This window comes from Rousettus aegyptiacus, unplaced genomic scaffold (assembly GCF_014176215.1).
Source record: "Rousettus aegyptiacus isolate mRouAeg1 unplaced genomic scaffold, mRouAeg1.p scaffold_m13_p_19, whole genome shotgun sequence".
Taxonomy (NCBI): domain Eukaryota; kingdom Metazoa; phylum Chordata; class Mammalia; order Chiroptera; family Pteropodidae; genus Rousettus; species Rousettus aegyptiacus.
Genome location: NW_023416294.1, coordinates 43,145 through 115,233, shown reverse-complemented (window position 1 = coordinate 115,233; position 72,089 = coordinate 43,145). Strand labels below are relative to the sequence as shown.

The 72,089-nt window shown below is 35.1% G+C and overlaps 1 protein-coding gene across 3 annotated transcripts; it reads left to right on the top strand.

Annotated features, from left to right (window-relative positions):
* The first annotated feature begins 19,475 nt into the window (after nucleotides 1–19,475).
* Nucleotides 19,476–57,020, top strand: LOC107507194 (membrane-bound transcription factor site-2 protease-like). Of its 3 annotated transcripts, none has more exons than XM_016138232.2 (11): nucleotides 19,476–19,625; nucleotides 21,722–21,870; nucleotides 22,852–23,008; nucleotides 26,630–26,733; nucleotides 27,641–27,768; nucleotides 38,687–38,805; nucleotides 39,674–39,872; nucleotides 44,384–44,478; nucleotides 44,815–45,004; nucleotides 46,603–46,678; nucleotides 53,210–57,020. In XM_016138232.2, exons 1-11 carry the CDS (start codon nucleotides 19,551–19,553, stop codon nucleotides 53,430–53,432), a joined length of 1,515 nt encoding a protein of 504 aa, XP_015993718.1. In that variant the 5' UTR covers nucleotides 19,476–19,550; the 3' UTR covers nucleotides 53,433–57,020. The 3 variants fall into 3 exon arrangements, with proteins under 3 accessions (XP_015993718.1, XP_015993719.1, XP_015993720.1); XM_016138233.2 differs by having other exon boundaries at nucleotides 19,477–19,625; nucleotides 39,692–39,872; XM_016138234.2 differs by having other exon boundaries at nucleotides 19,477–19,625; nucleotides 53,205–53,322.
* The last annotated feature ends 15,069 nt before the right edge of the window (nucleotides 57,021–72,089 follow it).

Sequence of the window (72,089 nt, the reverse complement as noted above, 5' to 3'; positions counted from 1 at the left end):
AATCTAAAGACTTCACAACAACACTACTAGAAACAATAAGCAAATATAGTAAAGTATCTAGATACCAAGTCAATGTTCAAAGATCCATAGTGTTTCTATACTTTAATAACAAAGTGTCAGAAAAAGAAGTGGAAAGGATAATTTTATTTAATTGCAACAAAAAGAATAAAATACTTCGGAATAGATCTAAAGAAACATGTGAAGGAACTATGTAATGAAAACTATAAGATCTTATTAAAAGAAATCAAAGAAGATACAAAAAAATGTAAAGACATTTCATGTTCTTGGATTGGAAAAAGCAGCATAGTTAAAATGGACTTATTACCGCAAGCATTATACAGATTTAATGCAATCTCCATCAAAATGCTATCAGCATTTTTTAAAGAAATAGAACAGAAAATCATCAGACATGTATGGAAGCACAAAAGATCCTGAATCACCCAAACCATCCTGAGAAAAAAATAAAGCTGAAGGCATCACTCTGCCCGACTGAAAATCATACTACAAAGTGACAATAATCAAAATGTCATGCTGTTGACAGAAAAAACAGACTCACAGACCAGTGGAACAGAATCAAGAGTCTTAAAGTAAACCCATGTTTATATTGGCAAATAATTTTTAACAAAAAAATCCAAAAATATACAATGGAGAAAGGAAAGCCTCTTCAATAAATGGTGCTGGGAAAACTGGAAAGCCACATGAGAAAGAATGAAATGAGACTATTGTCTATCACCACACACCATAATGAACTCAACATAAATCAAGGACCTGAGTATAAGACCTGAAACCATAAATTGCATAGAAGAAAACATAGGGATTAAACTCATGGACCTTGGACTTAGAGAGGCAAGAGAAGTAGAAGCAAAAATAAATAAATGGGACTGTAGCAAACTAAAAAGCTCCATACAGCAAAATAACCAACCTATTGCTGAACAGAGTAAAAAGACAACCATTCAAAAGGGCAAAGATATTTGCAAGTAACATCTTCAGTAAGGGCTTAATATCTGAAATATACAAAGAACTTATATCACTTAATAACAACAAAAAAATAAACAATCCAATTAAAAAATAGGCAGAGGACGTGAACAGACTCTTCTCGGTATCAGACACACAAATGGCCAGCAGATATTTTATATGCTATTAGTAAAATGTAAATCAAAACCACAGTGAGATACCACCTCACAGCTATTAGAATACCTGTAATCAACAGGACAAGTAATAACAAATGTTGGAGAGGATGCAGAGAAAAAGAACCCTCATACACTGCTGGTGGGACTGCAAATTGGTACAGCCACTATGTAAAACAATATGGAAGTTCCTCAAAAAACTAAAAATTGATCTACCATATGATCCAGCAATTTCTCTATAGGGTATTTACCCCAAAAACTTGAAAACTCGTATCCGAAAGATACTTGCACACTGATGTTCATTGCAGCATTATTCACTGTGGCCAGGACATAGAAGCAATCAAAGTGTCCTACGATAGATGATTGACTAAAGAAGCTGTGGCACATATATACTGCCAGAGCCAGCCAGCTAAAGTCGATCAGTACCTGAAAGAGAGGGGTGAAGCCTAAGGGAAAAAAGAGAAGACAGGAAAGATCTTTCCGGGAGGGCATTAAGTCAGAGCTGCAGCCCCGAGTTTATTTAACATAGCCTTTTTGTCTGAGTTTTGAATACCATAATCAAAGCACACCATACATATCTAAAACAATGCTTGTCAATTACATTAGCTCCTACACAACCTTGTTTATATTGTAACTAACACTGCATTAACTTAAACGGTGACTTTATGAAGCTTACCAAGGTGACCATTGCTTTAAACTCATCAGCCATACCATGGCTTTTAGCTACGTGACTTCTTCAGTGCCTCATAATGGCTTCTCAAAATGGCTCCAGAGATCGCCCCCTTTTTTATTATTTAAAATGCCAAAGCTTTCTCAGCTATGGCGCAGATAGACTGTGCCTGTCTTATGCGACCCTTCACAGGCTTGGGCCTTCCCTGTCATTGGCACATGAAAGTCTTGCAATCATGCTCTGTCTTAGGTTGGTCCCAGCCTTGAAGGATTCTTACCCGTCTTTGACTACCAGCCTCTGCAACTGGGAGATGTATAATTATTTTATAGCTCAAACCTGAGGCTGGAGCCTGAGACCATGTATTTCTGCATGAATCTTCAGCAGAGAATTGAAGAAGTATTTCATCAAAGGTGGGAGCAGACATAGGCCTATAATTTTGCAAAGGCCCAAGGCTAAAGCTGAGATAAGCAATGACCCAAAGGAGACCAGGATGGTAGAAAACTTTTCAGGTGCTGTAAGATTTTTGAAGCCTCCTCGGCAGCATCAAACTGAAGGGGTCCCGCATCCTGCAGCCCCTGAATTCCTCTATGCAGCTGTGTTAAATCTAGGGATGTGTTAGCATCATGCCAGATACCTTGGAGATGAGAGCGCACGCGATCCCATCCATGTTGACTCTCATTATAAATTTTTGAGGTGACACAAATTCACTGATATGCTGCATGGCATTCTAAATGAAATCTCACTTTTAAACCTTGGATTTCATCTCCTAAATGCATAACTAAACTGTATAAAGCATCAAGCTTCTCTTCTAACTTGTTATCAATATTTTCCTGGGGCCCTAAAGCCACTATAACATTTTTAGACAAATTATTAACATAATGAGCAGTCTGAACAGTTTGAGATAAAGCAACAGCAGCAGTAGCAGTGGTAGCTATAAGCGACACGAGAGTGGTAATTCCAGCAACAATCAATCCTATTACTCTTTTCTGTCTACTTAAAGCCTTATTGATTTCTTCTAACACCTGTAAACCTCAATCTGCATACCTGTGTCCCGATGTGTGAACAGGTAACTGGGAGAAGACTGGGGAGAAGGTGGAGGCGGGTTCACTTGTGCCCCCTTTGGGTAATTAAATCCGAAAAGCAGAGGCCTTTTTTCCGTATCATTTCTAATTAACCTGGAACCGTACACTGGCAGGCATCCAGTAGTAGCTGACCAGCTTTTTGAAAAGCAGATAGGCAAACGAATCCCCGATCCTGTGTAGGTGAATCTCCTTTCTTCTCTTTTATCTCCTCGTCCCTTTGCTGGTTGGTCTAGCAATTGTGTGTCATTCACCTTTACCATAATTTCTGGACCTTCCCAGATAGATGGATGTAGAATGGGTGGATCAGGTATGTAGGCCCAATACAATTCTCCTTTAACCAGAGGACTCCACATCATCACCATTATCAGGAGCAATCTCTCTCTGGATGGGGAGAGGTCCCCGCAAACCAGACCAATCTTTCTGGCAACCATCTGACATTTTCAGCATTCTGTGGAAAAACACAAACATGCCCTCATCCCCATATTAATACCAGATCAGAGCCATTCCATGCGCCTATGAGAGGATCCTTCCACCTCACCTGCACATATGTGGTCTGAGTTTTTGGATGCCAGAAACGCTCTGCTGCAGAAAATCCTTGAACATCCAGAGTTAAAAAATTCAAGATAAAAAGAGCATGATTTAAACTGTTTTGTGGAGAGACAGGGTATAGCTCTCCCTTTTTTATTTTATTTAATTGATTTTTGAGAGTACCATGAGCCCGTTCCACTATTCCTTGACCTTGAGGATTATAAGGAATGCCTGTTTTATGCATGATAGAGAGTTATGAGCAAAAACACTGGAATGGCTGACTAGCGTATCCTGAGCCATTATCAGTGTTAATCACAGAGGGTTGGCCTATCATAGCAAAGCATCTGAGGCAGTGAGAAATGACATGTTTAGTAGCCTCTCCAGTTTGAACTGTAGCTACAATAAACCCAGAATACGTGTCAACCGTTACATGTACATACCTTAGCTTTCCAAATTCTGGAATATGTGTAACATCCATTTGCCATAACTGGTTAGGCTTCAAGCCTTGCAGGTTGATGCCATAATGGGGTACGGTGTGATGTTCTGGGCATGTAGAGCACTGCCTAACAATTTGATGAGCTGCCTCCCTGGGAATATTGAACTGCTTTTTCAAACTTTGACTATTTTGATGATGCAATGCATGTAACTGTTGGGCAAGCTCCAACTGAGTGAGACCGATTACCTGAGTGGCTTGATCAGCAAGAGCATTACCCTCTGATAAAGGTCCTGGGAGTTCTGAATGTGCTCGAATGTGACCCACATAACATGGATGGACTCGTGCATGCAAACACATCTTTGCACTTGAGAAAAAAGCTCCTGTACCTGATTATTTGCAGTGTCAATGTAAGCTACTGTTTCTAATACCTGTAAAGCTCTTGCAATGTAATGACTGTCTGTGTACAGGTTAAAAGAACACTGAGCCATAAGTGTAAATATGGCAGCCACTGCTCTCAGCTCTACAATTTGAGCTGAGCCAGGAGGTGTATGCAGTATATGTGGCTGACCTTGAATCACATAAACAGCAGTGCCATTAGAAGACCCATCAGTAAAAATTACCTGAGTATCCTTAATAGGAGTTTGCTTCATAATCCTAGGAAAAACTAAAGCATGGTTATTTACAAATTGCAACAATTGTCTCTTGGAAAATGATTATCAATAACTCCGGGGTAATGGGCAAAGGCAATAGCCCATGCATCATCATTCTGAAATAACCAATCTATTTGTTGTTTAGTAAAAGGAACACCAATTAAAGAAGGCTCTGCTCCAAAATATTTGTGAGATTCTTCTCAAGCCAGTTGTACTAAGCAAGCAACAGATTCAAAATAAGGAGTTAACACCCTAGCTGGTGATACAGGCAAATGCAACCAAACCAGAGGACTGCTCTGCCACAACACCGCAGTGGGGGTGTGTGCGGTAGCTAGGACATAAGCGGCCCATTCCTGGGAGTAGTCTACATAATTCACCTGTTGTTGCTCTATGGCCTGTTCTACCTTCTGTAAAGCGAGCCGACCATTTTCTGCTAATTCTCTTTTAGATGTAGGAGCAGGGTCCCTCTTGGGAATGTTAAACAGAGGTTTTAATTCACCCGTGGAAATTTTTAAATATGGTCTAAGCCAATTAATATCACCCAAGAGTTTCTGAAAATCATTTAAAGTTAATAACTGGTCCTTTCTTAATTGAATTTTCTGAGGCAATATAGTCTTTGGGTATAATCTATGTCCTAAATAAGAATAAGGAGGCTCTGTCTGTACTTTTTCTGGAGCAATAACTAATCCTTGTTTTTTAAGAGCTTTTTGAAGGTGAGCATAAGCTGCTAGAAGTAGTCCTTCCTCTTTTTCTGCCAAAAGAATGTCATCCATATAATGGATGATGTACACCTGTCGATATGCTTGCTTGGTTTTACTCACTGCTTGAGATACAAATTTTTGACACAGAGTAGGCTTTAATTGTTTTTCCCTGCAATGCTGCAGCCATGGCCGGACCCTGCGTATATGCCGGCCCAATATCAGAACACAACCGGATATAGTCTGCCATATCTCCTTTCTTTCTATATGGCCTGAGAGCAGCCTGACATGCTGAATTAGGGTTCTCATAAGCCAGTTGCTTTACTCAAAGCATATCTGCCTCTGCAACCCCTGTCAGTCTTCGAGCTGTTTCCATAAGCCGTGCTACAAATTCCTGAAATGGCTCATCAGGTCCCTGCCTTATCTTGGATAAATCTTCAGTTTGCCTTCCAGTAGCGGGTAATTTATACCAAGCCCTTTTCGCAGCAGCACTTATTTGTGCATATTCTCCTCCCTCATATCTCAATTGCTGATCATTAGCAAAATATTAGCCTTCTCCCACCAACATCTCAAATGTAACCTGTGCTGGGAGATTCTGATTTCTATTTATCTCTGCTGTTTTTTTCACATTGATCATAATACTCTGATTTCCATAATAAAAAATCCCCACGGGTGAGACAAGCTCGAGCTAAATTCTTCCAATAAGTAGGAGTTAGGGCGTCTAAAGATAATGATTCTAGGATAGCCTGAGTGTAAGGGGCAGTAGGACCATACTGAGCACATGCCAATTTCAACTCTTTTATAGATTTAAAAGAGATAGGAATGTGCCCTCTTATGAGAACCTGTTGACCCTGCACATCTTCAGCCTGTTGTTCTGTTACAGGACATGTCACCTCTTTGTATTGCCTGATGTAACATACTTTGTAAAGGCGAAAAAAGTTTAGGCCCCCAAGACTGCTTAACAACAGCAATGACTAGTTGTGACTCCTCAAACGGAGGCGGAAGATCTATGCTATAGGGGTCTCTGCTAGGTATTTTAAGTGTTTTTTCCTGATTTCCCAGTTGCAGAGTTAATTGTTGTACTGCACCTTGCAATCCCTGAACAACTGTTTCTAGATCTTTTGTTTTATTATCAGAGCTAACAGCCGCCACGAGGGGAATACAACCGCCTTCATTATGATATTGCGCAGCTTCTTCCTCTAGTTGTTCTGCATCCCCCAGATCCAATGATTCCTTTCCGTGTCTAGAAAATAAAAACTCAAAGAAAAGCTCAGGGTGTGTCGGCAGCGCGGAAGGCTTAGTTTCATTTTCCTTCCCAGTTGCCTGACTGTCTTCTTTTGCTTTTTCCCTCTCATGCCTAGGATCTAGACTATCTCTACTTAAAGTCCACAAGCTGAAAGTATCTACAGGCACTTTATCAGGTCCGTGGACATCATAATAATCTTGTAGTTTTTCTCCCACCTTTTTCCATGTCTCTAAATTCACTGTTCCCTCCTCAGGGAACCAGGGACAAACTTTTTCTATAAATTCTAAAAAATTACACAATTGTTGATGCCCTACCTTATCTCCTCTAGCCATGAGCATATTCTTAAGCATATGTACAAAAAGCTGCCGGTTATTTCCATTTCCCATTTTTCTTTTATTAAGTTGACTTTCCTCTTATTTTTTTGTATTTACAAACACCGCAACCCTTATTTTTCTAAGCACGCACTTCATGCGGTGTCTTTCTTACTCCCGGACTGTTCCACCGCACTCACCTCTGCCGTTTACTTGGCTTTATACTCGGGGACCCCTTTCTCCTGCGGTGGCGGTCTTCACCTCAACGTTCATCAACTTTCCGTCCCAAGCTTTCAGGTCCCTGTTCGGGTGCCACCTGCCCGAGCCAGCGGGCTAAAGTCGGTCAGTACCTGAAAGAGGGGGATGAAGCCTAAGGGAAAAAAGGGAAGACAGGAAAGATCTTTCCAGGAGGGCACAAAGTCAGAGCTGCAGCCCCGAGTTTATTTAGCATAGCCTTTTTATGTGATTTTTGAATACCATAATCAATCACCACGTTACCATAGCAAAGCATACCATACATATCTAAAACAATGCTCATCAATTACATAAGATCCTACATGTTCTTGTTTCCATGGTAGTATAACATTCCATTACCTTAAAAGGTGACTTTATGAGGCTTACTAAGGTGCCTCATAATGGCTTCTCAAAATGGCTCCAGACAATATACAATGTAATATGACTCAGCCATAAGAAGAGATGAAATACTGTCATTTGTGATAACATGGGAGGTCCTTGAGATAATCATGCTAAGCAGAATAAGCCAGATAGGAAAAGGTGGAAAACACATGATATCACTTATATGTTGGCTAGAAACCTAAAAGCAACAAACAAACAAGACAAACAGAGACTCAGGCATATGGAAAATAGACTAGTGATTACCAGAAGGTAGGGGATGGGGGAGGAAGGAGGAAGTAGATGGGGTAAATGGGGTCAAATATGTGGTAACAGAAAGAAATTTTACTATGGGATATGAACACACAATGTAAATATATATGCCTAATATTAAAGTGTACAGCTGAAATTTACTGGAGTTCATTAACCAATGTCACCACAAAAAATTTTTTTAAAAAATCAGTAATACTGATATAAAATAGTAAATAAATACAAATAAAATTTTAAAATACCCTAACAACTGTGTGGTAACTTTTCCTTGGCCACAGAGGAGACAATCTCCCTGAGCCATAGTTGAATTGGGCAGGTGTGAGGCTTGTGACAAAACAAGTTCTATGCTGTGAATCTGATACTGCTATGTGCTTTGGTGTCTGGATCAAGATTGATGATTAAGACAGTGAGTTTCATAAGATGCAAGCATCCTGGACCCCAGTTAGAGGGGCCATTGTAAAATCACCATGGTTACATGTATAATTCCATGCAGAATTAGCCAGATAGCTTTATGCTCTCGCCTACAAAAGTCATAAACTAGTTATATAATCATGCTGGTTAAATATATAAATGCAGTTCTTCCTATATTCATTAGACAAACTTTAACATGAATTTTATAAATATGTGCCTTCTATTTTCTTTTAAATTCAACTTTGTCAGATAATTGTTCTTTTCAATTAATGTCAAAAATTTATAAAACATAAAAATACCAAAAATAAAAAGTAAAATCTTTTCTAATAAACTTCCAAAAATAAGAAATATTATTTTATTAAAGTGTTTTCTTACTATTCAAAAAGGATTTCCTAAAATAAAAACTTGTTGATATATTAAAACATCATTTTAATACAATCATAACTGTGCATTGCACCTAGAGCAGTTAAACATATATTGTCTTAAAAATCAAGGTGGATGATTTTTTTTAGCCCTATTTACAGGATGGGGTGAAGAATTGAAGACTTCAGTTGTTAAATCAGAAATAAAAGTTTATTTTTTGAAATGTAAGACCATTTGCTAAGACAAGGCCATTTATTTTTAATGTGTACATTCCTTTGTATGCAAAAGTTATTGATCATGATAACTGTTCTACTAAACAACTTATGGCTATTACTCAAAATATCAAGAAGTACTAGAACAGAATATGCATGACTTTGCTCACTAATTAGTTAGAACATAGCAATCACTACACAATACTTGAAAATGTATTTTTAAAAGTTCAAACAACAAATACTTCTTACTTCTTTGCCAAGGGAAAAAACAGAAATGTTAACTTTGTCATCTAAAACTAAAACTTACATTTATTTTAGATGATTTTCAGAGATTAAGCACTTATAAACCTAAACTGTGCAGAAGAAAGCCATCATACTTTTGGAATGATTTTGTAGTATAAAAAAATAACAAAGGTATTCTATAGATTTTTATTATAATATTTTCAACCAAATCATAGAAAGGTGGGTTAAAACTCAACTCCAAATTGGTATAGCCTACTTCCATGTCTCTGCCGACAACTAAATCACTTACCTAGTTTTCTTTTCTTTTGGAAAAAGATTAATGAAGGTCATTAGGCAGCACAAACAGGTGGATCAAATTTACTGTAAGGAAATATCAGACATTCAAAATAAAAAGATCAACATTATTGTCAAAGGTACATCAATGAATTCATGTAATTCAGATGCTAAATTTGACATTTGGTTATCTATCTGTCCATATGTGTGTTGATAATGATAAAGAAGAGAAATTAGGAAAAGATAATGCTTAATCACAAAGCCAGCAACCTTTTACTGTAAAGAGGCAGATAGCAAATATTGTAGATTCTGTATTATAGATAGCAAATGTTGTAGATTCTGTAATATCTATTCTACTTTGCCTTTGTAACACAAAAGCAGCTATGAAAAATACATATATGATTGTGCATGACTATATTACAGTAAAATTTCTGGACACCAAAGTTTGAATTTTCTACCATTCCTATTTTTATTTGTTTTCAATGGATTAAGTATACAAAAACTAAAAAATATAAAAACCAGTCTTAGTTCACGAACCACACAAAATCAAACCAGATATAGCCCTGAAATTGTATTTATAGCCACAGTTCATCAACTCTTGGTTTTACAAATTCATAATTTTTTTCCTTGCCATGCTTAGCTTTCAAAGTTGAGGACCATTTGGCCATAACACTATAAATTTCAATGATAACTTTCAGTACCTTATTTCTAAAAAAACTCAAAGAAACTCTCATTTTTTACTGTTTTTAACAGTATTATATCAGTGGCTTTATACTCATTCCTAAAGATAAATTTTAGCTCACTAATAAGGTTTATTGTCTCACAGCTTAACTTTCATAGTAAATTCATGGTAGAATAATAAATCTTGCAATGTATTATGTATATACACCCATGCATATTTACATGTCAATGCGCAGATGTGTGTGTATGTCTATAAAAAAGAGGGAGTCTGTAGCAGAAAATGTGAATTTCCAAGTCATACATTTAAAGAAAAAATTTGAAATAAAATTGAATTTTATGGCAGCCAACAATCAAATTCTAATATAGAGAATGTGAAATTCACGCCTTTCTTTGAAAACGCCTGATCTCTCCTAAACTTTTCTCCAGAGAGACTGATGGTCAAAGTGGTACAAAGCCTGAACTAGACATTTTCTCCACAAAAATTACAATCAACCAGATTTTCACAGCTGAAACTGGGAAAGAAAAAGTTAAAATTTCATAAAACAAGAGTCTCGTGCTGTTATGAAAGTTTTATTATTTTACCTCTTGACAGACAAAATATCTGCCTTCTAATTACTACCAAAATCATCAGCATTGGGAAAGAAAATAGTGAGTAGGCAGTATTTTTAATAAGATTTAAATAGACAGTCTTTGAGGGTAATGCTTTGTTAGCCTCTTGACTGCACTGTTATCTACAGTATTAATGCAATTAGTAGCACATTGAGAGGGATGAGAAAAATCTAAAATTTTACCTTCTCTCTTTAACTTTTTCTTTTACCCAGAAAATTTTAAATTCTTAATTAAGGTACAGAAAAAATAGAGTTTATAGTTCTACTTAGGTTTCAAATAAAAATCTAAAGATATTATGTTATTCTTCCTTAAATATATGATGTTTTGTAACAAAATTAGCACTCTTTATTATGACATATATTAATCATTATTACATATTATAAATAACTCATGCAAGTACAAGGAAATGTGAAATAAATCATTCAAAAATTCACTCAATTTGAGAAAATGATTTTTATATTGATAATTGGAACTGAATCATTATCACAAAGTGTGCCATTTTCATCAACCAAAAACAATAAAGTCAGGGTATTCAATCAATAAAAAGATTCCTGTTTAAAAACAACCCTATGAGATTTGAGTTATAAATCATTTCCCTAGGGAAAACAAGTGTAATCATATGTTTTTCTACCAAACCACATTCTTCTATAAACACATGATAGGATTATCTGGTTTTCAAATGAAAGAGTTGACACAAAACAGTAACAATAGAAATATATGCCTATTTTTATACTATTATTGGCTTATAAAGAAAATCATCTGTAATGTTCTCATCTACAAAGATGGAAAATGATCTAAACTGTTACCAAGGAAACAATGAATTAACATTGAATGGAAGCTAAGAAGCATTTTACTAACCATAAAATAACAAGAATAACCATAGCATAATAAGAAAAATATCTCCAGATAAAATGAACCATGGTCGCAACTCAAAAAGATAATGAAAAGTGTTGCAACTTGCCAGTTATTCCAATGCTTGGCAGCAATTTTTTAAAAATTTTAAAATTAAATGATGAGAATAAAATGGTACTGAGTTCTTGATGAGCAATTTGAATTTTTATTTTTCACATGATTAAAAAAGATGATTCTGGGAACAAATAATTAAATATTGGTGCTTTGAAAAGTCAAAATATGATTTTTATTAATTTCAATATATATTAATATTCCATTGGGATTCTCTGTAATTACAACAGTCTTTAATCAGAAAGAGCACATTTAGCAAAATATCAACTAAGTTTAAACTTAGGCACTAAAGTTCAACTCACTTAGGAACCAAATACAATGCTAAGACCCTTGGTAACTATATGTGTCATCTCTAAACCAAGATAATTTTAAGTCAAGTCACTATATTAATTAAAGTTAAATGCTTTGGGTAGACTATACATTGTTAAATCAGGAAAATCCTATAATATAAGCAGCTCTATACTTCACGTTTGACAAAAAATTAATTTTTGAAACAGTGATTTAATCACACACTATACTATTCCTTCAAGGGCTCAAACAAGCAGCTCCAAAAATTTGTTTCTGCATGTTAATGACTCTCTAAAGGTATTTCTATTTCAGCATAGAAATCTTTGTTGAGCTCACACGCAGAACAAGAAGAATTCCTATGTATAGAAGATTTTCTAATTAGCACATAAGCTCAGGACACGTGCTGTATCTCTTTCTGGGTCATATTAAAGACAGAGAGTGAAATTCATATTAATTCACTAAATTTTAAATTCTCTTTTAACAAAAGATATTAATCTCTCACATCCTGTCTTAGATTTGGCAAAATCTCAGATTCATGAATATCATGAAGGCATCCAAGAATTCATAAAAATGAGTTTAAAACTAAAATGTGTTTACTGACACATAGCATTTTCCTCCTTCAAATTCCAGAGTTTTAGGACCAAATCTAGGCTCTAGATGTTTCCTTAATCTTACTGTTTTTAACAGTCAAAGCTACCGAAATCTACATTGGTTACTTTCAACGATATTATTGGTTGAACTTCACTTCTTCAAAACTAGCTCTGTCCATCACACAGATGGCACTGGGCAGTCACTAAACTGTTCCTCACAGCCATTTCTCATCTATAGTTCATGATCTGACAGCTGTTTATAAATCAACCATAGCCAGAAGCAAGCTGGAAGTTAACAGAATGGAGGTGTGAAGCCATAGCCCTCAATGACATTGGTGTGAAACGAAACGATACGTCATATTACAATTATCCTCACCTTGACCCATTTGCCTGCTAAGGTGCATGGTGACACCTCATCACTGGCTACTCCAAGAGAGACATATTTACCCACCAACTGTATACCTCACACCTATCCAGACTGAGTCATACTGGGGCCCTTTCCTTAGAAATCTGCTTGTGAGATTAAGAACCACCCAGGAGGGTAGAAAGAAAAGGTGGAGATGGGCTGTTGTAAGAGACACCTGCGGTACAGAATGTTCCTGGCAGGATGTCTGGTGCTTGGAGCAACCGGAACATCAAAAGTAGATGTGGACTTGCACACAAGGACACATTGCAGGGAAGGTGCACATGCCTGAACAATTCCAAGACTTCTTGCTCTAGGGATTAGAAAAGGATACTTAAGAAGATAAGAAAATGATACTTGAAGAGAAATAGCTGAGAATAGGGAGGTGACTTTGAGGCTGAATCTGGGAGTTGGCTGTAGCTTGTATCTACTAACCTGATAGTAACTATTACTAAATTACAAAGCCAGCATTGTAACGAAACTTAACAAAAAGCCATGGAGACAGCGGTGGGGGATGCTAGCATTGCCAATCCTCCTCTCCTTTATCTATGTAAGTTACACTTTTCCAGACTCCAACTCTTCTTCTGAACCGTCTCCACAACAATGGGCGAGAACAGTTAAAGACCTATGGATGTTGGAGAGAGGGGCACAGACGAATAGCAACATCTGAATGGAGTGTTTCTGAAATGGCCCAAGTATAATTTAGCAATGCAAAGTCAACATACATTTGGACTTGGGCTACGTGAGGCTGCTTATTATTGCCTTATCAATCAACATGGCCAACTCTGACACTAAAAAAAATGAAGGAAAACCTAGAATTATTCTGTCTGTACTGCAAGCAACTCCAAACTGTCCTAGAAAACCTTTACTGTCTACCTTCTCAGGCTGTGGTGGTTAAGTACTGTAAAGAGCTTCAGTCTTTTCAGACACTTGGGCAGACAAGGTAGAGTATGGTCTTTTAAGACTTCGTAGAACAGATTCTCACAGTTAATGCCACTTTGCAACAAGCACAGACCTACTTCCTTGGCTCCATAAAGACTCAAGAAGTATAAGAAGGACAGAAGAAGGGTCTAATCATGGAATACCTAGGCAGTCGAAGAGTGAATATGTACCTCTTCTATCAACACTGCATGAGAAACATGCTTTAATCAATGATTTTTCTTTAGTTTTAACAGCATGTCACTTGGAAGCAAATCTCTACACCTTTTCAGGCTTAGAATTACACAGTTATCCAAAGGAAAATGTTTCTCTTCTGTCTCCGTGACTTCAAGATCTAGTTCACTTCTCTGAACACCTGAGTCAACCTATAAGGTGAGTTTTCACAGGTATGACAGTCTAATTTAGGGGTGGTAGGAAGGGAGCTAGTTTTCTTATCCTTGAAGTATACATGTGACACCAAGTACCACTGGGTCTTTTCCTAAGGAAAAACAAAGTGTTGTGGATACTGCTGTGTAATAAGGGCAGATATATTTGTATGTGTGTGATCTACACCAAGGGGCACAAAAGCCCCAGTGGCCAGAGAGGAGTAAGTAAAATGCAGTGTTCCCCAAACTTCAGTTCAGTCCTATCTTAAGCCCTGGTGCTCTGTAGCTTTTGCTTCCTCCCAGCCTCTCTATGGAGTTAACTGAGAACATAGGCCCTGTAAATACTTGGAAGGTAGATGGCCATGAAGACAGCGGCTCTCAGGAAGGCAGTAAACAAAGAAGTCTTTTCATTGCCTGCTTCCAAAGATGTTCTCTACTCTTGTAACCAAGCAGCATATCTTTCTTCTATCATCAGTCTGAGAAGGTGGCTGCTTCCCCAATGAGATTATGATTATTCCTGTCTCTGCTTGTGGGCATAAAACTTTACTTGTCCTTGGCTAGGAGTGTTATTGCATTCCTCACCAGTAGCAATGAGGTGTCCCTGCATACTGAGGAACAGATATGTCCCACTTCTCTGGCCCTCCTGTTGTTTTTTTTCAAAATATCTACCACAGACAGATGGTCCAGCAAAGCTCCTACCTGGAAACCTTTACACCCTTCACAAAGCTGAAGACAGTCATGCAAGCATCTAAGAATATGACCATTTCAGCTCCCCTCACTCCTTCTCAGACCTGCAACAGCAGCCTGACTACACAGGTGTCTCTGAACACATGGCTGTAACCAGTAACAGTGAAGGTGAGTAATGTCAGCAGCCAGTTCCTCCACCTGGAAGCCATGGCTGCTAACCCTCCTTCACAGTGAACTGTGGGTGCATACACAAACTGGAACCAAATCAAGCAAAATTGAAGCTTGCTTGAGCCCGCTCTGGCATCAGTGGGGTAGGTGAAGGTGGGTGAGGGAGATCAGAGTGAGGGACACTGCTCTTGCTCTTTTAATAAGATTTAATGATGTCTCATACATGGTGCCACTGTGTCCACACACTGGGAGATTGAAGGGCTCAACAGAGAAAAATAGGTGCCACCACCACTTCTGTCCTGGAAAGATCCTCAACTCCAGCCCTCAGTCACACAACTGTGTTCCCCTGTAAGTTCCTTGTTCCCCCTACACAGCCAAACCAGCACTGGTGCTGTGAACATGACAGTCCATCAGTGCTAAAGTCTACTCACAGACATGACCACTTTATTAGGCATCCATACTGCTGCAGTCTCTGTCTCACTCAGCCTCTGAAGGTCAGGGAGCCCCATGTCCTCACCCTGTCCTACCTTCTGCCATTGCAGGGCAACCTCTTAGATTTCTCCCTACTTGTATGGCTTGTGCACCTAGATCCCAGGTGATTTTCCTTCCTGTTTACTTCTTGTTTCCATTGCAACTTTGATTTGGTCACCAGAGGAATGATCAGAGCCCCTATCATCTACATCATTTTTTTCTGTACCCATCTCTGCTGAATTCTTAATATTATTAAGTCCTAACCTCAAGTTGCTGTCAGAAATCTACTATTGGTGAGGTGTTCCATATAGGATGACAAATGAAAGTTATTTTGCTTAAAATTACAGTAGAGAGATTCCTGTGCATTTCTCAGTTGGACTATGGCCATCCTATTTGGCTTTCACTAGAGCTCCTCCCAAGAGGCACCAGAATGGACACATTGGTGGCCAGTTGCTGACTACCCCAGAGCACCACTGAACCAGTTCCACTAACAACCCACCCAAAGGGCTGATTTGGAAGACACCAGAACCCTACTAAAGTGACTCTTGCTCTACACAACATCTCTGCTATAATCACAGCTAATCCTAACAGCCAGTCAGCCCGAAGGTCAATCTCATCCCCTGACATGCCAATAGAAATAAAGGCTCCAACCAGAAGACATATATAACTCTCATAAGGAATACTCTTGAAGCATTCATCTCAGGTCACCAAAGAGACTGCGCTACTGGGCCCCCCAAGACACCTACTACATAAGGCCAGTAGGTGTAGCAAGTCTACAAATACAAGGAGGCACCCAAAATGAGGAGATAAAGAAATATTTCAGAAATGAAAAATAAGACAAAACTCTAGAAAAGAACTAACAAAATGAAAACAACAATCTACCAAACGCGTAGTTCAAAGCATTAGCAATAAAAATGCTCAGTTAACTTAAGGGAACCAGGTGTGAGTTCAGTGAAAATATCAACAATGAAATGGCAAATATAAAACAAAGATTAAAAAACATAAAAAAGAATGTCACAAATGAATAATACAATAACTGAAGTGAATAGATTAGAAGAAATCAGAAGTAGATTAGGTAAAGCAGAATCAGTGATCTGGAAACAAGCTTATAAAAAGAAAGTCCTATCAAGAACAGCAAAAAAAAAAAAAAAAATCACCTCTAAATGAAGAGAGTTTAAGCGGACAACATCAAGCATACCAACATTTGCATTATAAAGGTTGCTAGAAGAAAAGACAGAACAAGGAATTGAAAACTTGTTTGTAGAAAAAGTGATGAGAAACTGCCCTAACCTGACCCCCCCAAAATACACACACACACACACACACACACACACACACAGAGAGAGAGAGAGAGAGAGAGAGAGAGAGAGAGACACCACGGAAGGACAGACATTCCCAAATAAGATGAACCCAAAGAGGCCCACACATCATAATTAAAATGCTAAAGATTAAAGTCACATAGAAATCTTAAAAGCAAGAAAAGAAAAGTAGCTGGTTACCTAAAAGGGAGCTTCTATAAGATAATCAGAAATTTTGTGGGCCAAAACGGATTGGCACAAAATAATATTCAAAGTGATTAAAAGCAAGGACCTACAACCAAGATTATTCTACTCAGCGAGGCTATCAATTAAAATTGAAGGACAGATAAAGAGCTCTCTAGACAAGAATAAGCTAAAGGAGGTCATCACTACCAAACAAGAAATGTTAAAAGGATATCTTTAAGAAGAAGAAAGATAAAAAATATGAATAATAAAATGGCAATCACTACATACATATCAACAATTACTTTTAGGTAAATGGATTAAATGCTCCAATCAAAAGACGTGGGATTACTGAATACATAAAAAAAAATGAATCCCTTACATGTGCTGCCTACAAGAGACTCACTTTAAATCAAAAGATATACACAGAGTGAAAGTAAAGGAATGGAAAAAAGATATTTCATGAAAATAGAGAGAAAAAAACACAACAAATAAAATCTGGGATATCAATATTTCTACCAGATGAAATAGACTTTAAAACAAAGATTATATAAAAGGGGACAAAGTAGGACCCAGTAATTCCACTTCTGGGTATTTATCTGAAGTAACCCAAAACACTAATTTGAAAAGATATGTGCACGTCACTGTGGCATTATTTACAATAGCCAATATATGGAAGCAACCTAAGTGTCCATCACTAGATAAATAGAAAAGAAGATGTGGTACATATACACAATAAAATATTACTTTGTTATAAATAAAAGTGAATAAAATCTTGCTATCTACAGTAGCATGGATGAACATAGCAGGTACTGAACTGAGTGAAGTAAATCAAACAAAGGCAAATACTATACAATTTCACTTATATAGGAAATGTAAAAAACAACAGAAACAAAGCAGAAACAGTCTCATAGATACTGAGAACATTTTGAAGCTTGCCACATTGGAGGGAGGATGGCAGTTGGGGGTGAAAAGGCAAAGAGATTGATAAGTACCAATTATTAGTTACAAAATAATCACAGGGATGTAAAATGAAGCATAAAGAATATAATAAATAATACTGTAATAATTATATATAGTGCAAGGTGGGATCACTTCATAAACAGTATGTATGTTTAACCACTATGCTATTCATCTGAAACTAATATAAAGTAATATTGCATACACACTGTAATTGAAAAATAAAATATAGTAAAAATAATGTTATAACCCAAACATCATTTCAAATGGTTCACAGAAAATTATCAAAGGATGGTTGAACACAAACTTTTATAAAATATAATTTATACCTAAATATTTTCAAAACAAATTTGAAGAAATTTATAAAATACTATACACATGTGTACAAAAGAATGTAACTCTGTGTCAGGATTTCTTGAAATTGGAAAAATGGGTTGGTGAATTATTAAAACTTGTAAAACAATGGGAGACAAAGGCAGATTAAGAGCTATATATACATTATAAATATATCACGTTAAGAGTGTTTTAAATTTGGTATGAATTAGGGGGCCATTTTAATTTAGGATACTTGTTTTTAAGATAGCATTATGTTTTCAGTATTTGGCAGTAAATATTAAATGTCAATGTTAAGTATTAACTGTTAGTAAGTTATACAGATTTTCTAGAAATTTTAAAATGAAATAGAGTTTAGAAAATTCAGAAAATACAGAAAAGCTGATTATTATATATTTCCTCTCGCCTAGAGATATCCGATTCTGTGTTTGTCAACCTTATCTGCACAGCTAACTGAATAGTTTAAATTAATAATGATTCGTGGGTCCCAAGCCATAGAAATTTCAAATTGGTATTGAGGGCATCCTGGAGATGTGGACACTTCAAAAGTTGCTCCAGTTGATTCCAAAATGCTGGCAAGATTTAGAACCACTTTTGCAGTCCAAGCTATGATGCAGTATACTTTAACAAAACTGTGAGTGGATATTCAGGGCTTAGTTTCTTTTAAACCAAGCATAATTTCAATGGAAATTGCTGAGTCAGAAACAGAGGTGATTTAAACAACATGGATGAATGTAAAAATGCTATAGGTTCAGTAAAATGCGAGAGAAAAAGACTGCATAATTGTTTATAAACCCTTCAGAATAGAAAATATGTATTAGAAAATAAAAAGAAGTAGTGGTAATGGGGAAGGATTAACTGGATAAGAGCATGAAATGATGTAGCACAGATTTTAAAAAATTCTCTATCCCGCTTGGCAGTAACAGTGGAGGATAGGTACATGATAATTAATTAAACTGCAGTTAATGTTATGCATTTCACTCTAACTAAATCTATAATGTGACAGCAAATGAAGAGCACGAAAATAAGAACAAAAAGGCTATTTATTTAGAGGTTTGTAGTAAGTTTGTGTTTGGAAGAGGAGTGGAAAGCTTTACAATGGTAAAAAAAGAAAGTGGGATATCCTGGGTGATAGGTTAGAGTTGCATATTTGGCTTTATGTGCTTAGTTGTAAAGTAGAAAAGAACAAAAATTAGTAAGTTGTTGGATACTAATCACGAATTAGCGTTTTAGTGCTTTTGTACAAGTATTATTGTTTAGTTTCCCGGGTTGTTTGGTAGGAAAAACGTTCTGTGTTCTAAACAGCAAGCGACTTTGGACTGGCTGCGTCTCAGAGAAAGAAACCCACGCCCCTTTTTTACTTCACATCCCTGTGTTCTTGTCATAGCGTCCGTGGGAAACGGCGCCACCGCGGAGAAAAAGAACCGCGACAGTGTGGTTCCTGCGGAGCAGAGCAAAAGGACCTTCCTCCGCCGTCGCCATGATTCCCCTTTCGCTGATTGTGGTGGTAGTGGGTTGCTGGACTGCGGTCTTTTTAACTGATTTGCTGCTGAAGGTGAGTGTGTCAAGTCTGAACACCAAAAAATGCGCGGTACAAGGCCCTGTGTATTCGGAGGCATTCTGTAACCCTTCTGCCTTGCTTGCTCGGTCAGCATTGCAGCCTTTGGAAACTGGCCTAGGAAGAGTAAGGGAAAATAAAACTTTCCTGTAGGAACAGAGCACAACTTTTTACGAACACTGAGATTACAGTGAATAAAATAACGTTGTAATTTACAGTATTTGTCTCAAGCTTTAATGTGCGTAAAATAATCTTCCAGTTAAATGTAGATTCTGATTTAGCAGTCCCGGAATGCTGTCTCAAATGCCCTGTTTCTAATAAACTCTGAGGTCCTTCTCATTCTGGTACCACATTAAATAGAAACGTGACAAACCTTTTTTTCTTTTATAAACTGTGTTGGAATATAATACACATACCATTCAGCTGTTTTACCATAATGAAGTTAACCGTGTTTTGTTTTGTTTCATTATTTCCCTCTTTTGCCAAAAGAAAATCTCCCTCAATTTGTCGTCTTTTTGGAATTATAGACCCTGAGAAAGAAAATATCTACTAATGGCTAGCAGCTTATTTTTTTTTTCATCTTCAGTGATCTTTGATGGTAGTTTTGTCTTTCATGGAATTAGTCTGTATTATCTAAGTTGTCAAATTTATTGTCATGAAGTTGTTCATAATAGTCCCTTATTATTATTCTGGTATTTATAGAGTGTGCAATGATAGCACGGCTTTCATTTCTGTTATTTTTATTTTGTGTTTTTTCCTTCTAATCAGTCCAAGTACAGGTTTATCAGTTTTATTGATCTCAAAAAATCAGAATTTAATTGTATTGACTATCCTTGATTGTTTTTCTGTTTTAGTGATATATCCTTTATTATTTTCTTTTGTTTACTATGGATTTAATTTGCTCTTCTTTTCTCTGTTTGCCTAAGGTGAGCTGAAAACATAGACTTCAGATCTTTTTTAATATGTTACCTATCCCTCTTTAGTATTATATACCCCCTTAACATTCCCCTTTAAATGCTAATAGAGTGTACTTTAGTTTTTATTCCGGTCAAAAAAATTTTCTGATTCTCTTTTGATTTCTTCTTTTACCCATGGATGTGGTAGAATAAGATATCCATGCTCTATTGTGACTAAATTACTAACCTTTAGTCATTGATATCATTTTGTATTATCTGGATTACCCCACTATAATCATTGGAGACCTTAAAAAAACTGTCTTAATGACCTAAGAAAAATAAAAAGAGATGCAGCATTGCTGCTTTGGAATATAGTGGAAGAAATTTATTAGCCAAGGAAATATGGATGAACTGTACAAACTGGAAAAGGCAAGGAATTAGATTCTTTCCTTAGCTTCCAAATGAAACCTGGCCTTCTAATACCTTGATTTTAGCCAGTAAGAGCCATGTGAGACATCTGACATACAAACTATAATATAATAAATCAGGGTTTTTAAGCCAGTAATTTTGTGGTAATTTGGGTATAGAAAAGCATAGGAAGTATAGAAAACTATAGTATAATACTCACCTAAAATATCATTGCTAACATTCAGATTAATTTTCTAGTAATTAAAAAAAATGGGATATCAAAATATCCAACTTTAAATGTAGATCTCTGTTTCTCCTTGTAGTTCTATCAGCTATTGCTTTTTAAATTTTTTGGAGAGAAGCATGTTTTTGATTCTGCATATAAGTAGCATCCCACCAAATTTCAGAGAATGTAAAGACTTTAAATGATTAAGGCAAGCCTAATTTCTTGGGGGTAATTATTTAGTAAGAAAATAGCGCAGATTCCAAGTAGCTATTTTTGTAAGTTGGCAACATATCTCTTCTGCTACCTTTTTTGGGGGTATTTTTAAACCATAATATCAGACTCCTTTCTCCTCTAGGCTTCTGGAGTAAACCTAGACAAGCTAGTCTAAGACCCTTATATATTTTGCCTAGCTTCTTTGATACTGACCAAAAAATCTTTAAAATCATCATTCTGGGCAGCTAGTATCATAATTATGTGTAGAATATGACTTGCGTTTTCTTAACTTAAACAGTGCAAATCATTCTTTAAAATTGAGTAATGTGGAGCTTTTCTTTCTTTCTTAGTCATCTGTGTATTTTAAGCATTCGTACGAAGAATGGCTGGAAAAAAATGGATTAAGCATCTCTCCTTTTCACATAAGATGGCAAACTGCTCTTTTCAATAATGCCTTTTACAGTTGGGGACGACGGAAAGCAAGAATGCTTCACCAGTGGTATTTCTTTTTTATTTTTGGTTTAAGTTTTTCATTGTGATTGTGAGAAATAGCTTGTTAAATTAGGTATTTCAATCATTTTTACTTGTTTCAAAATTACTTCTAGTATACAGAGAGAAGCAAGGACTTGTCCAAATTTGTTTTTGTTTAGAAGCTGCAAATGGAGTAAAAATAAATAAAAACAAAGTATCAGAAACATTTAGAGAAAATACCATAGAAAATCAAAGCAAAGGATAGAAATAAGGAGATAATAAAGAAAAGGCAGAAATAATTAAAATACAAAATAGACGTGCAGTAGAGAAAACCACTAAAGCCCAAACGGGTTCTTTGAAAAGATTAATTAAATTAAACTTTCTAGTATGAATGATCAGGAAAAAAGAAAAGTAACCAAAAAATCAGCAGTGGAAAAGGAGACATTTCTACAGGTTCTGCAGATATTAAAGATAATAAAGGTAATATGAACTGCCTTTTACTTTGAAAAATTAGGTGACATTAATAAGTTTATTGAGAAACAAAACTTATCTGAAAGTAGGTTATATGAAACCACAGAAGGATAAATTTTAATTATTAAATCAGTAAAGGAAATTAATCACATTTTACTATTAATAAACTTGTAAAACAAAGGTAAAAAAAAGAATGAAATAAGTAAAATGATGTCATGTTGACAGAACCTTTATAAATATTTGAGAACTAAATGAAAAGATCAATATATAAATTAAAAAGACATGAGAATAAACCTAAATAGTATGTTTTTAATTGGAAACAATATTCAGCCTCTTTAGTTACTATAGAATCATAAATTGCATATTATTTATATAGATGAGTGCAAATTTTAGAGTGAAGTATCCGAAGTTCAGATGAGTGGAAGAAGCAGAATTATTGAAATTCTTGCCAGTATCTTGAGGCTATACAGTGGCTGATGTATTTCTTAGTATTCGAATGATGAGAAGTCGTACATTTATGTGATTTTACTTTTGACAGGTTCAACTTTGGAATGGTATTTGGAGTAATTGCCATGTTTAGTTCTTTTTTCCTCCTTGGAAAAACACTAGTGCATACTTTGGCACAAATGGTACCTGGCTCCTCCTCTTCTTTGTCTTCCTCTTCTGTTCACAGTGAGCAGGTGCTCCAAGTTGTGGTAAGTGTCCTTTAAAAGGAAAAGTTTAGGTTTAGATGAAAATGGTAGCATGTTTGGTATAAATCATTTGTAACAAAAATATGAAAATAATTTTTCAAATTATATGCCCTGAGATAAAAATTAGTAGGAATATATTGAGAATTACTAAAAATTGTTAACCCATTAAGTAGCTGCAGAGGAAATGGACCACTATTCAGAATGATAACAATAGAGATAGACAATGTAATTCATCCTGTTTTCTTGAGATGTTTAACAATTGAAACTATAGAAAAAATAAACCTACTTACTTAAATTTAAAATACATGTTTACTTTTACCTTATTAAATCACATTTTCAGAGTCTTGGATATGTTCTATCACTGGCTAAATTTTAATTTCAGTGTTAACATTTATACCTCACACTTGCATGAGTCATCAATGTTATGTTTTTACATTAGTTGTTAATATAAGGTACCATTAAGGATTACTAACAGTCTCTTTAAAACTCCTCTGTTGCCTCCATTCAGCTAGGTGCTTATGAGGTTATTAAAAGTCAGTTGAAAAGAATAATTATAATTTCTTTTGTAATAGCTCTTATAGGCTAAAAAATTGACTTTCATAGTGAAAGTCATTTTTTTTGAAATATGATTTATTTCTTCAGTAAACATTTATTGAGGGTATACTGGTCATTTGCTGGGACAAAAAAAAATCTAATTGTATCCCTCATAGAGCATTTACCATAGAAAGAGCTAGTACAACTGTGCTATAGTTGGATTTCATACAAGGTTCTATGAGAACAGAAAGAAAGGTGGTTAATTGTGACTATGGTGAGAAGAGAACAAAGGGATCTTCAAGTAAAGATTGAGAAGACTTCACAAATCCTGGAAAAGGAAGATAGAGAAAGAACTATAGGATATGGAAAAATAGAGGGAATAATAATACTAATACTAAAACGTAGGTACTGCTTTCTGTGTGATGACTATGTACCTGTTATATTTTATTCTTGGAGTAATCCTAGATGTTAACTGACCTAATTTTGGAAAGAGATTATAGTGGTGAGCCCATCAGTCTCACACCACTGACCTCAGAGCCTACGCACATTATGCTGTGCTTCTGTTAACAAAAGTAATGTTTGTAGTAATTTTGACCTTTGTATGGGAGATGTATAGTTGTAGGAAAGTTAAGTATGATGGCAAGAGAAATGGACAGTACAGGAAATAAGGAATAAATTCCAAAGTACCATTCCAGGAAATTTTGACTACCTGGGTATAACAGATTGTACAAAACAGGCAAAAGTAAGGTTAGACCAAAGACTGTTTAAAATGATGGTTGGACTAATTCATGTTACAAGCCATAAAAAAGTAGAAAGTAGACTAAAGTAGTTCAAAAAGAATAAACTGAGTGTATTCAAGTTGATTGTATTGGAGTGGAGTTCTCAGACTGTGATGATTAATCATATGTGAAGAGGAAGAAGAAAGAAGCATTTAGAATGCTACCCAGTTTATGTGAGTGAAATTTGTTTTTCAACAAAGAGGGTACAAGTGAAAGAAGCAGCCTTGAAGGGAATATGTCTTTGTTCTGCCTGTCATCAAGGATTAGGATGACAAATGTTCTATGTTTAGAGAAGAAATTATTTCTGTTTGCAGCTCATATGTTGGCTCTATTAAGACAGCTGTACTTTGCAAACATTAAGAAACTAGCTATACTCTGTGTTCTACTATGCATATTTATGTATAAGTTTAAGAATCTTATATCTCCTGAATTTGATTATGATTTTGTATCTTGGAGGACATATTTTTTTTTTTACTCTATAATTACCTACAGTTTTGTTCAAAGTTAATTCCTCAAAAACTGGTGGAACTATCTAATGTTCACAGGTCAGTATTTGAGTATCTATAATATCCTTTGTAATCATGGCAAAGTCAGATGGAGAATCAAATACCATTGCCATTAAACAAGACAAGCTGTTTGTATAGTTACATAAGTTCTATATAGTTACACAAATACTAATATTGTCTCCATATACCCATATCTTCATTCCATGTACAAAATAATATATCAGTGACCTAATATAGCAAAGTTATGGATTTATTTGAAATTACTTATCAAAACACTTTGTGATATAGTGGGAATATATGAAAGTTAATCTTAATTTAGTGAATAATTACAGAAGGAATTTGTTGAGTTGAACAAACTCCTAACAACATGTGTATGTAGGAAGATTGATGTTCTTCAAAGCCATTGAGTAAGGTCAAAGGATTTAAGATAATGAGCATCGCAAAAAAAACTTAATATTCAGTCTTGTACTTCCACATTTGGAACTGTGGCTTAAGTAAAACCTCCACCTGTAATAAAAGTATTCATTAATTCCTTTACCCTGATACTATTTATTATTATGAAAAGTTAGAAGTAAACAAAAAATCAGCATGTTTGAGGGATAGTTAAAATATATGGTTGCCACTCAGTGTAACATTATGCAGACATTAAAAATAATTATAAAAATTAGTATCATAACTACAGAAAAGACATTTGGAATTGATGAGATTTAGAAAGAGATTTAAGCAGTTTTACTTGATTTTGGTCTTCAGTGGTTAAATGAGGACAAATGAAAAATTCTGTTTTACACAAATGCCAATTGAATTAAAAATAAAGCATGAAATCATTACTCAGCTGTAAGAAAAGATGAAATATCATTTGTAACAACATGGGTTGACCTTTAGATAATCATGCTAAATCAAAAAAGAAAGAAAAAATTGAGAACCACATGATTTCACTCTTTTTACATGAAAGTAACGCGAAACAGACTCATGGGCACAAACAACAGCTTAGTGATCACCAGAAGGAAAGGGGCATTTGGTGGAGAGGGTAGAGAGCGTCAAATATATGGTGACAGAGGAGGTTTAACTTTGGAAAATACGTGTCACGTATTATTGAATTGTACATCTGAAACCTATATAATTAACAATGTCACCTCAATAATTTTAAGAAAAAAGAAAAAAGAAACTCCAAACCTCCAAGCTGAATGTTCTGTAATTTAAAAGTAGTATAAATAGCAATGATTCAGGTTCTCCTTTTCTATCTTACAATAATAATTTAAAGGAGGGAAGAGGAACTTTAGTTGTTTCAAAATCAGACTTCCATCCTTTAAGGGTAGATCAGTTGCCAACTCCTTTCACGTCATCGTGCATTCCCTGACATTTTGACAGGCTGTCTAATTCTTTTCTATGGTGAAGACTTCAATAAGGTACACTCCTTATTTTAACTCTGGTGTTTGTTTTCTCTTTAGATTGGTGGTGCGTTGTTAAAGAGAAACTACCTAGTTCATAAAACTGACTAGTGTTTTTGCTTTATTTTGGAGAAACGGAAAACTGGATCATTTCTGCTTATACCGCTTTTACAGAACATTCTATTTGTAGGTTTAAACCTTTTTTTTTACTTATTAAAATTATTAGGTGACATTCATTAATAAAATTATGTAGCTTTCAAGTGTACAATTAATAATACATCCTGTGTATTGTACAGTGTGTTTACCACTCAAAGTTTAAATCTCTTGCTGTATATTTGACCCCCTTAAAGTTTAATATAGAGTAAATATCATTGTCTCAGCACCTGCATGTGTATTTATCATTGTGTCTACCAACAGGTTCCTGGTATAAATTTACCTGTCAACCAACTGACCTATTTCTTTGCTGCAGTCCTCATTAGTGGTGTCGTACATGAAATTGGACATGGGATAGCAGCTATTAGGTAATGATATATACCTTTTTCTTTCTACTACATGCAAAGAAGTCTTTCATTTACAAGAGTTTATCACTAAAATCTCTCACCTTTGGTACTTTAGTATTTTTTATTTCTGTGGAAATTGCACAGTATAAATCAACTGTTGGTTCTTGGAGATGACTTGTCTTTTATATAAAAGAATAATATGAGTATTAATATGCTTATTTAACAACATGAATATCTATAATCTGGGACCTTCATAATTAAGTTTTTCTGCTGCTACAAAGTCTTTGACCTAATCCTTAAACCTAATTCTTCTCATCATCTCTGGGTCAGAATGATAACCACTACACTCAAAGCTTACCCATGACTTATCACCTGAGATATTTTTGTGCTTCTGTTTGTGTCCTGTGCTGGCTAGAACAAGAAAATCAAAAGTGCTGGGTGTGTTAACAAGTGTCGTAGCTTGTATAGAAACCCCTGTGGAGGTTAAAAAAAAAAAAAAAAAAGAAAGGAAAGTGAGACTTACTTTAAATATCACATCTTGTTGCGCTTGGTGAACCCAAATTTACCATTAAGTTATACCTAAGTATTAGTCCACTCAATTTATATAATAGTGATTTTGGAAAGATAACTACTGCTATAATGACCAAGTATAATAATAGAAATGTGTTTTATGCTTTGGTTATATGGGCCAAGTAAACACTGCAGCTGCAAGTTTCACCAGCAAGTATTCTTGGGGCAAATGGGAAGTGGGTTAAAAGAGATACATATGTGTAAATATGATCTGATTTGGTTTTGGTTCAGATTACCTAGAGAGATTTTGTGGTTTGTTTTTTTCAATTGAATTATAATGATAAGTCTTGATGTTGCTTAGCATTAGTTGACAGATGCAATTGCATTAGTAAAAATTTTCTCTTGTGTGATTTCTCAGGGAACAAGTTCGATTTAATGGCTTTGGGATTTTTCTCTTCATTATTTATCCTGGAGCATTTGTTGATCTGTTCACTACTCATTTGCAAGTTATATCACCAGTCCAGCAGCTAAGAATATTTTGTGCAGGTAACAGACTTTAAAATTATTTTTAGTGTTCATGTATATGTTGATGGTGGTTTTACGAAGAGTATGGTCACAACAAATGAAAATTTCTTGATTTTTGCCTGATAATTATTTTATAAGACTCCATATTTCTAAAAAAGCTGAATTAAAACATTTATTCATCTGAACCAGCCAAAATGTAGTGAACATAATTAATGACTGGAAATATCATGGAATTTATATCATATAAAGGGAAAATATCAAAAGCCATTCTAGGTATGAGTCAAAATGAGTGAGGAATGAGGTAGTATAGTATGCAAGGATAGGTAGATAATCTTTCTATAGTTGTGCCTTGTACAGAGTAGCAGAGATATTAAAAGAAAAAAATATACATCTAAACACACATACTGTATAAATACACACATTTTAGGGATTTCAACTCATAACAATTTTTGCAGCTACTTATATGTTATTGCTTCAATGTTTCTTGCTAAAACCTAAACTCCACAGGGCAGGCACCTAAGAAGAAAAAAATGAATGTTTACTGGAGCCTGTAAAGCTGCCCTAGAACTGGTGAAAAAGTACAGTAATTCTTTTAGTACTCTTGTGATTTGCAAGTCTTTAATTTTTATAATGAGGGTATTCTCCAAGAGAATTGAGAAGTTACTACCAATTGGAGAAACTACACAGATATCTGGACCAAAAGTTGGAGAAGTTAAAGGAAGATCTGACAAGATTTGAAGAACCATGGGTTTAACTGTTTACGAGCTCCTTATCCAGTGACCCAGCAGATAAGCAACAGTTATGTGTGTATACAACAATGTGTTGTGCCCTGTAGTTTCTAAAAATATATAGATAGCAACTATTTTATATCCATCCTTACATTTATTCAAAATGTCTGTTATGGCAATGCTAACCCAAATCTATGCAGAGAATACACTTTTGGATTGTTTTACTTTAGCTAAGTTGACAAGACAGATTCATCCTATTCCGGTATCTGTTCATCCCCCCAAACATTACAGACACAATAAAAATACAAAAAAAAATTGTAGTTGGAACAAAATATCTTATATCTAAATAAATATGATTATTAAAAATTTTTTATTAAAAGTAGGAATAGCTGGATACTTCCTAATGATAGAACACTTAGCAGCATTTTTACTAAGATCCAAATGACCATGCCCATAAAGAACAAATTATTACTGATATTAAGTAGTAGCCTAGAAATACTAGTTTAATTACATTAAGAAATATTAGTTCAATGGAAGGAAATTATAGAAGCAGAAATATTACAAAGGAATATGGATTTTTATATCTATGATTATTTATTTGAGGGACATAAAATTAAATTGATCAGAAATTTAAAATGTAATGAAGAGGCTGATTACAAATTAATATATGAAAAACTAATTCATCTATATAAAAATTATAATTACAAAATGTGAAAAAAATTCATAGCATTAAAAAATAACATATTAAGCAATAAATAAATTAAAAGTAGCTTGCAATGGTCATTAGGTGTTAATTATGAGTTTGATTAATCCTCTCTTTTTTTTCAGAATGTTTTTCAGTACTACCAGTAAAATGGTTTAAAACAGTCCTCAACTTGACCAGTGGGATAGGTTTATATCATAAAAAAGGTGACCAAAATAAAAATTGTAACAGGGATCCCACAGATATATTTGTAGGCACATTATTAATGAAAAAGTGGGTTTTTTTGGTTGAAGGAAATAATGTGTGCTCTACCACTCTCAATAGCACTGAGCCATTATAGTTACAGCTTACATATACAGGATGTACCTTTTGCAAACAAATGCCTCACACCAGAAAAAGGAAACAACCCAGAAAATCAAGGATCAATATGGTTTCTTCATGTGTATTATTTCAATAAAAAAGCTGTGGTATGAGGAAATATCATCCTGTAGAGGGAAAGATATTGAGGGAACAAGCATTTGAGCAGTTCTAAAAATATATAAAATCTTAGCAAATACAAAATGTAAGGAAGAACTAAGTAGAAATTTTAGTTAAGAAAGTGTTGAACTAACAGCATTTGAGCTTCGTTATATTTTTCTAAATGATGGTTATCCTAAAATTCTGAAAATATTCATGGTAATTTACTGGTCTTTTTTTATATTGCTTTTAATAAAGGTGTGAAAACAGAGGGAAAATTGAGTGTGATATATAATTTTGAAGTAGGAAGGCATGATACAGGGTAAGAATTTAGGAAAGTATTCCTAAATTGGACCTTACCAAAACTTAAGTATCTGTAATTAAAACCATCATCCAAACCAACCAGCAAACCAAAGGGAACAATTACATAAGTATTACAAAAGAATGCGTTCTTCTAGGCCATTGTCCTAACTGTACACTTGTATCTATCCCACTCCTTTAATGTGCTACAAAAAAGTAATATATTTGATAAATATATAAACTCATTTGCCATGTTCCCTACTAAGAATCACTTTGTCACTTTTTAACTTTTATAACAGGGCAATTAATAGCTCTGTTTACATTCATATACTTCTAAATGACTACAGAGCTGTCAGAATGTTGAAATTACCTAGAAATAAAATGACTGGGTTAAAAAATTATTGGATCTTATGAATCCTGATCCTTAAGATGCAAGAATTTCATTCTCAGATATACAACTGGGGATCTGAGCTCTGAAGACCCCCTGAAGGCCTAATGCTGCTGCAGTAGCCAGAAGCAGTGCTGTGCTGTCTCAGGTACCCTGCTGCATTTGCCCAGAGCAACCTTCGTGAGTGGGGTGTGGTGGGTTTTTGAGACATGTACTTTGCCTATAGTTATTTTCCTTCCAATAATCCTGGCTGTCAAATTTCAGCCATGTTGCTTCTGTATCTATTACTGTCACTTAGACCAGCTGCCGTGTACATTTTCTCAGTTGTTGCAGACTCACTTATTATGCACTCAGTTGCTACTTCAATTTCCACTGCTGGCCCTGGTAGGGTGTGGGGAGGTAAACTCTGAGAGGGTGGGGAGAATAGGCCAGGACCTGTTACTCAGCTTTCTGCTTCTCATGGCGACTGCTAGAACATAGCTTTCAAACCTCCATCCATCTCTCTCCTGGTCACTGGGTTCAGCTATAATATATATGCCGATCACTCAGGCAGGAATGCGTGTAGCTTTCGCAAGCACAGGCCGCAACCTGATTTCCCCCTTTCCCTGAGTCCCACAGCAAGCTCCGGACTGCATCAGAGGCACCTGTCGCCACCCACTTCTCTGCTCCCTGCTCACCTGACTCACCCACCATGAGATGCTTGATGGGCAGATTTGTCAGCTGTGTTCATATTTCCGGCTCAGTGTTTTCTGTTGGGATGTAGCAGTTCAATTTGTTGTCCCACTCATTTGCTCTGGACCAGGCAGCCTTACATCTTTGCCCTCTTCTACCTTTTACCATTGCAGGTTGATTAATTATTTCTCTCCCTAGTTATAGTGCTTCTGTTTAACTAGATCCCAGGTGTTACTGTCAAAACAGGTTTGCTTGCAAGAGGGATGAACAAAGCCTCAATGCCACTTTTGGGGGGAAGTGATTCTTTTTTGTCAAATGCTGTTCTACATCAATTGAGATAATTAAATGGCTTTTCTTCTTTATTAGCCTTGTGTATTACATGTAGAATAACTTTGGTATTACTGAGATGAGTTTCACTTGGTAATTTTGTATAATTCTTTTAATCAACTATTGGATCAGTTTGCTTAAATTTTCTTGAGTTTATTTATTTTTAAGTTTAGAGAAGATATATTGGTCTCTTTTTTCTAATAATGTCTTTTTTTGACTTTGGTGTCAAGTTAATAGGGGCCTTATGTGGAGTGTTCCCGTTTCCGCATCTTTATTAAGTGTTAAAAGGATTGTTTTTCATTCTTTATATATGTCAAGGCATTCACCAATGAAACTGTCTGTCTTGGCTTTCCTTTGTTGGGTGATATATGATACTAACTCAGTCTGTTATAGATCTGTTCAGACTTTCTCTTTCTTCTGTCACTTTTAGTAATTTATAAATTTTAGAAATTTGTACATTTCATATATTTATGCATTTATGCCACCTAAATTGGCATTAAATTTTTCATAATAGATTGATGTGACATCCCTATGATGATTTTAATAATTTGACTCTCTTATTTTTTTGGTGAGATTAGGTAAAATTCCCTTTTTTTTGAGAAACTTCTTTGAATTTGTTGACTCCATTTGCTATTTCTTTTGCCTCTGCTGTTATCTTTATTATTTCTTCTCCTTTCCTTTCTTTGTTTGCTCTTGTCTTTTTAATCCTTAATGTACAAGGGTAGGTCACTGATTTGAGATCTTACTTAATAGAGGCATTTATAGCTTGTTTAGTGAATTCCATAAGTTTTGGCATACTGTGTTTTGTTTTCATTTATCCCAGATCATTTCCTAATACCATTATGATATTTATGATACCATTATAATAAGTTTGGTTGTTTAAGAGTGTTGTGTTGAATTTCCACATATAGTCCTGTGATGCTTAATCAAATTTTGATCAACAGCAGATAACACAGGACGGTGGTCTTATAAGATTACAATGGAGCTGAAAAATTCCTATCACTTAATGATGTAATCGTCATCATAACATTGTAGCACAATGCTTTTGTAACCTGGTGTTGGCCATGATTATACAAGCCTACTATGCTACCAATAGTATTAAAGTATAGCACATAAATTTGTGTATGGTATATGATAGTAGAAAATAATACATAACAATTTTACAGTTTTTTGCACTTCCCATACATTTTTATCATTATATTAGCATGTATTCATTCTACTGATAAAAAATTATATTTTGAAAAACAATATGTCTTATTATACTGGCAACAAATTCACACATCTTATGTTTACCATGTGTCTTGATTGCATAATTTTATCTTGCACTTGATTTAACCTTGCTTTATATAGCGATAAGCTGTACAGCCTTGCCACTTAGGAGCAGCAGACTAAAACATAGAGTGTAGGTGAGTAGCTAGCTAACCATCTTGGTTTGTGTAAGTCTCTATGATGACAAAATTGCCTAATGACACATTTCTCAATGTATGTCAATAAACAACACATGGACGTAAAAGATATTCACAGATATCATTTTCTTATTGGTGTCTAATATTCTGTTGTCTTCAAAGAATGAACATTGTATGACTTAAATGTTTTTAATTTTTCAGATTTGTTTAGCTGACTGGCTTATTTATAATGGAGATTATAAATAAGAAAAATATCTACTCTCCTATTGGGTGGAGTATGATATATGCTTTTTAGCTTTAGTTGGTTTATAGTATTATCCAACTTTTTCATTTCCCTATTTATATTTGTTAGTCGAACTTATTTGAAGTTGAGAAACCCTGTAATAGCATTAAAAACTTAATATCTACCTATCATCTTTCTCTGTCTCCCACTATTAATCCTGCTGCCTCTATATCGTCTATTCCTCCTCCTTCACTACTTATCCATCTCCCCATCTTCCTCTTTCACACTCTCTCACACCCCTCTCTCATCCCATTTCTTTAACACCCTCCCCCTCACCCCCTTTCTCTTCATCAGTTCCTCACTTAGTCTTCCTCTCCCTCTCCATCTGCCTCTCATCCCTCCCTTACACCCTCTCCTTCAGTCCCCCTCTCTCTCCCTCGTACCCTCTACATTTTCCTCACTCCCTCCTTTTTCCCTCCCTCTCACTTTATCCTCCTCACTCCCTGCTTCTCACTCTCTCCCCCTTATTTTTTCTCCCTCCTGTTTTCTCTCTCCCTAATTCCCCTTCCTCCGTCCCTCTTCCACATTCTCTCTCTCTCACACTGTCTTTATTTCCCCCTTTGCCTTCTTCCTCCATTCTCCCTCTATCTTTCTTTCCTTCCTTCTTCCCTCTCCCTTTCTAACTCTTCTTTTCTACCCCTCTACCTGTTTCTTTTTTACTTTTTTTATTTCTCTTTTTAAAACTTTCATTGGCCATATGTAGTATGATAGCTAGTGTCCCTGGAGGGCCTTAGATATTTTTTTTTTTCGTTCTTTTCTTTTTGTCACTTGGGTAATCTTAGTTTTCATTCAGATTTCTTGACTGTCCTCTCACATTTGCTCTTCAACCCATCTAGTGAATTTTGAAGTTCAATATTTTAATTTCCATAATGAGAATTATTATTATTTTTTTAATAATTTGAAACTATTTATTGATTCTCTTTGCATGGTGAGACATCATGCCTATCAGTTCTTTTTTTGGTATGTCATTATTTCCTTTAGTTTTTTGTTTATATTTAAGATTGCCAGTTTAAAAGCTCTGTAAAGTAGGTTTAATGTCTGGGCTTCTTGTCAAGGAGGTTTTGTTGAAATTTTTTCCCTTCGTGTTTAGGTCATAGTATTCTGTTTTCTTGCATGCAATGTAAAAATTTGTTAAAAAGTGGATTTTTTGAGTATTATAACATAGCTTCTCTGAAAATGAGACCTTTATCTCCCCAGATTTGTTGTTGCTGCTGGCTGTAATTGTTGGATTGCTATTATTCCTGAACTACTTTTTATATTACATACTTTGTTGTGTGATACCACTAAAGTCACTTTTTCATTGGTGCAGTGGTCAGCTATTGATTGAACAGAGAGTTCCTTAAACATTTAGAACCAAAAAAGAATAAATTCCTAATCTTTGCAACTGACTTCTGTATTTGTCAGAAGAATACTCTTAATGCTTGGGCAGGTAATTTTCATCTCTACCTTAGTTTTTACTTCTTGCTTTACAGAGCTTGAAAAGCTGCTAGAGGTGTAACTTTAGCAGCCTCTTAGGAATTGAGCCATGCAGCAGGAGATAAACATCTGGTGAGTGAGGGAAACTTCATCTGCAAATGCACTACAGCGAGGGCCTCGGTTCTACCTCAGATCATCAGGTGTTAGGTTCCCATAGAAGCATGAACCCTATTGTGAACTGTGCATGCCAGGGATCTAGGTTGTGTGCCCCTACGAGATCTGACATGGAGCTGAGCCAGTGATGCTAGTGCTAGGAGTGGCTGCAAGCACAAAAAAACATTGGCAGAGAGGTCTGACTGCACATAGACCATAGTAAATCAATTACTTGCAGACTCACTTTAAAACTTTATAAGTGAGGGGCTACTGATTGTTAAGCTGCATCTGCTGGCAGGCTTTATAGTGTCAAGTGAGTTGATGTGCTTTACTTGTATAGGTGCACTTTGTGGCAGGCTTTAAGTCAGCATCTGACACTTACTTTAGTTTGCATGTGGCCCACCCATTATTTTATTTACCACTTCCATCTGTGCCTCTCTCCCAGACTGTGCACTTGTCTCACAGTTCTGGTAGGACCAGAAGCTAACCCTAGACAAAATGAGTAAAAAACAAATGTCACTGGAGAGCATCTTTGAAAGGGAGAAAGACTCAATGATGAAATGGCAGAAGACTCTAAAACTGCCAACGAAAGAAAATACCAAGACTCCTACTTAATTTATAGATTCATTGCAACAGGTGATTCACATTCTGTAAGCCTGCCTTGTATAATATATGGCAGCCAGCTATTCAAGAAAGTCATGAAATCTTCAAAACTGCTTCACCACGTGAAGACCAAGCACCCTGCCATTAAAAGACAAGTCTTTGGAATTTTTCAAAAGAAAAAAACATGAACAGGAAGAACAGAAGTAATTATGGAAGGCCACTACTGCATCAAATGAGAAAATCAGTCTCAGTGGCTAACCACATTGCTAAGGCTAAGAACCTCTTTACTACAGATGAAGAGTTGATCCTGCTGTTAAGAACGGCTATCATGAAACTTTTAGGAGGCTACCATTCAAAAGATGGTATGTGTTCCTCCTCTTTTGGGTCTCACCATAACTAGACAAATGATGAAATAGCAGAGGATATTGGGGCAAATTGTCAGGATTAATGAGTCACCATGTTATGTGATCAACATTTGATGAGTTTACTGATGTTGACAACAAGGCAAGAATGATAGTTTTTGTGCAATCCGCTTTTCAGGCGGATGTGCATGCGTGAGGATGTTATGTGCACTTTGTCACCAGCCATCACCACAGCTGTAGAGCTATTCACGTCTTTGATGATCACGTAGCAGGTCACTGGTCACTCTGTCGGCAAATGCAAAGACAGAACGGCAGCCGTAACTGGCAGGTCACTGGTCACTCTGTCGGCAAATGCACAGACAGAGCGGCAGCCGTAACTGGATGGCTTTCTGGTTTCACTACTTGGGTCAAAAGAGTCGCTTCTGAATATGAGTCTATGCACTGTCATCCACAGAGAAATGCTGGCGACCCAAAAAATGTCACCCGAACTTATCGTATTGCATGATGTGATGAAAACGACACCCACATTGAAGTACGCACCCTTCACTCCCGTCTGTCCGTGTGGCTCCATGAGCAGGGGGACGCAGAGCACACGTGTCTTCTCTCACACACGCGTGAGATGGCTTTCTACAGGCAGGTCACTGGCCAGGGTTACGAGAGCCACTCCAGAGATCTCTTTTAGAAAAACAGTCACCACTGGTAGTAGCACATTTCAGTGGCAGGTCGCAAAACTTGCTTGCTTGTGTGACATGTTCGGCCTGTTTAACCAAGCGAAGCTGTCACCTCAGGGGAGAGCGACGCCTGTGTTCACATGGGCACTTGAAGTGGCTGATTCAAAGCCGACCTAGGATTACGGGGGCGACGAGGGAACACTGGGATTTTTGATGTTTCAAACATTAGCAGAGATTTGGAAAGAGACTGAGCCAGGCCTTCCTTCTCCCAGCTGGTGCGTGATCCCCTATCTCAGCTCTCAGAAGAGACTGCGCGAGACGTCCCAGCCTCAAAAGACCCCCGACCTAGGGAGGAACGGATCCGCGACCCATCTGGGAATAAGCCAGGTGAATCAGCTTAGTCCATGCCAGATGATCAACTGCTTGAGATCGCAAATAACAACATCCTTAAAAGTGCACTTGAGACAAGGTCAACTCTCCACACGTTCTGGATCAGAGTCAAGGCGGAGTATCCTGAGATGGCCACCAAGCGCTGAAAAACCTACTTCCATTTCCAACACCCTATCTTTGTGAGCAGGGTTTTCTGCAGTGACTGCAACCAAAATGAGATTACGGAATAGACTGGACACAAGCAACACACTTCGGCTGTCACTATCTCCCATCATCCCCTGAAGGGACCGTCAAGCTGCAGGAAAGCAGGCTCAGGGCTCCTGCTGATTCGGAATTAATGGTGAGCTATATAATTATTTCATTATGTATTGCAGTGTAACAGTAATAGAAATCAAGTGAACAATAAATGTAATGCACTTGAATTATCCCGAAACCATCTGTTCCCCCCAGTCCATGGAAAATTGTCATCCACAAAACTGGTCTCTGGTGCCACAAAGGTTGAGGACTGCTGCTGTAGGGACTTTTCAGGTACTTCTGTTGTGTACCAAGAACTGAGCATATGATGGTTTTCCCAATAACAGAGTTTTCAAGACCATAGCATCTTATTCTCTGGTCTTTTCTTTCAAACTTTCAGTTTGCCAGTAGTTGTTTTCAATGGTAATTTCTGGTTCAGAAACTCAACATTAAAGGTCCAATTAGGCAGTATAAACATAACCCTTTGAACAGGTCTTTGGGGAACCACCAGAAAGATCAAAACAAACTAACACAATTTTTAAAGAATAAGGTTTGTCCTACTCCCTCTGGTACTATAAAATTGTGGACATTTCTTTTTTAGTCTATTGTAATTTGGGGGAGCAAAGGAGGCGTCTGATTAAGTTAAAATGCAGCCAAAGTTCTCTAGCAAGACCCAGGGTATTTCTATTATTAAGCCTTTTGTCTAGTTTCAATAAAGTGATTCTACAAATGAAAGATGAGAGATTACAGCTATTCTTGAAAAACATACAGTGAGACCACTGTAATCAATTATATATGAACACATAAGACAACCTAAAAATAGATAAATTCCTAGATGCATACAGCCCATCAACTCCAAGTCATGAAGAAATAGGAAATATTAACAAACTAATCATAGAGAGATTGAAATAGTGCTTAAAACCTCCCACCAAAGAACAGCCCAGGACCACATGGCTTCATGGGTGAATTATACCAAAAATGCAAAGGTAAGTTAATGCTAGTCCTTCCGAAACTCTTCAGGAAAAAAAAATTCAAAGAGGCCATATAACTCCCAACTTCATTTTATGAAGGTAACATTACCCTAATAACAAAGCCACAAGAGGATTCTATGAGAAAACTACAGACCAGTATCACTGATGCATATAGATGCAAAACTCTCCACCAATATACAAGTTGAATATAATAGAAATTAAAAGGATCAAATAGCATAATCAAGTGTATTCATCCCTGGGATGCAAACATACTTTAACATAGGCAAATCAATCAGTATGATACAACATGTTAATAGAATAAAAGACAAAAAATCACATGATCATCTCACTAGCCATAGGAAAAAAGCACTGGACAATATTCAATATTCTTTCATGATAAAAACACTCAAAATTTAGGTATAGAAAAAACATATTAAATAAAGGTCATATATGAAAACCTCATAGCTAACATCATTCTCAACAATGAAAGATTGGAAATTTTAAGATCAAGAACAAACTAAAAGGTCTCAATGTCATTATTCTTATTCAGAAAAGATCACACACTTGTATAAATTAATGGTATGCAAATTTTCTGAAATTAGCGATACAGGTAATTGATGATATGAATTTTTTTTAGAGTTAAATTGTATTATCTTCAATATGTAGTGTTAACATATTCACGTTTTAATATCAATATTTGTAATGAAAGAGGCTTTTTAACTGTACATTTGTCTGCAGTAACTAGTAAGTAAATTTGTCTCCTCCACAATTTGTCACTTAGTAATTTATCAGAATGTGCAATTGTTATGAAATTTCAGTTCCAACATCATATCATACCTGTGCTTGGTTTGCTTATTCCTGATTTTCTTTTTACAGGTATCTGGCATAATTTTATTCTTGCACTTATGGGCATTTTAGCTCTTATTCTCCTCCCTGTAATTCTTTTGCCCTTTTACTACACTGGAATTGGGGTGCTTGTCACAGAACTCGCTGAGGTAAATAATAGATTCCTGTGTGGTGTTTTTCACCAAATTTGTCACTTAATACTTATTTTTTCAAGTTTTCCTCATATACAGACTGCTTAGTTTTTTTCCCAAAGAAATTACCATTTTTATAATTTCAAAAGTAATCACTGTAAAACAATTTCTTTTGAAGAATTTCAAAACCATAACTTGGAACACAACTGTTTCTTTAAAAATATCATGAAAACTGTTTTTCCTTCTCAGTTACAAAGATATATAAATATTCTCTACCTGTAGTTTATGGATAAGACACATCATTTGCCTTGTTTGAGTTGCATTTTTGAACAAATGTATTTACTGCTAAGAACTAAGAAAGAAAAAAACTCAGCTTGCCAGCCAGAACATTTAATAACAATGTTAAAGTCATCTCTTTAGTCTATATTTCACACACTTGGAAGGTAAACTAAATTAAGACTTTTGTTTAGGGACTAAAACAGGAAGATTCCTGTGAGTAGCAAATAGCTTACATGATTCAGATTATTAGTAGTTTTGTCTGCATACATATTTTGAGATTATGTAAGGAATTGTATTATATACTTATAGGAAATAAGAAAGTGAAGGTCATAAGAGAAAATGATGTGGTTTTACCAAATATGTGTGTATATAAATTAATAGCCTGACACAGACTTTGTTATCATTTTATGTTATTAATCAGCAAATGGATTTTTTTTTCAGTTGCCAAGTATTCAAAATTATGAAGTTTTCTAACATTCTGTGTGTTGCATTCAAAGCCACTTTAACTGGTTATTTTCTGCTTTATTCACAAAATCTTAATTACATTAGGGTCTTTAATATTTGCTCAGACTAATTCTAGCCTGTCTTTATACATTATCTGATTTAGTTTTCCTCTCCTACCAAGGACTCACCTGCCATTGGACCCAGAGGCCTTTTTGTGGGAGACCTTGTCACTCAACTACAGGATTGTCCTATTACTAATGTGCAAGATTGGAATGACTGTCTAGATACTATCGCCTATGAACCCCAGATTGGTTACTGTATAAGTACGTCAACTTTACAACAATTAAGCTTCCCAGTTAGAGGTGTGTATATTTTCTCAGTATAATATAATCCTTACCATTTACTGATCCTTAGAAATGTTTGTTTATTTATTTTGTTCTTTTGTGAAATTTTATTAAATTTATTGGGGTGACATTGATTAATTATATCAGTTTCAAGTGTAGAATTCAGTAATATGTCATATGTATATTGCATTGTGTTCATCACTGAAACTCAAATCTTCCATCACCAAATATTGACCCCCTTTACCCTGATCTACCTCTTCCAATCCCTTCCATCTAGTAACCACTACACCACTGTCCATATCCATAAGTCTCTGTTTGTGTTGTTTTTTTGTCTCAAGGACCATCCAGGTTGTTGCAAATGGCAGGATGTCATCTTTTCTTATGTCTGAGTCATATTCCATTGTATATATGTGCCACAGCTTCTTTTCCTCACTTTAGTGACATATAGTAGACAGTTTCTCATATTTACATTGAGTATTTTTTTCAATTGTACTTGACATACAATCATATATTAGTTTCAGCTGTACAGCCTATTAATTAGAGATCAATGTAACTCATAAAGTACTCACCCCTTTCCCTTACATATCTGTTATAACTTTATTAACTATTTTTCCTATGCTACACTTTATACCTATCTCCATGTCTATTTCGTAACTATCCATTTGGACTTCTTAATCTCTTTGCTCTTTTTCACTGTTCTACCCAAATTCCCTCCCATCTGACAGCCCACATAATAGTCTCAATATCTATGAGTTTGTGTCTGTTTTTGTTGTTCTTATATCTTTTGTTTTTTAAGATTCCACATGGACCTGAACTCATACGATATTGGTCTTTCTCTGGCTGACTTAATTCATTCAGCACCACACCTAGGTCCATCAAGGCAATTTATTTTCCCATCCTCTTCCTTTTAGTCTGTGTGTGTCTTAATCTGAAGTGAGTGTCTGTAGGCAGCAGATGTTAGGGCCTTATTTTCTTATCCATTCAGCCACTCTGTCTTTGGTTGGTGCACTTAATTCTCTTTCATTTGAGATACTTGTTATAGGAATTTAGTTATGACTATTCTTTATTCATGATTTTGATACATCTTTTTTTCTTTTTAAAGAATTCCCTCCAGCATTTACTTCAGTCTGGCTTCGTGTGGATAAATTTCCTTAGCTTGTTTTTATCTGGGAAGTTCTTTGTCTATCCTTTCACTCTAAATGGTAGCTTTGCTGAGTAAAGTATTCTTAGCTGTAGATCTTGGGTTTTCAACACTTTGTTGAATATTTTGTGCCAATCCCTCTGCAAAGTTGCTTTAGAGAATAATCAGCTGCCAGTCATGGGTGCTTCCTTGTAGTTAACTAACTGGTTTTATTTTGCTGCTTTTAAGATTCTTTCTTTGTTTTTTAACCTTTGGCATTTTAATGATAAGGTGTCTTGGTGTCAGTCTCTTTGGGTTCATTTTTTTTGTGGGACTATCTGAGCTTCCTGGGGTTTTATGCCTATTTCATTGGCCAGGTTAGCAAAGTTTTCCATCATTATTTATTCAAATATATATTTAACTTATTTTTTTCCCTCTTCAGGTATTCCCATGACACAAATGTTGTTACCCTTAATTTTGTCCCATAGCCTTCTTAAATTTTTAGTATATTCTTGGTTACTTTTTTCTTTCTTTTCTGGTTGGATTTCCGTGGCTTTCCTATCCTCTTTGTCTGTGTTTCATTCCTTTTCTTCCTCTACCTCTAATACTCTTCATCCCAGATAATGAGTCTTCATTTCTGACTGGTTCCATTTTATAATTCTTATTTCTATGTTTATGGGTTTTTTTTATTACCTTGTTAAAGTTCCCAGTGAATCCATCTACACTACCCCTAAGTTCATAGAGCATCTTTATAACCTGTGTTTGAAACTCTGCATCTGTTAGATAGCTTTACTCTAGAGCTCTGTTCTGTTCTCTCATATGGTTTCTGCTGCTTTGTCTTCCCATTTTGGCTGCCTTTCTGTGCCTGTGTCTCTGTACTAAGCAAAGGTCCTAAGTGTCCTGATCTTGTTAGAATGGCTTTGTGTGGTAGGTGACCCGCAGTCCTGAGAGGGGATCAGCTGCAGGCCAAGTTTAGCCCCAGCCTGGGCCCCTCTGTGTCCACCTGTTAAGATTCAGCAAGCAATCCTAAGACACTGTATTGATAGTGGCCACAAGACCCCACACCAGAAATCGAAGTCAACTGCCATCTGTATGAGTCTTGGTGCTGCTGTGCAAGGAGCAGTGGACTCCCTGAAGATAAACTTGGATGTGGCTTGGCTGGGGCTATGATTTGGGGGAAGCAGGCTTTCAGGGAGTCCTCTAGGCAGAGTGACCTATGTTACCCAATTTGATAATGTCTCAGTGGTGCTGCATCTGCACACTGAGAAGGGGAAGAATGGCTCAACAGAGCAACAGTGGATGCTGCCAACACTTCTGCCTGGGAGAGACCCTGGCCTCCAGCCCTCACTTCCACACATCAGTGGCCCCCTATAAGTCCCTGCTGCTCCTTGAGTAGCTGACCTGGTGCTGGTGCTCAGAGCGAGCATGTCTACCACCACGAACCATCACTAGTTGCTCACAGGGCCCCATAGCCTCTGTCCTACACAGCCACTTGGTACCAGGCAGCCTTTCAACCTTTTCTACCTCCAAATGTCTTCCTAGTTCTAAGTCTTCTGCTCCTATAGACCCCCAGTGACTCTGCTTGCTGTTTGCTCTGTGTTTTTGTCTCAAATTTGATGTGGTCAATAGCTTTTATCATCTACGCCATTTTGCCCATGTTCCCCTGTACCACATCTGTTGAAGGACTCCTCAGTTGTTTTCATTTCTTGGACACTGAATAATGCAGCAGTGCACATCAGTGTGCATATATCTTTATGGATAAATTTTTTCTAAAGTATATTTGTAAAGTAATAAAAGGCCCAAACTACTTGACATTCTTCTTGGTAAGTTGATCCATATATACATATATACAGTTCCTTTACATTTTGCAAACTTCTGACTAATTCTACAATATTTTATTTCACTTTTAGGATACCACTGTCTAATTGTTTTTGCTTTGAAAAGACCTCAGCTTTCAGCTTATCTTGACCAATAGTTATATTAACCGTGTGCCCTAATATGTTACCTTAATCTGTACATTAATAACAAAAATATATAACTAAAATTTTCACATAGGTTATTTTTGAAGAGAGAAAATACTAACAATAACTAGATAGATAAAATCAAGCATAAATAAAACTATGTAATACATTATTAACCCAGAACTTTCAGGGGGATTTTTTAAAAGATGGATAAACAAAGTTGGATCAAACGAGGGGACAGAATTGCAGTCTGTTGCCAATAATAGCTGCCCGGTGGTGCATGCAAAGCCATTTGGAATACAGTCATTTTATGTGACAAGCATCCTAGAAGAAGTCATCATGGCATCAAAAATGCCCTTTCAGGTCATCTGTGTTGACTTTTTGATGTCAATGGCTTATTTTCGGTTTCTTTAGCCGTAATGAATTAGCCTCCCAGATGTTTCTATAGAATTGTGGAAGCTTATTTTATGGAAAATATTAATTATATCCCCAGATTGTATCTTTAAGTTTAGAAATGGCTTCAGTTTCTGTCTATATCTACTGTTTAACAACTATGGTTAAAAATAAAATATGAATACGGTATCGTTGGCAAAAGTAAAGTAGAAAGAACCAACTGAAAAGTTTTTGCAAATTATTACCCTTTTTTTTAAAACCTTTTTTTTTTTTTTTACAAAAACTTTTAAACACATTACAAGTTGAAGAGGATAATATACCGACACCCATGGTTATATTTTGCTCCTTCAACAATTATCAATAATTACCAGTCTTTAACTGGTAAAATTATCCCATTTTTTTCAGAGTATTTGAAAGCAAGCATCCTAATATTTATTCATTAATGTCAATGTCTGATGACTTCTTAAAAACATGACAGTCTTCTTGTCAGACTTAAAAATATTAATGATAATTCCTGATTCCCATATTGTGTTCAGTTTTTCCTAATTGTCTTTTTAGAGTTGGCTTGTTTCATTTGGTTATATCTTTTAAGTCACTTTTCAGTTACAACAATATTTGCTCCCTTTTTTTGGAAATGATGCATGCCACTTATTTGTTGGAGAAACTGAATAATTTTGGGTAGAAATTGGTGTTAAGTACCAGTTGTTGATTTTTTTAAAATAATTACTGGTCATGAGGGACAGACCATATTTTATACATAATAGTAGGTGGCATATGAATACATAATATATGATTAGTAGACCAGCAAGAGGTGATAGTATTGTAAAACCTACTGACATCCTAGAACTCTAGGCTTACTGGTAAGTTTTTAAGAAGATAACATTATTCCTTCATTAGAAATTGAATATATTCCTTTTTATACAACAGTACAAACCTAATTTACACAATTGTGTCTGAATTCATATGCCATTTTACTTATTCTGCCCTGAAAACAGAATTATAAAAATGTACTTCTGTGGAACAGATTCTAATAGATCAAATGTATTTCTCTTTAGCATACAAACGACTGGATGGTTCCACTGAATGCTGTAACAATCACAGCCTCACAAATGTGTGCTTTTCTTATATAAATAATATTAATAAGCATTTGGTAAGTTTTTGTGAAGCAGTTTTGCATGTCTTATGTAATTAGTACAAAATAAGTATATAGAATTAAAATAGAATGTATAACATCTCTTTTACTCTGTTTTCTTTATATCACATTAAAATCCCTATACATATTTCTGTTATGTTTCTTCAATAATGTTAAATTTTTATAGTGATAATAGTGTATTTGGTCAGATCTCACTGGAATCTAACTTTAGGAGGTACATATCAATGTCATTTTTAAAACATAACCTACATTTGTAATATGCTAGATAACATGAAAAATCTTGAAGGAAAGTAACTTGAAAACACTTTTAAGTGTTTTTGTTGTTGTTTATAGCATGCATGTCTGCCTGTCCGGAAGGCAGTTGAAGACAACCAAGTTTGTAGAGCCAATAAAGATTGTAAAAAAGATTCAAGCTTCTGTATATGGCCTTCTTTAGAAATTCATAGTCGCTTAATAAAAGTGAAACATCCACCTCAAATCGATACATTGTACATAGGACATCCACAGAACCTCCAATATACAGGTAGGTAATTATATTGATTGACTTAGAAAATCATTATCACATATGAATGTTATACATTTAGTGCAGATCCTTGCATTGATTTTATTAATTTTAACACTTATCAAAGTCTGGTTAACTTTGTTCTCAAGCATTAAATGAAATTAAAGCAATAGGACCACTCTTGAATTTATAAAGCCAGCTGCAATTCAAGCCTATCCCTGCCTGTGGAATATGACAGATTTTCCTTTACCATCATTTGTGATCAAGTCAAATAAATTATTTGTATTAAAGTTTTTCCTATTTCCTCCAAACAATGGCAAAGACAGACTACTACAGCAAAGACTAGGATGAAGGATGGGACCAAAAAGTAACATGTATTTATGAATTTTATATAAATATAATTTCAAACCTGAGCCACCATAATTTTAATAGTGACAATATATATATAATTTCTTTATATGGCTGAAGATCATGTAATCTAAATCATTTTGTTGTATAACATTTTCTCTTCTTTTTAAATAATTGTTCGAATGCAACAAAAATAATATACAATTCGCCCATTTAAAGTATACAATTCAGTGGCATTTAATATATCTATAGTCACACAAACTATCATCTCAATTTTAGACATTTTCATCATTCCAAAAAGAAATGTACTTATTAGCAGCTATCCCCCGTTACTCCCAGTCATTAGAAGCCACTAATCACCTTACGTATAGACCTGACTCTTTGGGGTATTTCATATAAAAGAAATTATGTAATCTTCAACTTTCCGTGTCAGACTTATCTTACCTAGCTTAAATTTTCAGAGTTCATGTTCTAACATAAAATTATTTCATACTTTTTTTATGGCTGAATAATGTTCCATTATATCCATATACCACATTTTGTTTATCTGTTCATCACTTGATAGAAAGTTGAGTTTAATGCTACTTCTTTAAAGGCTTTCGGTGCATACAGCCTGGGTCACCCTCCTTATTTATTAGTATTACACAAAGTGGCTCTAGAATGCAAATATTAAATACAGCACAAATGAAAAATATGTCACCAATTAAAGTTATTCAGAAACTTGTACCATGGGCTGTACGTAATTACAGGTAAGAATTTTTAAATGTTTGAATAAAAACTAGATTATGGAATCTACAGACTGGAAGAGGCTTTAATAATCCCCCTAGTCTTAATCCTGTTTAAACAATGAAAAAAGTAACCTGCCGGAAAGATATTAGGTGGCATAATAATTTGAGTAATTGTGATTTAAAAGCAATGCTGCTTTGAAAGGGTAAAAACTCAGGTGAAAATTCTAGAGCATTTTTAAAGTCATTCTTCATATTGTGTAGTCACATACGATATACAATCAGCTTATTCTTACTCTAATCTCAAAAATAGGCGATTACACAGGTTTGAATTTGTGCATTACACTTTTGTATTAGATGTTCTAAAATAATGATTGTTTTTATATGGGAGCCAAATGGCCTGCCTGTGTATCTTTGGAAAGGGCTTTCTCACTTATTTTAAATGGCTAGCTCAATATTTGATGATTTTTAGAACAACTAGCTCAATGTTGATAAAATTCATAATGCTGTGACTTAGGTATGAATAATACTGTTTTTCTCTTTTAGTAAGCATAACTGGTTTTATCCCACGTTTCAACTTTCTAAGCATAGATCTGCCTGTGACTGTGGAAACATTTGTCAAGTATCCTTTTGGTGGGAAACATGTTATTTAGACAGAATGTTTAGCATATTTTAATGTATAAAAATGTATTTTTAAAAATTCTTTGTTTTGTAGATTTCACATATAAATTAAATCAGATTGTATTTGGCTTTCTCTGACTTATTTCACTCTCTAGACTTGTGTTTTTAATTTAACTTATTGGAGTGACATTGACAAATAAAATCACATAAGTTTCAAATGTACAAGTCAGTAATAAGTCATATGTGTGTTACATTGTGTGTTCACCATCCAAGATCAAATCTCCTTCCATCACCATTTTTTGACCCTCTTTACCCTGATCTACCTCTCCCTTCCCACTTTCTCTCTGGTGAACACTGAATTGTTGTCTGTGTCTGAGTCTCTTGTTTCTTTGTTATTTTCATGTTGCTCTCAGTTTTATAGCCTACATATGAGTAAAATTACATTGTTCTTAACTTTTTCTGTCTGACTATCTCTCTTGGTATGATTATCTCAACACCCTTGGCTGTTATATTCCATTGTATATGTGTACCACAGTTGCTTTATCCAGTCATCTATCAAAGGATACTTCAGTTGCTTCACTGTCCTGGCCTTATTTATTGGTAATGCTGCAGTAAAAGTTGGGGTGTATATATATTATACATAAATGTTTTCAAATTTTTTAAGTATCTACCCAGGAGAGGAATCGATAGGTCATATGGTAATTCTAGCCTTGGTCGTTTGAGGAACCATCATACTATTTTCCATGGTGGCTGTACCAATTCGCAGTCCCACCACCAGTGTATGAGGGTTACTTTTTCTCCACATCCTCTCCAGAATTTGTTATTACTTGTCCTGGTGTTGACAGCCATTCTCACATGAGTGAGGTAGTATCTCTTTGTGGTTGTGATTTGCATTTCCCTATAGCTAATGAGGGTATCTTTTTACATGTCTCTTGGCCATTTATGTGTCTTCTTGGGATAAGCGTCTGTTCAGGTCCTCTGCCCATTTCTTTTATTGAATTGTTGGGGGGGGTTTTCTTGTTAAGTTGTATGAGTTCTTTGTATATTTTGGACATTAGCCCTTTATTAAAGACTATTTGCAGATATCTTCTTCCATTCAGATGGTTGCCTCTCTGTTGTATTGATGGTTTCTTTTGCTCTGCAGAACCTTTTTAGTTTGCAACAGTCCCATTCATTTATTTTTGCTTTTACTTCTCCAATGCATTTTATTATTTCAGTTCTTATATTCAGGTCTTTGATTCATTTTGTGTTAATTTGGTTGTATAGTTACAACAATCTAGTTTCATTCTTCTGCAGGTGGCTTTTTTCCACCACTTATTGAAGAGATTTTTCATTCTCCACTATATGTTTTTGACTCCTTTATTGAAAATTATTTGCCCACATATATGGGTGGATTCAATTCTGTTCTACTGGTCTGTGTGTCTGCTTTTTGCCAACACCATGCCATTTTGTCACTTTGTAATAAATTTAAAGTTGGACAGAGTGTTACCTCCAGCATGTTTTTTTCCCCTCAGAATTGCTTTGGCAATTGGAATCTTTTGTAATTCCATACAAATATGAAGACTTTTTGTTCTGTTTCTTTTAAAACTGCCATTCAGTTTTTCATGCGAGATGCATTAAACAATGCATATAGCTTTGGTTAATAAAGTCATTTTAACTATGTCAGTTTTTCCAATCCGTGAACACAGAATGTCTTTCTATTTCTGTGTGTCTTCAGTTTCTTTTAGTAATGTCTTAGAGTGTTCAGTGTATTGGTGTTCACATACTTCATTAGGTTAATTTCTTGGTATTTTTTTTATTGTTGTTGCAGTTACAAAGGTGACTATTTCTTTTTATAAAAATTCATTGTTAGAGTAATAGGAACATTGTGTATTTATGTATATTGATTCTGTATCCTATAACTTTATTGTACTTGTCTATTATTTCTAATAGTTTTAAGGGTTTTCCATATAGAGAATTATGTTATTTCAAAGAGTTACTATTTGGAGTTTTTCATTCCCTATTTAAATGCTTTTTATTTCTTTCTTACCTGATTATTCTTCTAACACTGTATTGAATAATAGGGTAAGATGGATCAGCCTTGTCTTGTTCCTAATCTCAGAAGGAAAGTTTTGTTTTTCACCATTAAATATGGTCTTTACTATGTTGAGGTACTTTTCTTCTCTTCCCATATTATTAAGTGTTGATTATAAATGGGTGCTGTATTTGTCAAATGCTTTTTCTGCATCTATCGATGTGATCAGATGGTATTTATTCTTTATTTTGTTTATGTGGTGTATCACATTGATCAATTTACATATGTTAAACCATCGCTATGCCCTTGAATGAAGCCCACTGGGTCATAATGTATACTCTTTAATGTATTGTTGTATTCAATGTACTAATATTTTTAGGATTTTTGTGTCTGTATTTATCAGAGATGTTGGTCTGTAGTTTCTTTTTTTGTGTTTTCTTTACCAGGTTTTGGTGTCAGAGTAAATTTGGCTTCATAAAATGAGTTAGGAAGTATTGACTCTTCTTCAATTTTTTGGAAAAGTTTGAGAACTGGTTTTAATTTTTTTTTGAATGTTTGGTAGAATTCACAGTGAAGGCATCTCGTCCTAGACTTTCACTTTGGGGAAGTTTTGATAATTGTTTTAATTTCCATTCTCTTGATCAATGTGCTTAGATTTTTCTAGATCTTCACAATTCAGTCTGGAAAGTCTGTATATTTCTAAAAACCTATCTGTTTTTCTAGGTTATTGAACTTTGTATCATTTTTCATAGTATTCTTTTCTCTTTTTCTTTTCTTTTTTTTTTTTTTTTAAGACGAGGCAACCCTTGGTTGACCTCAGAGATTCCAAGGTCTTCGTCAGCGTACAATTCCTTATTTTTTATTTTTTGCACCTACAACACCTGGTCTTCCTAGGTGGTCTCCCATCCATGTACTAACCTTGCCCACCCTGCTTAGCTTCCAAGATTAGATGAGATCGGGCTTAAGTGTTGTATGGCTATAGACTTTTTCATAGTATTCCTGTATAATCTTTTGTGTTTCTGTGGTATTTGTTGTAACTTCTCTTTCATTTCTGATTTTTGTATATGTGTCCTTTCTGTTTTTTCTTTAGTGAGACTAGGCAGAGCTTTGTACATTTTATTAAACTTTCAAAGAACCATCTCTTTGTTGCATTAATTTTCTATTGTCTTTCTGTTTTCAATTTAATCTAATTCTGCTGTAATTTTTATTATTTTCTTCTGCTGGCTTTCAGCTTCATTTTTTATAATTTTTTTTTTAAGATGTAATGTTCACTTGTTTATTTGGGATCATTCTTATTTCTTGAGATATGACTGTGATGATATGAACTTTCGTTTTATTACCACTTTTGCTGCGTTCCAAAAGTTATGAAATGTTGTACTTTTATTCTCGTTTTCTTCTGTGTATCTCTTGACCTCATCTTTTATTTATTCTATGACTCAATTCTTAAGTAAGATGTTGTTTAATCTCCATGTATGTGTGGTCCTGGTTTTTTTCACAGTTGATCTCCAGCCTCAAAACATTGTGATCAGAAAATATGGTTTGTATGATTTCAACACTCTTATATTTTTGAGGCTATCTCTGTGTCCCAGTGTGTGGTTGATCCTTGAGAATGTTCCGTGTGCACTAGAGAAGAATGTATAAGCAGCTGTTTAGGATGAAAGGCTCTGTAAATGTTAATTATATCCAGTTTGTCTAATGTTTCTTTTAAGGTTGACATTATTAATTTTCTCTTTGGATGATCTGGCTATAGCTGACTATTTAGGCACCTGTTATAATTGTTTTTGTCCATTTCTCCTTTAGTTCTGATAGTGGTTGTTTTATATATATTTGATGCTCCATGATTGGGAGTACATATATTGATAAGTGTTAGGTCTTCTTGATCTATCGTCGCTTTTATTATTACAAAGTGTTTGTCATTGATTCTCATTACCTTTTTTATCTTGAAGTCTATTTTGTCAGATACAAGTATAGCTCTACTGCAATCCTCTAGATAAACATATGCTTGGAAAATCATTTTCTACCCTTTTACATATTTTTATGTCTTTGAGCTTGTTTTCTGGAGATTTATCACTTTTTTTCATGAGCTTCCTTGTCACCTTCGTTGTTCATGGTGTTTGACGGACTGTTTCTCTGCCTGGACATTAACCAGTGTCCCCTTCAGATGCCTTGATATGTCATTCTCTCCTACGTACTTGTATGCAGGTATAGTGTTACTTGTTGGAATGTAGCTCTTGAAGGCAGCGTATGGTTTTGTTTTGGTTTTTGATCTAATTTGTATTATGTGCCTTTCTAGTGGTGAATTCAGACCATTTACATTTAGAGTAATTATTGAAATAATCTCTATGGCCATTTTATCTTTTGATTTCTAGAAGCTTAGTGCCTTTGCTGTTTTTTTATCCTTGTGTTTCTTTCTGTTATTTTAATTTGTAATGTTTTCTGTTTTTTTTCTTCTGATCCCTCTCGTTTTATGTTATATGTCTCAGTTCTGGATATTTTATGTGTGGTTACCATTAAGTTTTTGAAAAGGAAATTTTCATATATACAGTAGTCCTTTTTCTCCTGCATGCATCTTATCTCCATTTTGCTTTGCAGGTTGGACCTTTACTCCATTCCTTTTTCTATTTTGTTGTCTCAAATTATTTGTATTTATGCTTAGTTCATTTCTAAGTTGCAGTAGCTATAGTCTTTTTTTTTTTTAGTATTTCTTTAATCTTTAGCTGATATATAATATCTAAGTTTATAATACCTTCTTCTTAATAAGGGTTACACTCTCTTGCTTCTGTCTGTCTGTTAGTCATCTTATAGTTTTGTCTTGTTGTTTCAAATAGAATGACCTCCTTCATTATTTTCTTTGAAGTAGGCCTTTTGTATGTCCGAAAAGTCTTTATTTCTTCTTCATTTCTACAGGAAAAGTTTGTTTGTTATATATATTGTTTTTTTCTAGTAGTTTATTTCAAGCATTTGAATATTTTCTTTCACTCCCTCCCTGCTTGTAAGGTTTGTGCTAAGAAGTTTGATGATAATCTAATGGGTTTTCCTTATAAGGTATTGTATTCTTTTCCATGGTGCCTTCAGATTTTTTATTTTTTTATTAATTTTTAAAATTTTAATATAATGTCTTAGAGAAGGACTTATTGGGTTGAGATATTTAGGTGTTCTGTTTGCTTCTTGGATTTGAGGATCCGGTTCTTGCCATAGTTTTGGAAATTCTCGTTAACTATTTGAATATTCTCTCTGTTCCATACTCCCTCTCTCCTCCTTCTGGTATACCTGTTCTTCTATTACTGCTCTTTCTGTTGGTGTCAGATAGTTCTTTAAGTTCTTTAATTTTTTATTCTCAAGTCTCTCTTCTACTTACAGCATCATTTCCAGATTTCTATTTTTGACATCATTATTTCTTTTCTCCATCTGGTCAGCTCAATTTCCTAGACTTGCTGTTTCATTCTTCATCTCTTTTAATGAGTTCTTCACCTCTCGTAATTCAGTTTGGTTCTTTTTTAGAGTTTCATTTTCTTTTAAAGTATTCTGGTTGTTCATTGATTTTGTTTCTAAGTTCTTTGACCTGTTGACCAGAATTCTCTTGCATCTTGTTGAGTTTTTTAAAACATGCAATTTTGATTTGTCTTTCATTTAAATCACATATTTCTATGTCTTTGAGCTTGTTTTCTGGAGATTTATTATCACTTTTTTTCATGAGCTTCCTTGTCACCTTCGTTGTTCATGGTGTTTGACGGACTGTTTCTCTGCCTGAACATTAAGGAATGTCCCCTTCTGATGCCCTCATATGCCATTCTCTCCTACATACTTGTGTGCAGGTTTAGTTTTATTTGTTGGGATGTAGATTTTCAGTTTCTTATAGTTTCAACGGGAGAGGTCAAGGGTGATTCTCATTCCACCATGCTTCTGACTTTCTCCATAATGGAGATTATTTAAATGCATACTAATAAATTTATAAACCCATTCTGATATTTCTACATACCATATGATTTCACCTAAAATATATTACAGAAAGGCAAAACTATATAGAACAAAAAATAGTAGTTACCAGAATTTAGAGTGAAAGAGAGAGAAATAGAGCACAGAGGTTTTTGCAGTCAGTGAAACCATTCCATTTCATATTAAAATAGTAGGTACATATCATACATTTGTCAAGACCTTCAGAATGCACACCAAAAAATGAACTCTAATGTAAACTGTGGACATGGGGTAAATACTGTAGGTTCATTTATCCTAACAAATATAACAGACTAGTGCAGGACAAAGGTAGTTGTGGATGTTGTATTTGTGTGAACAGGCAGTGTGTGTGAAATTTTTGTTCTTCCTATTCACTTTTGCTGTGAACCTAAAAGTGCTCTAATATAAAAGGTTATTACAATAAAAACATAAATGAATGACCTATGCTTTGGGAAGAGATTAGTAAAAGCAGAAAAATTGACTATAATTTATAAAGGTCTTTTGACTCACTGTTATATGGTTTCCACTTTTTTCACATTGTTTTCCTTATCTGGGTTTGACTAGGTATCTGATTTCCCTCTCAGGAGCTCTAGCTATTGTTAATGCAGTGCCCTGCTTTGCTTTGGATGGACAGTGGATTTTAAACTCTTTCCTGGATGCTACCCTTACCTCAGTGTTTGCAGACAATGATGTCAGAGATCTGATAGGGTTTTTTGTCTTGCTTGGTGGCAGTGTCCTTTTGGCTGCCAATGTGACCCTGGGACTCTGGTTGGTTACAGCACGGTAATATTTTCACTAATCTGATGGAATCTTTTGAATTATAGTACACTGCTATGTTATAATATTCAATGCCACTCAACACTTTACTGGTACAAAATATAAAGGTTTCTTAAAATTACATTTTAGCCAACAACTTTGAGCTCCATTTGTATTCAGAATATCCAAACTTTGGGGTGGGAGATAAGCAAAAGAAATGAAAGGTGTAGTTACTACTTTCTAGTTTTAAAGCGTGAACATAGATACATTAAATGCTTGTGGAACAATTTATAAACAAGTAAAAGTAATGTAATACCATTTTGTGTGACTACATATTGTGTTAAAATAGTATAGAAGGAAAGAAAATTGTGTGGAATTAATCAGGAAAAACATTTTTAAAAGGATCATTAATCAGGATTTGAAGGAGACCAGACTTAAACCAAGTGGAACAGTAAGCATTTTCTTGGCCTGTCAGTTTTTATCTTCTTTGAAAATTATTTTTAAACTTGATCATGTATTGTTTTCTGTTCAAAAAACTGAATCATGATTACAAATAAATTAAATATCTCCTAACATGAAACAGAAATTATTTGCCAAATGATGTGAAATAAATGAATAAAAGAGGAAATAAGACCTATGATGTCGACACATGTTTTACCCAACAATAGTTGCCTCTTTGTAATATGCTTTGTGTCATATGTAGTGTCATAAAGCAGTGTTAGTCCTGATAGTCACAATAAACTGCATGAAGTGTCTCATACCTGTAGTATGTGAGATAATGCACCTAAAGTTGAACAGTAGAAGTAAGTCAGATCTTCAGAAAGTGCACAAATGTATCCCTTCAACATTCCTTGTTACCATTTTCCATACAGCTTTGAAGCTTGAAAACCTTCCACCTTGACATTTTCTCTTGTGCTACTAAGGCCATATGAGGCCTAACCTCCTACATTCCTGATTGAAGAAATAAGAATCTTAGGCCTTGAGCTATGTTCTGTCCTCCTTTGTTGTTACCCTGTTTTGTTGTGCCAAATTATAAAACACCAAGTCTTTGCCTTCCATTTGTCCTTTAAGCTACTTTGAGGGTCCATGCAAGATTTTGTAGTATAATGAGAATGGTACACATGAGCACAAATATGAATTTGCCAGATTCTGGGATCAGACTCAAGCCTAAAAGAACCCCACCTGGTTCAAGATCTCTTAGAACTGAGATACAACCATAGCAATTTGGGAAATCAGTAAGCCAGTAGGAAGAAATCAGCCTTAGAAATATATTGGTATGCTATTTCTGTGATGAAAAATACATGCTACTTTTATACCCTCAAAGTAACTTCACTACGTTACAAATTTTCGAGTTACCTTTTTGAGAACATTGAGATTTTTCAAGCACTAAAACTCATAATCTCTAAGAATACCCTTTTAGATTTTAGTATAAAGTTGGAGGGGTGGAGGAATGGATGGATGGATGGATGAATAGTTAGATAACTGTAGATCTGTATAAAACTATATTTATGTATAATTTTAACATTTTATTAAAGCAGTTAATACCAGGACTGAAACTAGACAAATTATTGGTTTATCTAAGGAAAATAGTCATTTGTCATATTCTTAGTCATTATGGATCTCATATTAATAGAATAATAATTTTCAGATTTCTTCAGATATGTTCAGATATATAAGAAAGACATCATAAAAGAAAATAAATATGTATCTCTAGCTTGAATGTGCATCAGGGACCAGCTTTGCATATCTGCTACAATTCATGAGGTGTAAGTTCTTAATAAGTGTGGTTGTATTCATGATTAATATTATTTATTATATAGAAAAATATGTTTCCTTTTGAGTAAACTATAAAATTATTTAATATTTACTGTAAATGTATAACAAAAATAATTTGGAAAGTCTTTGGGGGCCTGTTGTATTCTTTCTTAAAATTGTTTTGGTTTCTGTAGAGCAATTGGAAAAATAGTTTTGAAGACTTGAGAAAGTGTTACTAACAGTTAAACCAAATCCTCAATGTTCTTTCTCTATGTTGTTTACATTTTACCTCCAGTCTACAAAGAACGTATATATTCTTTTCAGCATTTCAGTTTGAAAAGACTTACAGTTAAACTTGATTTTTTGATAATTGTTCTTATAGGTCATTGTCCTAAGAGTAAGCTATAAATATGTGCTTTCTGGATATGTGGCTCTCAAATCATTTGTCCTTAGATACTTATTAGAATACCCACATACTGATGGTACACAACTGTTTTTTTCCATGTATTATTTGACTGTGCTGTAGTTTGGTCTTAACTTCAGCTTTAACTTGATGATATCTTAATTATTAAATTTGTTACCAATAAGGAAATGTGTTCCAGAATCTTAGCTTTAATATTTTCAGTGCTTTTTGTGCTTTTAAAAATTTTTTTGTTTTACATACAGTAACATCTTAATTACTTATGCATTGCTAATTCTAAAAGCAGCATTCAACTTTCATTTAAGAAATTCTACTTAAAAGTGTGTTTGTCTACGAAACAGATTTTTTTAAAAAATGATGTTTGTATGCTCTAACTACTGGTTAGGAACTGGCCTATTTATGAGAGGACTGTTACTTTCCTCCAGACTGTGCCTGAGAGAGATCTTTTGTAAGTTAGTGTTTGTTTTGGGAACTCTCAAATAAATAGGTTAAGTAAGGAAGTAAAATCAGTAAGTAATTAAAGTATTTTAACTATTACACTCATTAACTTCAGGTCTAGAACTAGAAATACATATACATATATAGTCCTCTACAAATACATATTCTCTCTGTTGCAAAGAATATCAATACAGATAAAATAGGCTGATAATTTAGCATATATCTTGATACATTAAACTGTTTTTCCCCTTTTGTTCTCTGATTTCATTATACTACAGTTAGGAACAAGAATACTAGATAATATAAATTTTTTTAATTTTTTTTAATTTTTATCAAACTCCCAGTACATGTGTACTTCAGTAAAATTTAGTTCTTTCAGTAAATGAGCATGTAATAAAAAAAGTGAGAAGAAAGAATATGTTTTTTAATAACCGTATTGTATAGATGTAGATGTGAACAAAATCAACTCTGTCCTAGACTTCTTTCAAGCTCGGACATTTCACTAATACCGGTCATTAGCAAGCATATCAAAGCTTTTTAGTTAATGATTATCTACCTCCTTAAAATGTGGCCATCCAAACTAATGATAGTATCGATCATAACCAGTCATCTATAACAAGGTATGAAATCTGTCTGTATTTCATTCTTTGTCCCTCTGCCTTGTCACTCATTAGTTTCTGTGTTAAACTATTAAAAAAAACTACTATAATGGGTTATTAGTTGAGAATTATCAGTGCAGAATTGTTGAGTTATCTGTTTCTCCTTGACACAATCTCCCCATGAAATGACATTCTAACTTTTTCATTGCCTATTTGGATGCCTTTTGTTTCTTTCTTTTCCCTGATTGCACTTGTTAGGACCTCCAATACTATATTGAATAACTGTGGTGACAGTGGATAGCCTTATCTTTTTCCTGATCTTAGAGGGAAGGTTTTTAGTTTTTCGCCATTAATTGTGATGTTAACTGAGGGTTTGTCATATATGGCCTTTACTATGTTGATGTACTTTCTATATCTATTTTATTAAGTATTTTCATCATAAATGATTGCTGTATTTTGTCAAATGCTTTTTCTGCATCTGTTGATATAAACATTATTTCAATACTGCTCTACTAGTTCCTGGTACACCAAATTATGTTTGTCTCTCTGTAACTTATTTCACTAAGCATACCCTTAGGTCCAACCATGCTATTGCAAAAGGTAAGATTTCATTCTTTTTATGCCCAAGTAATATTCCATTGTATATATGTACTACAATTTTTTATTAATCCAGTTGTCTGTTGATAGGCACTTAGGTTGCTTCCATATATTTGCTATTATAAACAATGCTGCAGTGAACATAGAGGTGTATGTATCTTTTCAAATTAGGGTTTTGATTTTGCCAGATAAATACCCAGAAGTAGAATTGCTGGATAACAAGGCAGTTCTTTTTTTTTTTTTCTATTTATTTTTTGAGAAAACTTCAAACTGTTTTCCATAATGGCTGCACCAATTTGCAATATTGCAACGGTGCACAATTTGCAACATGAACAAGTGTTCCCTCTTCTCCACATCCTCTCCAACACTTTTCACTTGTTGATTTGCTTATGGTGTTTATATCTCATTATGGTTTTAATTTGCATTTCTCGGATACTTGATGTTGAGCATTTTATTGTTTCTCTTGCTTCCTTTGCTGAAGGAGATATATTAGAAAAAGATGAGTAATATTTTTAGTCATATTAGAAAGTTCACTGCCTATTTTTTCTTCTTTTTTTATGATTGGTTGTCTTTTATTTAAGTATTTAACCCACTTTCAGTTTATTCTTGTATATAATATAAGAATAGGGTCCAGTTTCTTTAATTTTTTTTGACATATTTTTCCCGTATTTCCAACAATATTCATTGAATAGACTGTCTTTACCCCACTGTATATTCTTGTTCAAATGTCATAGATTAATTGACCATATAGGCATGGATTTATTTTTGGGCTCTCAGTTCTGTACCATAGATTTATGTGTCTGTTTTTATGCCAGTTCCATGTTGTTTCGATTACTGTAGCCTAGGAATATAGTTTGATATCAGATAGCATGCATGATACCTCTAACTTTGTTGTTTCTCAAGATTGCCGTCATTATTCAGGGTCTTTCATGGTTTCATTTTAGAATTAAATTTTAGGATTAAAAATTTGGTAAATTTCAGGATTTTTTTGTGTGAGTACTCTGAAAAATGTCATTCCTAATTTGATAGGAATTGCATTAAATCTATGGGCTGTGTTGGCTAATATGAACACTTTAATAATTATCATCCCTATTTATGAGCATGGATATATTTCAATTTATTTGTACTTTCTGTTTCTTCAGTGTCTTATAATTTTTTGAATACATATCTTTTATCTACTTGGTTAAATGTATTTTTATGTATTTTTAATGCAATTACAAATAGAACTGTTTCTTATTTCTCTTTCTAATAGTTCATCATGGTGTATAAAACTACAGCTGATCTCTGAATATTAATTTTGTATCCTGCTACTTTACTGAATTTATTTCTCATTTTTTATAGTTTATTGATGGAGTCTTTGAGTTTCTCTCTTGATAGCATCATGTTATCGGTAAATAATAGTTTTACTTGTTGCTTCCTAGTTTGGATGCCTTTATTTCTTTTTCTTGCCTAATTGCTATGACTTGCAATACTGTGTCAAATAAAAGTGGTAAAAGTGGACATCCTTGTCTTGTTCCTAATCTTAAGGAAAATGCTTTTAGCCTTTCCTCATTAAGTGTAATGTTAGCTGTGGGTTTGTTATATAAATAGGCCTTTATTATGTTGAGATATGTTGCCTCTATTCCCACTTCACTGACAATTGTTGTCATAAACTGGTACTAGATTTTCTAAAACATCTTTTCTGCATCTGTTGATCTGTTCACTTTTTATATTTCATTTTCTTTATGTGGTGTATCATATTAATTGATTATTGGAAATTGAAGCAAACTTACCCTCAAATAAATCCTATTTGGTCATGGTAAATTATCTTTTTAGTGTATTCCTAAATTTGACTTGCAATATTTTTGTTGAGGGTTTTTATATCTATGATCATCAGACATATTGGCCTATAAATTATATATTTTTAATGTCTTTGGTTTGAAACCAGGGTAAGAGTACCCTCATCAAACAAGCTTGGGAAACTTTCTTCCTCTTGAATTTCCTGGAATAGGTTGAGAATAAAATGTATTAACACTTCTTAAATATTCAGTGAAGTTTCCTCATAAAGCCATGTAGTCCAAGACTTTTGTTGGAAGTTTTTAACTGATTTGATTTTGTTAGTTGTAATCAGTTGGTTCAGATTGTCTGTCTCTTTTTGACTCAGTCTTAGGAGATTGTTTCTAGGAATATGTTCATTTCTTTCAGATTGTCCAATTTGTTGGCATATAATTGCTCATAGTATTTTTTATAATCCATTGTATTTCTGTAGTGTCACTTTTCACGTCTTCATTTCTAATTTTATTTATTTGGTGCTCATTATTTCTTGATGAGTCTGGTTAAAGGTTTATCTATTTGTGTCATTATTTTTCAAATAACCAGGTCTGGTTATTCCATTGATCTTTTGTATTGTTTTTCTAGACTCTATGTTGTTTATTTTCATTCTAATCTTTATTATTTCGTCTTCTATTTACATGTGGCTTTGTTGTTTCTTAAGATAAATTGTTCATTTGAGATTTTTCTTATATTTTGACATGAGTCTATACTGCTATTAATTTTTTTCTTAGAACTGCTTTCACTATGTCTCATAGATTTGGGGTTATTGTGTTAATATTTTCATTTGCTTCAAGGTATCTTTTGATTTTTCCCCTAATGTTATTGTTAACCCATTCATTAATAAGCATTGAGTTATTTAGCCTCTATGTGTTTGTATTCTTTTCAGGTTTTTTTCTTGTAAATTATTTTAAATTTTCTTTCATTGTGGTGAGAGAGACGCTTGATACAATTTCAATTTTCTTAAATTTATTCAGATTTGTTCTGGGTGCTAACATGTCTCTGTCCTAGATAATGATTCATGTACACTTGAAAAAAGGATATTCTGCTGCTGTGGGGTAAAATGCTTTAAAAATACCAATTAAATCTATCTGATCTAATGTGTCATTTCAGGCTTTTCCTTTTTGACTTTCTTGATATCAGTGGTGTTAAAGTTCCTTCCTATGCCTGTATTACTGTGAGTCTCTCCCTTTATGCCAGTTAATATTTGCTTTATATATGTAGGTGCTCCTATGTTGGATGCATAAATATTTACAAAGGTCCTATCCTGTTGTAAAATTGATCCTTTTCTCATTATTAAATATCCTTTGTCTCTTGTTATAGCCTTTCTTTTAAAGTCTATTTTATCTAATATAAGTATTAGTACCTAAGGTTTTTGTTTGTTTATTTCCATTTACATAAAATATTTTTCCTTTCTCTTTACTTACATCTCTGTATGTCTTTTTTTTTTTGAAGTGAAATCTCTTGTAGACAATATATGTAAAGGTCCTGTTTTCTTATTCATTCAGCCACCCTATGTCTTTTGATATGGAGATTTTAACCAATTTACATTTAAAGTAATTATTGATAGGTACATGGTTAGTGCCATTTTATTAGTAGTATTTATTAATTTTTTGCCACTTGTTTTTGCAGAGGTCCCCTTAACATTTCATGTAATACTGGCTTGCTGGTGATGAATTCCTTAATGTTTTCATTATCTCCTTTTCAGTTTTAAATGATAATTTTGCTGGGTGGAGCAGTCTTGGTTGTAGGTCTTTGCATTTCATCATTTTGAATAGGTACTACCAATTTCTTCTGTCGTACAAAGTTTCTGTTGAGAAATCAGCTCACAATCTTATGGGAGCTCCTGTGTAGGTAAGTAACTGGTTTTCCCTTCCTGCTTTTAGGATTCTTTGTGTTTACCTTTTGACATTTTAATTATGGTGTGTCTTGGCGTGTGCCACTTTGGTTCATCTTGTTTGAGGCTCTCTGAGTTTCCTGGGATTTTAAGTCTTTTTCCACCATGATATTAGCAATGTTTTCAGTCATTATTCTTCAAATAGGTTTTTGAATCCTTGCTCTGTCTTTTCTCCTTTTGGTACCCCTTAAGATGAAAATATTGGCATGCTTAATTTTTTCTCAGAGACCTCATTTTGACCTCCTCTCTGTGTGTGATTTCATGTATTGGGTAGATGTGCCATGCCTCTCAGTTTTCACTGGTGACTTTAGTAGGTATTATGTATGGCCCAGTGGCACAGTCCCCCTGATCACCTGTGCCATAAGTGTCCCTTTTGTGGGTTGTGTGTGCCCTCCTTTTGTATGTGAGTGATGTTTGCTGTTGGAACATAAGTGCAAGAGATTGACTTTCAGGCTAATTGGCTGCGAGGATTCGCCCATGCCCACAATATATGAGCCGCTGTGTGGGGTATTGAGCCTTTTAAGGGGGATCAGCCCCAATGGGCTTGTGTTCCCTGTTGACACTGCCATTAGGGTATGCTGCTTGTAGGGTTAATATGGTAGTACTCTGTTGTAGTCTAAAGTTAGCTTCTAGGTCTAAAACTGGGGCCTCTTGGGAGGGACTACAGCACAGGCCAAGGTTATCTATGGCTTGTGACCAGCCAAGAGCTACCTGGTAGGAGCTACAAAGCTTTCTTCAATTGGTTGCTACTCTACTGACCTAGAGGCATGTGGTAGAGGCCACACTGAAGAAGGCCCAGGGCACCCAGAGGCCTGAGGCCACCTACTGACTGGCTATAAGGCTCAGCTGCTGAAAGAGTCTCAGGTGGACTTGAGGTGGGTGTTATAAAATCCCAAGTGGTCACTGTGGGATAGGGAGATTAAGTATTCATTCACCATGTTAATGAAGTATTAGGTTTGGTCCCAATGCTGAGCCTAGATGCAATAGGAAAAGTATTAGAGTATGCTGTCCCCATCCACGTAGCACCCTAGGCTTCCAGACTGCAGAGAGTTATCTGAGAAAGACTGCAACATGGGATGAAGCAGGATACCTGCCACTGGAAATGCCTCTGGTATGCTCAAGCCAAAGCCTGCTATTTGCTGCTGAAAGAGCTTTAGGCAATACCAACATTTCTTTTAAGATAAGTCTTATGATGTTGAACTTTCTCAGCTTTTGTTTGCTTTGAAAATTATTTCTTCTCTTCCAAAGGACAGCTCTGCCTGGTAATCTTTCTTGATTTTTTTTCCCCTCCGGGAGCCTTTTGTATATATTATCTCTCTATTGCCTGGCTTGAAAAGTTTTTGTTGAGAAATCTGTTAATGTCAGAAGGGCTTTCTTTTATGTGATGAGTCACTTTCCTTTTGCTGCTTTCAAAATTATCTTTTTATATTTGACTATTGAAAATTTAGTTATACACTTTATACTTAAACATGGGATAGGAGCACTGACTTCTGATGCTGTCAACCCTCTGCAGATGAGATTCCCAACATAATTGCATATACTCTTTGCATGTTTTATTTATTGAAATATAATTGACATATAACATTTCAGATATGCAAAAGTATTCAATATTTGTATGTAGTGTGAAATGATCATTATAATAAGTCTAGTTAACATCCACCACCACACAGAGTTACAATTGTTTTCTCATGATTAGGACTTTTAGATTTACTCATTCATCTACTTTCAAATGTACAATAGAGTATTATGAACTGTGGTCACCTTGCTGTACAGTTCATCTCGATGACTTATTATAAGTGGACATTTGAACATTTGACATTTTTTACACATTTTCCCCACCCTACTACCTTATCTCTGGCAACCAACAATCTATTCTCCATACCTGTGAACTTGAGTTTTTTCTTTCATTAGATTGCGCATATTAGCGAGATCATGTGGTATTTGTCTTTCTGATTTATTTCACTGGACATAATACTCTCAAGCTCCATCCATGTTGTTGGAAACGGCAAGATTTTCTTTTATTGGCTAAATAATATTCCATTGTGTATATGTACCTTGGTTTCTTTATTTATGCATTGATCGACACTTAGGTTGCTTCAGTCTTAGCTATTGTAAATAGTGCTTCAGAGAACATGGGTGCATATATCTTTTTGAGTTAGTATTTTTATTTCCTTTAGATTAATACCTAGAATCGGAATTGCTGGATTATATGTTTTTTGTAGTGGTTGTGGTGATTTACATTCCCACTAACAATACATGAGAATTAACTTTCTCCTCATCCTCACCAACGCTTGCTACCTCTTGTCGTTTTGATAATCAGGCAGACATTTTAATAGATGTGACTGTGGTTTTGATTTGCATTTTCTAATGATTACTGACGTTGAGCATCTTTTTTTATAAACATTGGCAGTTTGTATGTTTTCTTTTGGAAAATATCTATTCAGATTCTCTGTTCATTTCTTAACCAATTTTTTTTTTTATTGAGTTGTATGAGTTCTTCATATATTTTGGAAATTAAGCCCTTATTAGATATGTGATTTGCAAATGTTTTTTCCCATTCATCAGACTGCTTTTCCATCTTTTTGGTTCTCTTTGCTGTGCAGAATGTGCCTATTTTGCTACAATTAGTAGTAGTTTAGAGATGCCTCTCAAAGTAAGATAAACCAATATTTTTAAACTTACATATAGAATTTTATAGAATAACATTTTTAAATAAAAATATAATGTTTTCTACTTGTTTCATGATAGCCTATAAGCTTACTCTTTGTCCTTGGCTCTTAACTCCTGTAACAGGCTAAGTTAAGCTTCATACAGACCTCAAAATTCAGTTCTTCACATTTTATCATCATCTTTAGTGATTATAGTTCATGAATCACCTAAAATAAGCTAATAGCATGTACCCGCTTTCCCCAAAATTCAGACCTACTTTATTGCTTCATTGTTCCTTATTGACAAATTACACACACACATAAACCTTAATTTATGATTATTTTGTAAGTAGAAATCAGCTTAAATACAGAAATCTCACCTAGAATTTATACCTTAGTATCTTACTTCTGCTGTTTGCTCTTTATTCAAAGTGTAATGAATACCTCACACCTACTTTTGTATAATTGTTTCAATAAATAATGCAGTCTAACCTGTTTTCTGATGTAGAAGTTTTTCTGACTTTTAACCAACAATAGTTTAGTATCCGTGTTCAATACTACATTTGTTTACTAGAAAACCTTGGGCAAGTAAATTGAGTGGTGCTAAACCAATGTCAAGGGCCTCTGACTCATTTGTTTATACTAAATTAGCTGTTTGGATATAATGTTATAGAAAATGCCTTCTGAGAAATATTAATATTCACCTGTAAATCTACACTTGCTCCAAATTCAAGGATCAATGGCTCTCAAAAACATGGACTAGCAGTGTAAACATAATTTGGGGACTCATGAAAAATGTAAATTTTAGGCCCCTACTTCAGACTTCCTGAGTCAGAATTCTGTGTAATACACCCTGTACTTAGAACCACCACAATAATAAATTCTAAAAAGATAGAAATTGGGTCTTAAATATCTTCTGAGTGTAGTATAGGGTCCAGTAAATAATACTGTACAAGATAATACATTGCAATGATGCCTTAAATTATTCTTTATTCCACTTTTGTCCTTTCTCTGAGTTTAATTAAGCTTTTCAAAATTATTCCAAGTATGGTAGATCAAGTGTGGTAGACCCGTAAGGATATAAACACTCAAATCCTGGGAATCTGTAAGTATGGTACCTTAATGACTGGGGCGGGGGGCGGTTTGGGAAAAAAAGGCCTTGCAGAAGTTGTTAAGGATGTTAACATGGAGAGAGTAGCAATCATGAATGTCCTTACAGAGAGAGGCTGAGAGAGATTTAAAAAAGAAAAAAGAAGAGAAAATAGTTTTATTATAGAGCAGAGGTCAATGTGATGCAGACACAATTTAAGGAATGCTGGCAACCCCCAAAGGCTGGAAGAGGAAACAAATAAATTCTCTACTAGAGACACTGATGGCAGCAAGATGCTATATACACCTGTTAAGCCAAGTGAAAAAATTTTGAGCTATAGAACTGAGAACACATCTTTTCGTTTTTTAGCAACTAAGGTTGTGTTGATTTATTTGAATCCTTGGAAAAGTTATACACGGAGATGATGAAGGATGGATAGAGATTTAACAGTGAGTAATCTTCCTCTGACAGAATCAACACCAGCGGAGGGCATATAAAATGGTTTTATGTCTCTTTGTGCCACCAGGAACTTCAATTTCTCATATTCATCCACACACACACCCCTTAGCAATGTGGTAAAATTTTTGTTGTTTAATGCTTTTATAGCTAGTGTGATTTTCCACACTAATTGTGCAGAATGTAGACTGTTTGTGTGATAGTTAAGTGATAGTTGAGTTCTCCGATGAGTTCATGAGCATCGTTAATTTGTAGTCCAGAGTTTGGTGATTTAAAAATGGGAACAAGCTCATTCCAGCATTCTTCACATCCAAATTAAAGCAGAAATCCCCCAGGCATTAATTCTCAAAGTTTTTTGAAAACACTATAGCAAATGTTTTTAATAAGCGCCAATATTCATGTATCTGTGAAGTGACAAGAATTTTAACTGTTTATTGAAAACTCTCAAGAAGAAAGGTTAAAGACGTGAAAAGAATTTTAAAGAAGTACATTTCAAATCAGATTGTGAGTGACTTCAAAATGTGGAACAGAGTTCTGTGAATTAACAAGACAGGTAGGAATTGTCCACAATTAGGGGAAAAGACATGGGTGGGTGGGTATTGCTAGCATAGTTCACAACAGAGAACAGCCAAATATCTAATCTTTAGCAGATGTGGATATGAATGACAGTAAAACAGTGACAGTGGCGGCAACACATATTAAGCACTCAGCTAATATGTGTTGAGTTCTTCCTATGTGCCAAGAAATGTGGAAGAGCCAGACATGTACTATGGCTTCCATCAGTTATGTAGGAACACAAAGCAATCACTACTCCAGCACCAAGTACACTTGGGGAATCCGAGAGACAGAAGTAAACAACCAGCCAAGATGAAACTCAGTGACTATTAGCAATGTCAAGCCCATGGAATCTTCACATGGTGCTGGGTGAACATCACAGGGACACGTCCACAGGCACGTCAGGAGAGCCTGGCAGGGCAGGGCAGCAAGCTTCAGCAGCACATGCTGCAGATACCGTGACATGCTCCCCATACATCCTCCATTTCTCTTAGGTACAGAGATGGTATAAGTCACTGTCAAGTAAGCAGAAGCACTGTGTGACACTTTCAGGCCCACCTGTCAGGTGCCCCATTGAGTCCTGCTCCACTCTCCTTCCACTTCTGACTGGATGCAGACATGTCCAGAGAACTTGCCATCTACCTACTGTGGATAGATGGCTACAAGATGGAAGGAACTGGAAGCCTTGAGTCACATGCTGGAAGACACAACATAAGGAAGAAATAGACCTTTATTGTGTTATGTCATTTTTTTTTTCTTTTGTCACGGCAACTGCTGATCCCAGAATGAACACAAAACTCTTGTGGGGTTTTGGTTGGAATTGTATTAAATGGAGGAGAATTACCAGTTTACAATATCTCATTCATGAATGTACTCTAACAAAAAAAAAACAAAACCTTTTACCCATCTTCTCAACTCCCAATCCCCTCCACCACCCCACCTCTGGCAACTCCAATCTATTCTCTGTATTTATGAGCTTGGGTTTTTAATTTTATATATTTAATTTTATATATTAATTTTGATATTTCTAAGTTTCCACATACAAGAGAGATCATCTCTATTGATAAACTGACTTTCTGTGACTTTCAAAGAGCCTCTTTTATTTTCACAGTAAAGGTCTTGCTTATCTTTTAGATTCATTTCTTTGCACTACTATTGTTTTTCTTGTCCTTGTATCACCTCCCCCCCCCCCCATTTTTAAATCACGCTATTTTAAAAAAAGTTGCCACTAGTGTGTAGAAATGCACTTAGGTTTTATTTTTAAATATCTCCCTTGACATATAATTGGATATCCTAAAATGCCCTCAGTTAAGGTATGCAGTTTGAAGAATTTCAGTAAGTTTATATCATTGTAGAACAATGACCACAATCCAGTCTTAGAATGCACCCCTTCAGGGCAAAATGTGCCCATTTATAGTCATTCCCCATGCCCACTCCAAGCACTGGACAACCACTGCTCTCCTCCGTTTCCACACTATTGTCTTTTCTAGAAAATTCCTATAATGGAATCATGACCACGTACTCTTCTGTTGAATTTTCTACATAATCACATTGCCTTTCAAAAATTATACTTTTTTTCTTCCTTTCCCACTCTTCCACCATTCATTTCTTTCATCCTCTTTCTGTTATTTAGTGGTTACCCTTAAATTTTTAACATATATACTCACTGAAAATCTTATGCATGGCTCAGAATACATAAGGACATGGAACACTTTAGCTCTAATTATACTTCTCCTACCTTATATGACATATGTGACCTCCATAGTACAAACATTTAAAACATCATTAGTGCTGGTTGACGTTTACCCACATGCTCAGCAATTTCTTGTTTGTCATTACTTGTGGATCCAGCTCCTTTACTCTGGGTCCAATTACTTTGTTCCCAAAATTTCTTCTTTCATATGTTCTGGATCCAGAAATGTCTTTTTTTCATCTCCATTCCTAAGTGGATGGGTTAGTAAGGTATACAATTGCTGTGACCATTGCTTTCTTTCAGCGCTTGGAAAACGTTATACTCTGCTGAGAATTCTGGGGTTTGTCAGCCTAATTTTAGATCCTTTATCATTAATTTGTTTCCTCTGGTTTCTTCTAAGAATTTTTCTTTGTAACTGAAGTTTTTACATTTTTACTATGATATGTCTAGATGTGAGTCTATTTTTTATTAATCCTACTTGACTTAATGAACTTTCTCAATCTGAGGATTCATGTCTTTTACTAATTCCAGAAAATTTGCAACTTTATTATAAATCTTGTCTTTTTCACAATCTGCTTTTATTCTACTGAAATGCCTTCAGACATACATTGGGCCCTCTTGCTCTGTGCTCTATTCCTCTTAGATGCTCTATCATGTTTTCAGTTTATCTTTTACTCTGTGGTTCAGGCAATTTCTTCAGATTTATCCTCCAAGCTTCCCCATTCTCTCATAAGCTATCTTGATTAGCTATAGAATATCAAAAGTTACACTTTTCATTGATATAGCCAAACTCCCTGAAAGAGATAAGCAAAATCATCCCCAGTAGACCCTTGAGTTAATGTTAGACAAAGACCAGGCAAATGGATATTGAGATGTATTGAGCCTGTGCAATTTATTTGATAAGTAGTCTTCCTCGAAGTCTTCTCTCCTCACCATAGAACCCCAGGAAATCTCTGCCTTTCACCAGAGATTTCTTACATGAGGATCTTGTGCTTTGTACAGGTCCTACACTATTTCAAACACTTTAAGAATATTCACACATTCAGTCCCATAACAGCCCGATAATAGATGACCAATTACCATCTACATTTTATAGACAAGGGAACTGAGCATAGAGGATTATGTTGCTTGCCCAAGGTCACATCAATATAAATGGCAGAGCCAGGGTCCAAAGCCCTTGCTATTGACAAAGTGCTTGCTTGGCTCAGTACTGGGTGGCATTTCTTCCCAGCAAAAGAGTAGCAACATCCCAGATAAGAAAAAGCTGAAGGATTTAATCACCACCAAATTAGCATTATAAAAAATGTTAAATAACTTACTTTAAAAAGAAGGAAAAAAATTAAAATAAGAAAATATTACAAATAAAAATATTCACTAACAAAGGTAAACACATAATAAAAGCAAAGGATTGACCAACACAAAAGTCTCCTTCATCAGGCCAAAACAATAGACCACAGTAGTTCCCAAACAAATACAAAAAGGCTGGAGGACTGTTCCTCAGGTGTGTAACTACCTGTAACTGACATGTTGTAATGGAAACGTCAATCTAATCATTCTTATGTTTCCATGACTACCTAGTCTGATCAGTTGGACTTCTGAGTAGCATTCCTGTCCCCGGAAATTCCTTAAATGGCCAGATGCCAGAATGTGAAACATCCTTTGAAGCCTTGACAAGCCTTTTGAGAACAGACATTTCTTTTGAGCTCCTAGATCAAAGAGTAACTGTGATTCATGAGAGTCCTTAGAGGAACACTGTAAGAAGGGCCACAGCTGCTGTCAGGAAGACATATCCTGATGGGAGCCAAGGTCAGGATCATCAGGACTGTGCCTTCCTTAAGTGTCCTTGGACAAGGAGCCTTAGTCACTATTGACACAAGCTTAATGTGTGGCTTTCTTGTGTTTCAGTTGCAAAGGTCAATCCTATTCTCCCTGCTCTCTACCTTAAATATGGCTCTTACCTTTCAGCTATAAATTTATACAGTCTTTGTGTAAGACTTACTTCTAGAAACTCACACAGAGAAGCATGAACTAGGGGTAGAAGTTGGCAGAAAAGAGAGAGATGGAGGATGGTAAATAAAGAGCAAAGGGGAGAGATTTGTGGTTTTCTTTTTTCTTTTTAATTCCTGTTAGTTGCAGTATAATACTAAAAGAGTAAAATAAGGATCTTTGGAAGTATGGCAGAGTGAGAAATGTCCCCAAATGTCTCCTCTTGAAACAACAATCAACCAAAATATAAAACTCAACAAAAATACCCAAACTGCACATCAGCATGTTTGAGTGTGGAATCTGTGCATAAGAGCTACCACAGGTCAGAACCCTGGGTGTTGAGCAGTGGACTGGGACAAATAAAGAAGCTGCCGTTCACAGCCACCAGAGCTCCCTGTACCAGAAGGGTGAGGGGTGAAGGAGCAGTGAGTTTCCTGAACATTCTGGCCTGGGAAAGCTGTAAATTCCTTGCACCAATAACAGGGACCAGTGATCAGGACAGCAAGCAGAGAAGCAGAACAACTGAAAAACAATTGATTTTTACCCACCACAGATGCTGAGCTGCAGATCCCAACCCCTAATCCAGAAGGTCCTTTCTCCCATACACTATGAGACCAAATACACGAAGCCCCAGGGAAATCTGAGCAAACACTACTGAAACTATTGCTAACACTGGGGTAGCAAGCACGACTAAATATATATATATATATAAAAAGACATTTTTAAGTCTTTATATAAACCAGAGATCCAAGAGACTTGGTGCCACTTACTGGAAACCAAAAGAAAAGCAACTTCTTTACAGCAGGCTAAAGAGAGACATTTATATAATAAATCTTCCTTCTGGAAAAAAAAGCAGATTACATTTCCATTAATGTGCAGGCAGAGAAATAGTCCATTAAACACCATGAACAAGACATCTCGGAAAGAAAGAAAGTTTTCCAGAAAACTTACAGACATAGAAGTATGCAACTTAAGTAACAGAGAATTCCGGATGGTACTTCTGAAAAAACTCATTGAGTTCCTACATGAGTCATATCAACAATTTCAGAAATTGCAAAAACAGCTAGATGAGTAGAGGAAAGAGATTGAAACCTTCAAAAAGAACCAAATAGAACTTCTGGAGATAAAAAAAAAAATGAAACAAAGCAAAACACTGCAAGAGTTGAAAAATGAAATGGCAAGCTTGGGAAATAGAGTTGACCAAATGGAGGAAAGGATCAGTGATACCGAAGACAGAAATTGACAAATAAATCAGAAGCAAGAAGAAAGGAATCGAAGATTGAAAAATAATGAAAAAGAAATACAAGAACTAGCTGATACCATTTAGGAGAGAAAACATAAGAATAATGAGCATTATCAAAGGTGAGGAAAAGGAGCAGAGACTAGAAAGCATTTTCAGACAAGTAGTTGATGAGAATTTTCCATCTCTAAGGAATGAGCTGGAGCTTACAATCCAAGAAGTCAAAGAACATATTGTATTTTCCAGGACACATTGTCGTAATATTATCAAAATTCAATGACAAAAACAGAATTCTCAGGGCAGGCAGGGAGAAGAAAATAGTAACTTATAAAGGAAAACACAGTAGATTATCCTCAAAGTTCTCAGCTCAAACCTTATGAGCCAGAAAGGAATGGGATCAAATATTTAAACTATTACATGAAATGAACTACCACCCTAGAATAATGTATGTAGCTAAGCTCTCCTTTAGACATGAAGGAGAAATAAAGATCTTTCCAACCTACAAAAATTGAGGGAATTCTCCAGTACGAAACCTTCATTACAGGAAATACAGAAAAGGGTCAGGTCGCTTAAAAAAAAAAAACATTTAAAAAATACATAATAGGAAGTAAAGTAAATTATCAAGCATGTAGAAGCAGAAAAGTGCAACCTTTACTATGAATGGGGCATTTTAAGCTTAAATAATAAAAAGAGAAATAGCAAGATAGTAATAAATGTTCAGCATACCGAGGGACAAACTGAGATACAATGACTGAAAAGGGGAGGATTCATAGATCCAAATTTGCAAAGAGGAATGGAGATGAGGCAGGCAGAAGATAATGGTCAACTGTATATGTATAGCTATCTTTTAAATGTTCATAATTGTAACCACACACAGCAGATTTGAACTGAAGTCTAGAACATAAAACAAGAAGAACCAGAAGAAAATACACAAAAGTTAACCAAAATGAAGAAAACAGAAACACAAGAACAAGGAAACAATAGAAACACCAAGCTCTCAGAAAGCAAAATTTGAAATGACTATAAGAATACCTTATATTTCAATAATCACCCTAAATATAAATGAACTGAACTCACCAATAAAATGGCATAGAGTTATAGAATGGATAAAAAAATAATAAGAAAAAGAAAAGAAAAAGAAACCCAACAAGATGCTGCCTCCAGGAGATATATCTCAGTTCCAAAGACAAATATAGACTCAAAGTGAAAGGGTGGAAAATGATATTTTAAGCAAATGGCATTCAGAGAAAATTGGAGTAGCAGTACTAATATCTGTAGTTGCTCAGCCCTAGAATCAACTCTGTTTTGCCTGAAAAGGTCACAAATACTCTACCAGGATAAACTTTATCTCTCAGTCTCTGCACCAAAGCAAAGCTGGTAGGGCAATGAGAACCTCAACTTATGAAGATTTTTCTAGCTACATAGGTGTAATTCACTCAATGGTTTAGCTACGTCAAAGCTTGATGGCTTGTCATCATCACTAACTGTTACACACACATGAAGG

Bases quoted from the DNA above. Each gene is read 5' to 3' on its own strand.
- LOC107507194 (XM_016138232.2), top strand. From the start codon at position 19,551: ATGATTCCCCTTTCGCTGATTGTGGTGGTAGTGGGTTGCTGGACTGCG. The intron at 19,626-21,721 runs GTGAGTGTGTCA...TTTCTTTCTTAG, and splicing joins TAACTGATTTGCTGCTGAAG to TCATCTGTGTATTTTAAGCA. The intron at 38,806-39,673 runs GTAAATAATAGA...TATCTGATTTAG, and splicing joins TTGTCACAGAACTCGCTGAG to TTTTCCTCTCCTACCAAGGA.